Genomic DNA, 64,370 nt, shown 5'->3' on the forward strand with positions numbered 1-64,370 from the left:
CAGGCTTTGTGCTAGGTACCCTAGTTTATGCATACTGCTCCAGCACCATACCCTGTGGCTATGAACTGTATGGCTGACTAATGGAGAAGTGGTCCATAGGAGGAGGAATGGAGAGAGGAAAGGGTCAAGCATTTTCTGATTGTCTACCAAGTTCCTGGGCCTGTGCTTCCCTGTTAGAGCTGGCTGGAGCACTCCCATTATACATGTGTGCTAATTCTCCTCCAGGTACATCCCCCTTGCCCTGTAGCATACAGACCTAAGAACAGGCCCTGAAGGACAAGCCCTCCTGTTATATAGCTGTTATCCAAACTAAGAATGAAAATCAGCACATGATTTTTAATACCTTTATTAAGAAATATCAAAAGTTCATTACAGTTCCATACACAGTTTTACAAAGTTCAAATGGGGAAATGTAGGATGCCATCAATGTGCACATTTGAACACTATGGTTGCTTGCCAGAGGGGTGACCCTACAACTCCAGTCACTGAGTTTCCCAGTGGTCCATAGCAATGCTTTTCCCCAGTTTCCATTAGGTCATAGCACAATATCTTAAATTACCCGAAGGAATAACATTAGAAAGACGTCTTACATATTTGTCCTTCTGTTTTGTCATTCATTATCCCCTGAAAAGGCTGTTTCTAGGAAATACAACATTTGAGTCCCAGTTAGTGTTGTTTGTATTACATTTTCACAAAGGCTGCTTTGAAAGCTGGCAAACAACGTGTTTCACGTTACCACATTACACACGGGAGGACCCAAGCACGTTAAAAAAAAAAAAAATTAACAATGAAAAAAAGAGGCAATTACTTATTTTGGAAACAAAATACCACTATCATTCAGTGGAACCCTTGAGTATAGGACATGCCTACCACTTCCACTGACCCCCACTGCATGACTGAGCACAACTGGATGCAGGAACACCAGCACACAATACAGGAAGGAGTACATTGGGGCGTGGTACATCATCTTTTATGTTTGGGGGTGCTGTATCAGAGGGGAATTACACTTTCAAGTAACCGGGGATAGTAGGTCATCAGTACCAGATGGGAAACAGCCAGGGTGCATGTGCCTTGCTTAAGGCTTGTGCTGGTTTATCTAAAAGTAGATTTCTGGAGAGACGGTCCAGCAACATCGGAAAAGAGCTGTCTTCAGAGGAAGGACTCCTTGTTCACCCACATGAGACTGCGCGTCTCGTTGGGCTTGCACTCATACTCAATGACAGAGAAGGGGCTTCCCCATTGGCAGTGGTCTCGCTTGTGGTAATTGTAGAACTTGACTTGCCACACTGTCTCAAAGGTCCCAATGTCCGTGAACTGAAGGAAGAGAAACATGACCAATAAGACCTCACACTTGGATAAGCAATGCAAGAGAGCTAATGTCACTGGTATGGTACTTGAACATCATGCCTAATCAATCAAGTCCCTCTCAGTCTGCAGAATTTAGGCCTGTGCATTTGTGAATTATCTTCCTTTGTTACCAGAGGTATTTTCTGGAAAGCTGTCCAGCATTTGCTATCATATTGCTTTTATCAAAAATAACTCTCTAGTTTATATTGTTTTCCAAGCTCAGTTTTCTGAAAAGTCATCTTAGAATCTCAGAATTGTAGAGCTTGCAGTAAAACAAAGTTTGCAGCAGCCACCAAAGAAGGAGAGCTGGAAAGAAAAGAAGGAATTATGTATACTGGCTGTCTTTTGGTTTCTACTTCAGAAGACAGTAGTACCAGATAGTATCTGTTCAGCATAGCTAAACATAAGATACATTTGTCCTTCTTCCATTAGTTTCAATTCTAGGAAAATATATTTAAGTTGAGGTGATAGCCACAAATATTTTATTGAAAGTATTTGACTGTTAAATTATCTGCTTTAACCATCAAATATTGACTTGTAAGTCAAGAGTCCATGCCCACATCTCAGACTTAGGGAATACTTTATTGGAAATCATAAACAATATTAGAGCATTTACTATGTATCTTACACATATAAAATTTTGAATAAGGCATGATTCCTGCTCTTAAGGAGCTTGTATTCTACTTCCAGAAGGTAGGCCTGGCAGATAGTTGCACAGAATTCTCCTAAGCCTAAGGTTGCATTTCTCTTGTAGCCAAGAAGAGGGCTCAGAATACCCTAGAGACCAGAGGCAGATGCTCAAGTGGCCTGTGGGGTTGCCTGACCCTGCTACCACCTTCTGGAGCTATTTAGGGGATTTGGCATTAAACAGTGTGATGCCTGTCGTTATTTTCTCCTCTGACCCTCCTGTCATGGGTGGGGACAGGGACTGACTTGGCAGGATTCTTAGACTAGTCAGGAGCCAGAAGACATGGAGAGAAGAAGGGCAGTGAGCAATAAGAGCCTTATGCTTTGCAGCTGATACAAGAGGAGGGTGATCAGGTGCTTCCCAGATAGCTTTCCAAGATGCTCTCAAAATTATATCCTGCACCATTGCCTCATCCTGCTAATTTGGTACCAAAACAAGATCTGGGCTTTCCTTTGGGAAATTTGCTTGATGTGAAACAGTGGATGATAGACCTAGAGTCCACCAAAATCCCAGGCATGAAAATATGGTCTCTGTTTTTAGAGAGTCATGGCTAAAGAACTATTTATACAAGCATAGCATCTTTCTCCATCTTCCCAGATTGGAATCAACCTAAATGTCTACTTATTCTCCTGGTGATAGGCAAGTTTGGTTATATTTATAACACGACATTCTACTCAACAATAAAAAAAAAAGTACATGCTAATTCAGGCAACAACAGGAATGGATTTTTTTTCTTTTCTTTCCTTTTTTTTTTTTTTTGGTGCTATTCTGGGATTGAACCCGAGGTACTTTGCCACTGAGCCACATCCCCAGTCCTTCCTATCTATCTATCTATCTATCTATCTATCTATCTATCTATCTATTTATTTATAGACAGAGTCTTGTTAATTTGCTGAGACTGCCCTTGAACTTACAATCTTCCTCCCTCCGCCTTCCCAATCATTGGGGTTACAGGCCTGTGCTACTACACTTGGCAAACAGGGGTGGATCTTAAAGAAATGCTCAGCAAAAATTTAGACCTTATGAACCCATCCTGAATGCTTCCATTTATTTAAACTCCATAAAATGATAGAATAGAATCCATACTGACAGGAAACATTCATGGTTATCTAAGTTCTGGGATGTGCAAGAGGGAACTTTCTAGAGATGAGGGAAGCATTCTATAATTTGAATTAGGGTGGTGGTTACATAGATGTATGTAGGGTCAAACTCATTGAACTGTATGCTTAAAATGGGTACATGTATTATATGTAAGCTATGCTACATTAACCAAGAAAAATAGAAATGTTCATTTTCAGTAAGCTACAGGGATTCAGATAATCCAATGATACTAATGGGAATTGAATTATATAGCCTTTTGGAATGGTAACTTCCATCAAGTCAAAGGTGTGAGTACACTTGGGTCCAGCAATTCTACCTCTTATAATTTATCTTAAGAACATCACAAAGTTGAGAGCAATGAAAAGTTAAACTATAAATAGGAGTCTTTAAGATACTTGTTAATTATGGAATGTCCAAATAGTGGATACCATGTAGCAATTTTAAATGTAAAATATTTAAACCTTTTCCATTATTTTGTATTGTTACATGAACTAAGCAAGTGTACTGTTAAGAATGTGTAATATTATTCAATCTTAATCATATTTGTTGCTGTTGAAAACTGATAGAATACATTTTATTTACTCCCATGTGCTATTTTCAAAATTTAATAATTTTTATAATCAGAAAGAAAATATTAGGGCTGGGGTTGTGGCTCAGCAGCAGAACGTTTGCCTCACACATGTAAGGCGCTGGGTTTGATCCTCAGCACCGCATAAAAATAAATAACAAAATAAAAATACATAAAAAGAAAATGCTAAAACCAAAATTGCATTTATGAGTTTCACCAAATAGTTACTATTCTTAGTATACAAGATTATATGAGTTAATTAGTAAGAACTGCTAAAAATATATAGATATTAGACTGGAACACAGATTATTAAAAAGAAAAATAGTGTAACATCTGAACAACATTCAGATGTAATATTATTAGTAATTAAAGAAACACAGTCTTTTACTAGTCATTTATCAACTTAGTAAAACATTTCTAAACTTCTTGCTGGAAGCAATCTAAGCATTCAACATTATGATATGAAAATAGTAGCATATCCATACGATGGACTTAAAAGGGAAAGTAGGGTTATTGATGCAAGAAAATGCTTAGAACAATGTTAACAGGAAAGAGAACTGATTATATACATGAGCGCAAATATGTAAAATCAGATGCATAGAACAAAGAAAATGAAAAATACTAACTTAGCTGGGCACAGTAGCATATGCCTGTAATCTTAGAAGCTCAGAGGCTGAGGCAGGAGAATCTTAAGTTCAAAGCCAGCCTTAGCAACATAGTGAGGCCCCAAGCAACTCAGCAAGAAACTGTCTCTAATAAAATACAAAAAAGAGCTGCGTATGTGGCTCACTAGTTAAGTGCCTCTCGGTTCAATCCCTGGTAACAAACAAACAAACAAACAAAACCTAACCTATACATATAGAAAAATAATTATCTCTATCTTTTCATTCAGATTTTCCTACAGTAGGGCTGGGGATATAGGAAAATCTGAATGAAAAGATAGTGATAAAAATTTTTGCCTAATAGGGATGAGGCCCTGGGCTCGATCCTGATATCACCTTCCACCCCTGTCCCAGGGCCCTGCTGCAAGAAATTTTCCTTGAAAAAAAAAAAATGATACTTCTTTAATCCAGATTTTTATATGGTGAGTTGGACTTATCATCCTTCAAAAATTAATACATATAAATGCCCAAATGAGAGTTTATAAATTCTACTAAGAATATGTACACTCTAATGAAAATATTACAACTTTGTCAACAATAGAGAAATGGTGATATGAATAAATTGGAATTTGATTTTATAATTCAATAAGACATTTACAGGTTTAATAATAATTTTAATCAGAACAAGGCACTGGCAATTTTAAATGGGACTGATGTTTAAAATTCAATAAAATTAGAATTTTATATTATAGTATGGGCATGGTGGCACACACCTGTAATCCCAGCAGATTGGGTGGCTGAGGCAGGAAGATTGCAAATTCAAAGCCAGCTTCAGCAAAAGCAAGGCACTAAGCAACTCAGAGAGACCCTGTCTCTAAATAAAATACAGAATAGGGCTGGGATGTGACTCAGTGCCCTAAGTTCAATCTCTGGTACCAAAAAAAAAAATTATATTATAAAAGTATCTTATAAATTATGTATATACCTATACATATTTTGTGTGTGTGTGTGTTGGGGATACTAAGAACTAGAGATTGAACCCAGGGTTGCTCTACCACTGAGATTTTAAGACAGGGTCTCGCTGAGTTCAGGCCAACCTCAAACTTCAATCCTCCTTACTCAGCCTCCTAAATCACTGGGATTACAGTGACCCCAGCTTACATTATATATTTTATAATGAAATATTTTATTATAAACATTTTTCAAGTACCAGTTAATCTTTTAAAAACCAGCAGTCTGAAATATGCTAGGCAAGTGAGAGAAACAATGCTGAGACCCTTTTTAAAATAAAATTGGCCGGGGAAAAAACAAAACAATTATGACCACAGGTAAGAAAAAAACTGAAGGCACTACACTTACATCTGAAAAAAAACTTAAAACCAGGAAGTCTCAATCTAAAAAATACCTGTCACACAAGAAACCAAAATAGAAATACATTGACAACAATGGTCATAGCAAAAGATGTGGGCTATTTCATTACTTATATTTCAGTTTTGGTTTCTAGTTTATTAGTGTTAGGTTCAAGGTTATGTGAAAGTAAACTTAATTGTTGTTCACTATGGATCTGCCTTCCCCTTTCCTGTGCCTTAGTTGTTCACACTTCCCGTTGACTTTCTTCCTATTTTTTCTTTTGGAATTCTACCTCCTGGACCTCTTACTTCTTAGCTCAGAATTTCTTCTTATCTGGCAAAGAACAGATGGGGTCTCAAAAGCTGACATTCTTCTTAAAGAACAGAAGCACCTACACAGGCTCTCCACTCCCTCCTAACCCATCTGTCCCTTTCAAGGAAAATCTACCCAGGCAGCCTCCTGGGTGATGCAAATTATAATCTAGTATAGTTCTGTGCAGTTGAAGAGCATTTTTTTAAGTACTTTTTTATTTGTTATTTTTAGGTATACATGACAATAGAGTGTATTTTGACATATGTATACAAACATGGAGTTTTACTGGTCGTGTATTCACATATGAACAAAGGAAAGTTATGTTCTATTCATTCTACTGTCTTTCCTATTCTCATCCCCCCTTCCCTTCATTCTCCTTTGTCTAATCCAATGAACTTCTTGAGTAGCATTCTTTTTTCTTTTTTAAAAAATATTTTTCATTTTAATTGTAAATGGACAAAATACCTTTATTTTATTTATTTTTATGTGGTGCTAAGGATTGAACCCAGTGCCTCACATGTGTAAGGCAAGTGCTCCACCCCTGAGCTACAATCTCAACCTTTGAATAGCATTCTTTACACAATCTTCTGCTTATATCATTCCACCTCAATCTTGGGCCTGACTTTGTTAACTTCATTTTATGAATGAAAAACAAAACAAAACAAAAACAGAAACCAAAAAAACCAGATTCAGGGAGGTTAAGAAATTTGCTTTGGGTCTAGACTCCAAAGCCACTTCATGATAAGTGCAGGTCAACAAACTTTGTCCCCTAATTCCTAATTAGAAGCTATTATTAATGTACCAAACTATTTACATAAGCAAAAGGGATTTTCCTTTTTTTCTCCCTGAGAACTTACATGAATTGTCACATATAGAATGTGTGTAGAACATTGCTATGGACAATGGGCATTGCATTTGCCATGGTGTTCTACAAGTTGCAAGTCTAGTCACCTTTTTATTTCATAAAAAATGTGGGATAGAATATATCCAGTTCCAAGGAAAGGAGACTCTATAGTAGCCCTCTATTACAATGAAGAATCTGAAGAGCTCATGTCAAATACTTTCCATGGTCTTATAACAAATTGTCACAGAATCCTCAGAGAACTTCTTTCCATTCATCATGTCACCCACTTCTAGACATGTAAAATTCATAAAGAACAAGAATCCACTCAACAGCCCACTGACTTGGACAAAACAATAACAATTATAGTGATAGAAACATGATGTTGCTTTATTTTAAACAAACTGAGTATCAATACTCATCTATGATTTTTAGTGTGATGTGACCTATCAATTCCCACTGGATTTCAAACTACTCCATTCGTGTACTGCTTGGAGTTTTATTTTTGAAAATGTTTTTCATTTCTCTTATCTAAACAGATTTTTTTAAAAAAGTTTAAAGTTTAGTCTCATGTGATTGTGCCATTTTATATTTCTCCCAGAAATATGACAGTTTCTAAACATCATCTCCAATACCTGGCATAGCCAGACTTTTTAATTTTAGCCTGTCTAGTGATTATAAAATGGCAAGAAGAAAGGAAATAAAGAGCAGAAATCAATGAACCAGCGATGAAAGAATTATAGAGGGGGGAAAATCAATGAAGTTAAAATTTATTTTTTTTTTTAAGAAAAAGTCCTCAAATTTGATAAACCCATAACCAAACTGAGGAAGAAAAGAAATATATCAGGAATGAAAAAAAAAAAAGGACATCATCATTACAGATACCATAGACTTTAAATTAGGAAAATCTTAAAGTTGCTTAAAACCTTGCTAGGTTGCTGAGGCTGACCTTAAACTGCCAATCCTCTTGCCTCAGCTTCCAGAGCCGCTGGGATTCCAGGGATGCACCACTGTGCCTGGCTCTCACTTCATTTTATGAGGCCAAAATTACCCAAATACCAATACCTGACAAAGATACTAGAAATAAAGGAAAATTACAGACAAAAAACCAATTTCATGGACTTTTATAAAAATGTGCTTATAATTTCTATTTGCTTAAAATATTAGCAAATCAAACCCAGCAACACATAATTGGATAATATATCAGGACAAAAAGTTTTCATCTTTGGAATTCAAGGATGGTTCAATATTTGAAAAACCGCCACATTACCTAACCAAATAAAGGAGAAAAACTATACATAAATCATGTTGCACAACTTTATTTTAGTCAATGATGGACTGCAAATATGATGGTGGTCCCATAAGATTACATTGCCTAGTGATGTAATCGGTTTCTTAGTTTAAGTATACTTCATGATACTTGTACAATGATGAATATGATCATATCAGATGTAGAAAGGGTTTTGACAATGCAACATTAATTCTATTCTCAGCAAAGTATAAATGGAAGGTAAATTCTTCAACCTCATTAAAAGGCATTGAAAAAAAATCAGTAGCTAACTTCCTCCTAAATGGTAAGATATTAAGTCCCTTCCATGTAAGATTAGAAATAAAGCAAGGGTATATGCTCTTACCACCCCTATTCTCTCTTGTATTGGAGGTCCTAGCCAGTGTCTTTAAGATAAGAGTCAGAAAAAAAAAAAAGGAGGGAAGTAAAACTGTCTAACTATGCCTGCAGAAAATACCAGGCAATCTAACAAAAAGCTACTAGAATAGTGCATTTAGTAAGATTTCAGGATAAAATATCAGTTTATAAAAATCACTATTTTGTAAACAAATACTAGCCATGAATGGTTGGTATTATTTTGCCAATTTTATAGGTTAATATAAATACTTCCCTATTTGTATTTTTTTTATCAATATTGAAATCCAACTATTTTCATATATTTATTGGCCATTCATATTTATTAACCTATTTAGAGTTTTTGTTCATTTTTCTATTTTTCACAGGCTATGACTATCTTTTTTCTCACTGGTTTATAATTTTTTTTTGTACCAGTGATTGAACTCAGGGGTACTTGAACACTGAGCCCCATCCCCAGCTATTTTGTATTTTATTTAGAGACAGGGTCTCACTGAGTTGCTTAGTGCCTCATGGTTCCTGAGGCTGGCTTTGAACTCATGATTCTCTTGCCTCAGCCTCTCCAGTGGCTGGGATTACAGGTGTGTACCACCATGCCTACCTTTTTTTTTTTTTTTTTTTTTTTTTAAATAACAAGGTCACACTCTTGCCAAATCCAAAGAGCTGGCATGTAAACTGACATTTTGGGGCATGCATGCATAAGGTTACCTCCCTTCATCACACACTCAACCTCACAACAACCTCATATCTCTCCCTGCTTTATACTCCAAACACTCACCAGTTTCCCACTACAGGGGGCCAACACAAAGGAATATGATATTTGTGTGGACAGAATTTCTACCTGGACTCTCTTCTAGGAAGCACTAAATGGGGAAATTGGTCACATTAAAACACAAGTCAATACTTCTCTTTTTATTTATTTTTATTTTGTGGTACCAGGGATTGAACCCAGAGGTGATCAACCACTGAGCCATATCCCCAACTCTTTATATTTTATTTTGAGACAGGGCTTTGCTGAGTTGCTTAGGGCCTTGCTAAGTTGCTGAGGCTGGCTGTGAATTTATCACCCTCCTGTCTCAGCCTCCCAGGCTGCTGTGATTACAAGTGTGCACCACCAAGCTTGGCTTAACACTACTATTGGAAGTGGGTGCTGAAAGTTATCAGACCTGGGTATTGCTTTATTAGCTTCAAGTACCAGGCCCTCTGGAATTATTTGAGTTCACTGCCATTAATGTAAGAGGACATCTAACTACCTGGCTTGGGAGGCCATTCACTGCTTCAGTGGGTGACAATGGACTGTGGAATGACATTAAGGTAGCAGCAGTGTGTATGAGTCATGGTAGATCAAGGCAACATGATTCAGGAGACTACATGTTATCAATAATTTACTTTACTAATCATCATTTACATTTTAATCTAAATCACCTTTTACATTTATGAGTTCTATGATCCATGACAGAAATTTCATGTTATATATAATCAAAGTTTTCAACGTTTACCTTTAGATTTCTTCCATGATTTTTTAAAGCTTAAATTAATTCTTTTCAGTTAAGAGTTTTAAAAAAGTTGGCTTTTTCCATCTGAAATATGTTTTGGAGTGTGGTATCAGAAAAGAAAAATAGTAATGTTTCCCTCACATAGCCAATTATCTCAGCATAACTCATTCAATGATTTTAAAATAAAAAATTACTTTATAATAACTTTAGGTTCCTAAGCAAGACTGACAAGAGTAGCATGTTTTATAGAGTTGATGTGAGGGTGCTGGTGGTAGATTGCTTGCCTAATCCGTGTGAGGCACTGGGTTCGATCTTTAGCACCACATAAAAATAAATAAATAAACAAACAAACAAATAAATAAAAGGTATTGTGTTCATCTACAACTCAAGATATTTTTAAAAAAAGAGTTGAAGTGAAATATTAATTGGAAGCAGAACTGCAAATGCTAAAATTGTCAGAATTGTAATGAAGCCTCAGAGGGCCAATGAGCTATTTTTTTTTTGTTGTTAATATTTTTTAGTTGTCAATGGACCTTTACTCGAAACAAGTGCTTCACACATGTTAGGCAAATGCTCTACCACTGAGCCACAATCCCAGCCCCATGCAATGAGCTATTTTTAAGTTATTCATCCTTTCACTTAACAGGCACTGAGCACTGGGAAAGTTGAAGGAGGCTGTCACGTGTGAGACTAAACCTTCTCTTCCAAGGACTCACAGATCAGGAGAGAACTCCCCAATTCTCTAGAGCCAATATGGGTTTGGGGAACTAAAGCTATAACTTCCAGAGGTTGCTATTCCTTCTTGGGCCTCTGGTCTTACTTAGCAGCATGGTTTCCTACTTCTTTAGCTTCAGGTGTAAACAGAACACAAGACGGGGGTTCGGGGGAGATTAATTCAGTTTAGAAAGGCCTGATTCAGAGCTCTTCCTAACTGGATCTGTAAAAAGTAAGAGTTTCTATATTCTTTTGAATCAATAAAGCATGAGGTTTTGTTTTAGTATGAGAAAGATTTAGACTTCGTCATTAAGAGAAAGGTGTCATTACTTAACATAAGTCTTGCTTGCCTACCCAGGCATCTGCTAAAAGATTGGAGACCCTTAGTTACTATAACTCACAAATCCTTAGCCTCAGTTATAGATGGATGCAATAACTTTATTTTGCTTATTTGTTTTTATGTGGTGCTGAGGATCGAACCCTGTGCCTCACATATGTGAGGCAAGCACTTTGCCACTGAGCCACAACCCCAATCCATCCTGAGCCTCAGAAGTAAAGCTGAGGTTCTTATGTATGTTTTTACATCTAGAAGAAGCAGATGATTGATAATTAATTATTCCAAATAATGATTGCACAGCTGTTAGTGTGAGATTTGGCAATCTATTTGTAGCTGATCTGTAATAGGCTGATTATGAGAAAAATGACCCCCCCCCCAAAAAAAAAACCCCAGAAGTTTTCTGATCAAGCCAGCAGCTCTAATGTTTGGTTTGAATTTTAATTCTAGTGGTGAGACTTCAATAGCTTCTAACACTATCTAGTACATTTTAAAGTCACCAATATTTAAAGCTTAAACATAAAGCCATATTGTAGACATTATGCTCTTATAATCAGCACTGAAATCTTGATTATGTCCAGGTAAATCCATTTGATTAAGTATCAAGTGCTAGATTATTTGAAATTATGTATTATTTAAATTTATGCTGATTACATCAAGGGAAATGTAATCAGCATAGGTGCCCAAGAAAAAGTCAAGAATGTCAGAATTAGAACTGCAAGTCAGGAAGACAGCAGGATACTCTCTACCCCTCGAGTTACCTGTGTGATCCCAGGCACACATAATTTGGTGTGCAGACTAAGTGGATTTCACTATCTGATCTCTAAGACCACTTTCAACTTAACATGGTATGAAATTGTAAACCCACCCTTAAGAATGTGACAGTCATTATTTTTTTTGAAGACAGATTCTCAAATACTATAATTTAGGATCAGAGAAATATGAGTTAAGCCAACAAGTCCCAGTTGGATTTCTTTTGGTTGGCATTCTGGGAGGGCTGAAAATGCACCCCCATATCGTAGAGGAGTTGTATATTTTTAAATGAAATGAAATAAGTAGGCTCAGAAAAGCCAGAGAAAAGATCACCCTCAAAAGATCTCAAATGCACCATTTAAGAATTTTGTTTGTGGCTTTTCCCCATTCCTTAAAGGTACTTCTCAATCCCTTCGGGACTTGGCAGAAGAAAATGCAGTATTATCTGTTGAAAGTGTCAGAAAACACTGACAGAGAAGCTGAAAATTCAGGTAGAGATTCTTGAGCAAATTTTTAAAGTTAGTAGTATTTCCTACATTTTGATTCAATTTGTCTTCAGAGTATCTTCCACATATATACATTTTATAGTTGCGATTATTTTTAAGATTAAAAATTGGGTAATTATAATTATCTGTTGTCCAACTACATATTCAATGTCACAATTTGAATGGTGACATAGGACTTTATCATGATATATCAACATTAGACTACTCACCAGATACTAGATTTATCAATTGTTCCTCACCATAAAAAGTATCAATTTTATGTGTATATCTTAATAGGAATGGAATTATTTGGTCAAAAGAAATGAACTTTTATGGTTGTTACCACCATTTTTTTTCCTCCGAAATATTAGATACATCATTTTACCATATTACCAGCAATAAAGAAAACCTTGTGGGGCTGGGAGGATATCTCAGTGGTAGAGCACTTGCTTAGCATGTACACTCTGGGTTCAAATCCTAGCATGGCAAAATAAATAAATAAATAAATAAGCAAGCAAACAAACCAACAAATAAATAAATACATAAAATTTAAAAAGGACTTATGATAATTATGACATCAATGGAAAGTACTTAAAAAAACAGATTTTCTAGTTTTATTTTTACCTTCATTTTTTAGGAATGTTAATTTTATTTCTTGTGAGAGTGTGGAAAGTGTTTTTCATGTTTTATTAATATTTCCATTGACGATTGGTATTTTTTTTTAAAAATCAGACTTTTAAAGATAGAAAGTATCCTTTTTTCTCATTATTTAATTTTTCATTATATAGAAACATAAATTTCTTGTTTTTTTTATTTAAAATTGAGAACATCATTTTTCCATAGTTGATAGCCTATTTTAATAATTTTAGATCTTATGTGATTAACTTTCCCCCTTTACTCAACTTTGATTTATGTATTTATACTGTCCATTACTTTATAAAGGATTTGCTATGGGGTTTAGCATTTTACATAAAACTAAAAAATACAAATAAAAATATTGTTAGATTTGGTTCTGCATATTCAGGTTGGCCACCCACAACAGTCAATTATTGGTGATTTAAAATATTTTACAGTACTATTCATTCATTTTCTTCACAAGATACAAAAGGCAGTCCTGTAATGACTAAATAAAGGAGAGAGGTTGGCCCTCCCTGCCCCCTACTTCTTTCAAGAGGCCAAGAAGTACCTCAAGGAAACCCTGAGACTTCAGAAAATAGTTTGAAAAATATTAAGTTAAATCATTCTAATCATTATAAAGGAAATATTTTTTTGAAAACAAGAAAATAAAAGACTTTTCTAGTTCCAATTCTAAATTAACTCCACACGGAACATTAACAAGCACTTAGCCGTGAGTGGTTTTTACACATGGCTACCTTTTAAAGTTTCATAGCACTTGAAAGCTTAATGTCAAAAAGCCACTCCATGAAAATAGCTCTAAACTTGTTTAAGGATGTAGTTTTAAAATTCTTTTAACTCTATCAATGGTATTTAATAATCCTAGAGGCTAAAAATAGATTTAAAAAATCTGTAGAAATAAATATTTTCCTCACAAAAATATCATATTGACTACATAAAACTTTCAAAAGTCAAAAAATATTAAACTAAATTGAAAGTTAAAGATATTTTCCCCCAATATTTTTGTTCATGGTCCTGACTTTTGTGGGCAGATTCTGTCAGACTTTCTGCTAACAGTTTAGACCTATGCTATAAAAATTGCTTCAGAGCTTAACATATATATATATATATATATATATATATATATATATATATATATATATATATATAGTTCCTAATTCATTTAGTAAAGCCATTAACCCTACAATTCAAGACTATAAAGTCCTTTGAATTGTTCTTTGCCTATTTCCCTTTCCAATTTATACATTAGCCTTTATAGTGATTTTTGACATTCCATTTTTATCCAATATCAGAAACTAGATTGATAAGATTTTAAAGTCAGAAATGATGAGATAGAATTGTTGGGTGAAACTATATAGATATTATAAAATCTGACAAAAATGTTAACAAAAACGATTTGAATTCCTTATAGAGATTAGAAGTAGGACCGAAGCCAGAGAAAAGATCACCCTCAAAAGATCTCAAATGCACCACTTAAGAATTTTGTTTGTGGCTTTCTCCCATTCCTTAAAGTTACTTCTCAATCCCTTAGGGACTTGGCAGGAGAAAATGCAGTATTACCTGTTGAAAGTGTCAGAAAACACTGACAGAGAAGTTGAAAATTTAGGTAGAAATTCCCAAAAGTAAAAGAATTACAGAAAAGATGAAACCCAAAGTCTGCCTGTAACTCTGCATAATCCCTGGCTAGTTGCATGTGTAGGATAGTGGAAGGGGGCTCACTAAAAAAGATACATCAGCAAAGAGACAAATCCTTGAAAGTAAAAGTTATACTAAATAAGATTTGTGAATTTACTTTTAAAAAATTAAGTGTATTTCGAAATCTGAGCAGTTGGAACCTTACTGGCTTGAAGAATCAAAGCAAAGAATCTAGGACTGGCAGAGGAGCTAGAAATTTAGGGAAACTGTAGGGTACTTGAGTTCCAAAAACTCAGTATAAAAATTCAATTCTTTGGCTGATTGCTAAATCCTATGGGCACAAAAAAGGCCCAGGCTACGAAAGCAGCAAATTAGAAGATGAAAAATCTGAGCACACACAATAGTTGCTGCATAATGCTAGGAAGACAGTTTTGAAGTTTGAGTCCAGAACTATTTACTACTGGTTAGAATATAAAAAGACAGGATGAACATATTTAATCTGGAAATTCCATGAAATTTGAAATTTTTGAGGAAAAATATGACACTCAAAAATTTTGGATTTTGAATTTTGGACTTTTTTAAATTTTAAATTTTTCAGATTAAGAATGCTCAATGTCTATGCAAGTATTTCAAGAACTAAATACTAAACTCAGAAATATTTCTAGTCCCAATAATTTTAGATAGGAGACACTCAACCTGTACTCAGAAGAATGAAGTAAATACTATAGTCAATATTATCCACAATGTTTAGTTTTTACACAAAAATTACCAGACATCTAATGACATAGGAAGGTGCAATCCACATCCAAGAAGAAAGTCAGTCTATAGCAACTTACTGTAAATGGAGCCAGATGTTGGGCTTATCAAAGATTTCAAGCCAGCAGTTATAAATATGCTTAAAGAAATAAAGAAAAACATAGTCTCTGTGAGCAAACAGATGATGAATTTTAAGAAATTAAAATTATAAAATATATAAATAAATTTCTAAAACTGAAAAATATGATAGAAAAAAAATTAGAGCACAATATAAACCTGGAAATAGCAGGAGAAAGAATCAGTGAACTTAAAGATACATCAATGAAAATGATCTACTCTTAGGATCCATTAAAAAAAATTGAAGAAAATTGAACACAGCCTCAAAGACTTGTGAGATAATACCAAGCTTTCCAACATATGTTTATTTGGAGTCCTGCAAGGAAAGAAGAAACAAAGGATTATTATGAACAACTTTATGCCAATAAATTTTATAGGTAAGTTACAAAGACTCAAGAAATAAAATATGGATAGTCCAGTATTTGGAAAATTGAATTTGTAATTAAAAATCTTTAAGTTTATACCTTTAGGAGTAGAAAAAAATAGTTCATAACATAATGGTTAGAAATACTCCAAATTTGGTGAAAGCATTTTATAGATTCAAGAATTTCAATGAATCACCAGAAGGAAAGATACAAAGAAATATGTTTATCTGCATCATAGCCAATCTATTGAAAGCCAGTCTACAATATATAAAGGGATCATTTCACTGAATATATGTTATGTCTCAATTAAAACATTTCAAAGCAAACAAAAGAAGGAAATAAATATAAAACCAGAAAACAATGAAATAGAAAAATGGGGAATGAAGCATGTGGAAAAAAAGAATTTTGAAAAGGCCAATAAAACTGACACATTTCTAGTTAGACTTATCAGGAAAAAAAGATAGTTTAAAGGTCAAGAATGAAAGTGGACTTTGTTAAGGAGCCGAAGACATTAAAGGATGGTGGAAGATTATAAACAACTTTATTCCAATAAATTTGACAATTTAATTGAAATGAATTGCTTTAAAGGCAAATTATAAAACTCAAGAAATAAAATGTGAATGGCCCAATCAATATCAATTTAAACACTGAATTTGTAAGTAAAAGTCATGAAATAAAGTAAAATGTATGCCTTTGTTGGTGAATTCTATCCAACATAAGGGATAATATCAGTTGTACAGAAACTGTCTCAGACAAGAATAAACACTTTCCAACTCATGCAGTTGGCATTACCCTAATATAACTAAATAAGTACATTTTAAGAAAAGAAAGTCATAGACTAATATCTTTCAGTAACATAGATGTAAAAATCCTCAACAATATTAACAAATCAAGGGCTGGGGATGTGGCTCAAGCGGTAGCGTGCTCGCCTGGCATGCGTGCAGCCCGGGTTCGATCCTCAGCACCACATACAAAGCAAAGATGTTGTGCCTGCCGATAACTAAAAAATAAATATAAAATTCTCTCTCTCTCTCTCTCCTTCTCTCACTCTCTCTAAAAAAAAATATTAACAAATCAAGACATACAGAAAATATATCATGATCAAGAATCACTTATTAGGGCTTGGGTTATAGCTCAGCAGTAGAGCGATCACCTCACACATGCAAGACCCTGGATTCGATCCTCAGCACCACAAAATAAATAAATAAATAAAAATAAAGTTTTTTTAAAAAAATCACTTGTTGTGGAAATTCAAGGTTATTTAACATTGAAAAAGCAATGCAATCTAATGTAACAGAAAAAAGAAAGAAGAAGAAAACAGCTAGTGATAATCCCAAGAGAGAGAAAAACTTCAGAAACATTTCACAAGAATCATGGTCAAAATGCTCAGTAAACTAGAAATAGAAAGGAACTTCCTTAACTTTATAAAAAGACTAATAATAAACGATATAGCCAATATCATACTTACTGTTGAAAAACTGAATTCTTGTTCCCCAAGGTCAAGGGACAAGAATGACAGACTACTCTCATCATTTCTATTTACCATCATATTGAAAGTCCTACTCATTGTAATCAGGCCATATGTAAAAGGAATACAGATTGGAAAGAAAGGAGAAAAACATTTTTTTTTTTAACAGATGAAATATAGTACATGTACAAACTCCTAGGGATTCTATAAAAGAATTATGAGGATTAATAAATGAGACTAGCAAAATCTCAGTTTTCAAGATCAATAAAAACCAGTTTTATTTCCACATATTAGCAATAAAATAATTCCACTTAAAATAGCATAAAATATGAATTGTTTAATGATAAATTTAACAAAGTATATATGAAATCTAGATAAGGAATATTGTAACATATTGCAGAGTTTTTTTGTTTTGTTTTGTTTTTTGGGAGTGAGTACCGGGGATGGAACTCAGGGGCACTCAACTACTGAGCAACATCCCCAGCCCAATTTTGTATAGACAGGATCTCACTGAATTGCTTAACACCTCTTTTTTGTTGAGGCTGGCTTTGAACTCACAATCTTCCTGCCTCAGCCTCCTAGGATTACCGCACCCAGCTTGCAGAGATGATTTAAAAACAGAAAATTCACGAAGATTTAAATAGACATATTATGCTCCTGAGTTAGAAAGCTCAATATTAAGATGTCAAATCTCCCCAAATTGACTTTTGTTTGTTTGTTTGTTCAAGGGTCTTGGTTCTTGCTATTTTGTTCATATTGGCATCAAACTCCTGGACTTGAGCAATATTCCTGCCTTAGCCTCATAGTAGCTGATACCACAAGCAAGCCACAGTGCCCAGTACTTATAAATTTAACATAAACTTAATATCCCAAATTTTGGAGAAACTCACAAGTTCATTTTAAAATCTATATAACAATTCACAGGGATTACAGCAGCCCCAAACAAACAAACCTCTGAATACAAACCTGTAGTTCTGATGTAAAGACTACAATACAGATCATAAAACAAAATTGTGTTGGCTCTTCCAGGTCTTTTGAATTTCCAAATTTAAAATATTGGTATATCTTAAGTATATAAATCAACTAGAATCCTCATACATTACATAGTTAAACATACACTTATCCTGTGACTAAGCAATTCTCCTCTTAGGTACTACTAACTCAAGAGAAATGAAAACATGTGTTTATACTAAGACTCAAATTCATTGGAGATTTTTTCATAATACCAAGAGCTGATAACAACCCAGATACCCATTTATGAGTAAGAGTATAAGTGTATTACAATGTGATTTGTATTATTCAGTGACAGAAGGAACCATTACTGATACTTTCAACATAGATGAATCTAAAGAACATTATCCTAAATGAAAATAATTTAGATACAGCATTATGCTTCTATTCAAATAATAATGATGAATAGTTAAAAGTAACACATTGAGATAGAAAGTTCAGGTTGGGCTATAGAGGGGACTGAATACCAATAAACATGAAGGAATTTTCAGGGTGGTAGAAATGTTCTGTATCTGTATTGGGGTGATGATCACACAGAAGGATCTTTATGTTAAAGCATGCATAAACTGTATACTTAAAGTTGGTGCATTTTACATCTGTAAGATTTTAAAACTGATAGGGCACAGAGGGGTTGGAGGGAAAGGGAGGGGGCATGGGGTTAGAATGATGGTGGAATGTGATGGTCATTATTATCCAAAGTACATATATGAAGACACAAATTGGTGTGAATATACATTGTATACAAATAGCGATATGAAAAATTGTGCTCTATATGTGTAATAAGAACTGTAACACATTCCACTGTCATATATAAATGAAAATAAATTTAAAAAAACTTTCAATGAATTCCTATAGACATTAGGATAAATCAAATTAGGAAGAAAGTCTTATGTATTAGTTTGTTTAGTGTTGCTATAGCAGGATACCTGTTAGTAAGTTATAAAGAAAAGAGGCTGGGGTTGGAGGCACTTGCCCATAACTACAGCTACTCAGGAGGATCCCACATTTGAGGCCAGCCTGGGCTACTTAGCAAGATTCTGTCCCCCTCCCAACTCCCGCCCCCCCCAAAAAAGAGCTGGGAATATAGCTCAGTGGAAGAGCACTCCTGAGTTCAATCCCTAGTATTGAGTAGGTAATAAAAGATGTTTATTTAGCTCCCAGTTTTGAAGTCTGGAAGTCTAAGTTCAGGCAGCTCTATCTGTTCAACCTTTGGTAGAAAGGGAAATGACCACATATAGAAGGGGCCAAGCACTTGGGGTGGTCTTGCTTTAAAACAACCCATTCCTGAGACCAGCATTAATTCCTTCCAAGGCAGTGCCCTCATGACCTAACTACCTGGCCCTAGGTCTCATCTTTTACAGGTTTTACCACCTCAACACTGGCACAATGGGGACCAAGATTCTAGCATATGCACCTTTGGAGGACACACTCAAACCATATCCCAACTGCCACATCCTATAATATCTAACCCTTACTTGTCCCTCTGTACTGCCAGTCATGTTGGGTCCAGACATGTTGGGCTTCTCTCCTCCATTAGAACATAGCCTGCTCTCTCCCAGCTCTTGACTATTGCAGCTTCTCTTTCCTGGAATGCTCCCTCTTCTCCCTACTCTTATTCATCTTTATTTCCTTCCTCAAGAAAGTCATCTCCCAAGTCTTATACTAGGGTAAGATTCCCCCATATGCCATATGCACTATTACTTTCTATGTTTTTTTTAAATAATAAATAGTTAGTTATTATATTTGACAATATAGTTTAATATAACATTTGACAGTATAAAGTTATATTCTCCTTTGTTTCAGAAGCTTGTAGAGTTAGGAATGTTTATTTTGTTCACTACTCTTCCCTCTAGTGTCTAATATAGGAAATATTTGCTGATCAAACAAGCAAATAAAAAATAGTTAATATTCTAAAAATCTTAAATGTAATCTGAGCAAATCAAATAGAGCAATATACTAAAATATTATTTTAGGAATTAAAGAGTGGTTTAGTATTTAAAAAGGTATTATTATATAACTCATTGATTAATATATCAAAGGAGATAAAGTATCTAGAGATGGAAAAAGGAATTGGATGAAATTCAGTATACCTCCCAATAAAAACAAAACAAAAATCACTCCTTTTAGTGAACATGAAAAAGTTTGTTTTACACAGTAAATATCTGAAACTAAAATGGTACCTAACAATGAAATCCTGCAGACAAAGATACCCCTTGACACAATTGATTGTCAAGATTATTTTAGGGTCATTAGAAAATGCAATAAGAGAAGGAAAAATAATCAGAAAATGACATGGTCATATGCAGATTATGACTTTCTATCTAAAAATCCAAGATATTTCACTGTAAATTTTTGGTAGGAAAGTTAAGCAAGGTGATCAGTTACAAATACCTAAACACAAATTATAAAAATGAATTATTTAAAACAATACAGTATCGGAGCTTAGTGGTAGAGCACTTGCCTAGCATGTGTGAGGCCCTGGGTTCGATACTCAGCACCACATATAAATAAATAAAATAAAAGATCCATTTACAACTAAAAAATATATTTAAAAAATTATACAGTATTGGCACTAGAATTGGTGTAAGAGTCAATGGAATAGATTAGAAGTGTGAAAATATACTAAATTTGCCATTTAAAATATTAGTTTGAAATGATGATTAGAGAAGAATGGATTACTGAAATAATTGTTTTAGGACATCGATAAGTGTATTCAATTAGGAAAGTATGAGTAGAAAAAATATTTAGATCTAATGAATCTGAAATTTAATAAATGAGACCATAAGAGTTCAAATGAAAATATACAAATGCATTGTGTATATATGTACACATTATTAATGCTAGAGTTAGAGAGCATTTTTCAAGCTAAATGGATCCTAACTACAAACACCACAAAGGAAAAGGCTAACATTTTGGAATACATGAAAATTTAAATTGATATTGTAAACAAAGTTATGCAAAATGATAAATGAGCACACTCAAGATGCCAGCAAAAGATATGACTGTAATTTTTAAAGATTTCTTAAAATCAGTAAGCACACAGGTATAAAATGAGTAAAAGCTTTGAACGTATTATCCACAAAAAAGTACAAACTATAAATGAACATGTCAATATTTCAAATTAATAGTAATTAAAGAAACAAAAATTAGATATACTACCTTTCAGATTAAAAAGTTCAAAATTTTTAAAAAATTTTTATTCCTAGTGCATATGAAGATGGGTAATTAAATGCAGATGATTGGAATGTAAGGTGCCTAACTTTCCTAGAGATCAGTACTATAAGATGCCATAGCATGCAAATTCCTTCTAGAAATCTATCCCAAGAAAACATTAGACAATTTTTGCAGAAGTGAGTGATTTTAAATGTAGTTTTCTTAACAAAACTTAATAATTAGCAATAAATGACTAAGGATAATTTGATACATTCATATGAGTATCCATATAGACTTCAAATTTATGTTTCATATTTATATCTACTTTTGTTTATTTGCCATCTAAAGATGCATAAATAGAGAAAAGTACAGATATATAATGATACCCAGTACATACATACACACTCAAAGACATAGTAGAAACAACTAAGTATGAAAAGTCACAAAAATGTTAAGTTATCTCTTGCAGGAATTATATATTTCTTCCATTTTTGTACTTTTTCCTCTGTTGAAGAATCTCTAATGAAAAATAGAATTCTTTCCAAAAATAATTCAAATATAGGATGCAAAGGGATGGCTGCCAGATTATTTCCTTATGTTTCCATTGTGGTTGTTTCAAGTATATTGGGCACAAGGAAGCCTGAATGTTTCAAAGGACTGGATGAATTAGCTCTTATTTAGATCAGCATTTCTCAAAGCACATTTCACAGATTCTCCTCATCAGGATGGATCCGCTGGTAGGCAAGTTGAAAGTTCAGTTCTTTTGGCCCTACCTCAGCTCTTCTGAACTAAAAATCACCAGAGGTGGGACCCAGAACTGGCATTCTAATTAAACACCAAAAGAGATTCTTATGTACACATATATTTGTGAACCTCTGTGACACCCCCCCTATAAAGCAAGAAGGGAGACAATTCAAGGTCATTCTTGCAATGGGAAAAGGCTGCCCAGGATTTATAGCTGCAGTTTAGGTGAATTTTCCTTTACCTGTGTTTTGGCAAGCTTACTTCCTCCCCTATTGTGTTGCACGTATAGTTAACTATTTCTCAACTCTATCCTTTTACCAATTTGATATTTTTACTTGGGGGTCAATATTACTTGGCTGTAAATTTGTATATGATATATAGATGGCCCTCTGTGTCTATAGGTTCTGCATCCATGGATTCAACCAACCTTGGATTGAAAACACTCAGAAAAAAAATTGTGCCTATACTGAACATGAATAGACTTTTTCTTGTTCTATTGTATTATTTAGGGAATAATAATAACCACTTACACAGCATTTACATTGTATTGGGTATCATAATCTAAAGATCATTTAAAGTATACAGGAGAATATACATAGGTTATATGCAAATACTAAATCCTTTATATAAAGGATTTGAGCATTTACAGATTTTGGTGCATGAAGTGAGTTCTGGAATCAATCCCCTGTGGTTACAGAGTGATGACCTACTATTATCTAGTAGGACTAGATAACTGAAAGGTTTACTATTTTCCATGGAAGTCACTTTGGAGGGCCTCTTCCATTTAGATTAGATTTAAATAGCAAAATGTCATTGAAATCAACTTTTATGGGCTACTTGGAATAGGAATATTCTCATCCAGATACTCATAAAGGCTGAGTTGAACTCTTTCAAGGATTGCTTATCCTTAGTTACACATTAAAGTTATCTGTGGAGCTATTAGAAACCTAACTATACCCAGTCCCATCCCAAACCCCAGGGTCAATTATCTAAACCAGTCCTGATACAGTATGTAATAGGAAAAATAGCAATGTAGGTACTTTCTCTTCCAGTACCACCCACTTGGTGTTTATAGGGTCAGTCTATTATGCAAAACAGCATTAATTACCTAGTTCTAACAGATCCACGAAGGAAACTCAACCTAATTTCCACAGTAATTGGCTTCAATACACCTTTTCCTACAGAGATAGTGATTGCTTTCTTTTCTATATTTCCCGTGTGCCCAGAAACCACATCCCCCACACTCCCAACCAGGCCTTACCGGCATGGTGATCTGGATAGGTTGCCGTTCTCCACTCTTGGTTGGGGCCACACCTTCTGTGTCATATGTGCCCGTATAAACAACTCTGTCTCCATCAGGTTCTTTAGCCTTCAGCTCCAGTGGGACAAGCACACCACCAATGGAAATGTTCCTGCAATGAACTTGAGTTGGCCATATATAGTAGGAATTTGGTTAGGTACCCTGTCTTGGTCTAGACCAAAACCCTGAGCAGGAAACCTACAGAGTTTGGCTAAAGGAGAAATATTGATATGATAGAAAATTCTGATTGGGTACAGTGGCATGTGCCTATAATTCTAGCCACTCAAGAAAGCAAGAGACACAGCCTGGGCAACATCATGAGACCCCCATCTCAAACAAAATAAAATAAAACCACCAAGAAACTTATGAAAGTTCAGGAGGCTTGAGTTCTCCAACTAGTCATTCGTGATCATAGACTAACTACTCTCTGGGCTAACCTCAGTATTCTCATCCAGATACACATAAAGGCTGAGTTGAACTGTATCAAGGATTGCTTATCCTTAGTTACACATTAAAGTTATCTATGGAGCTATTAGAAACCTAACTATATCCAGTCCCATCCCAAACCCCAGAGATAGGGTTTAATTGGTTTGGGATATAGTTTGGTACACGTAAATTTATTTTAAAGTTTTCGAGGTGATCTTTATGTGCAGGTCAGATCAAGGACTAGTTGAACTAACTCTGTAATTTTTTTTTCTTTTCTTTCTGTTCCAACACTCATGGGTCCTGTTTGAGGCACTTTTTCTCAAGCCTGCTATACCACCAGAAATTCTCACTGGCACCATGCTGGTGTGTTAGGATCATTGTTCTCAAAGACAAGTCCCTGGACCAGAAGTATCCACATCTACTGTGGACATATTAGGACATACACTCTTATCTTAGGTACCACCCAAGACAGCAAGCCAGAGACATCAGAGTGGGCCCCAGCCATCTGTTCCAACAAGCTCTCCCGGTGATTCTGATGTACACTCACCTTTGAGTTAGAACCACTGGATAAAAAATCCTTGATAAAATTAAAATGTAAGTAAAAAAAAAATTGCCATTAACAAATAGTTTTAGGTTTGTTTTAAATCTAGAGAACTACCCTGAAAAAAAAAATGGAATATTGAATAGATAAGTTAGGAAAAGAGGTTTCCAGGAAAGGGAAAGGAAAAGTCTGGATCATATCCAGATGCAGGGAACACTGGGAAATGTATGGAGTTGTGTACGTGTATGTGTGTGTGTGTGTGTTTTTTGGGGGGGGCGATAAATAGGTAGATCAGAGACCCTAGAAACCATCCAATTGTGGTTCTATATCCTTGCACCTTGAAGGCTAATATAAATTACTGAATTATAATAAACTATGGACGTTGTCTGAGGGATTCAAAACCCCTTCCCCAGCATATGTTAGGATAAATGTTGATTTATTTCCTCCTTCCAGACGAGATTTCACACATCGCTTAGGTGGAAGCGGAGAGGTAAAGGACCCATCCATAGATTATTCTCCCATAGGCTACTGACTTACTCGCCAGAGGTCTGCTGGGTGCATCATGTCATCCCTGTGGTAGCTGGGAGGAGATAATCCCTGCCTCGAATAAATTAAAAAAAAAAACATCCTCTTGTAGTGAGGATGCTAATCCCAGGCGACATCACCAGGCTGAACAGATAGCTAGGGAGAAAAAAGGTAGAGGGCATGGAAAACCGTGACACTAGGCCTAAGCAGAGGCTACACCTTCAGATTTGTTCCTGCTCTTCCCGCGCTGGGGGTCCCCTGCCACCAAAAGGCAGATGGAGAAGTGGGGAGAATCCCTCAGGGAACACCAATAACTGCCCCTCCTCCGCCTTTACACTTCTTTCCTCACCCTTTCCCCTTCCTTTGGCCTCGCCAGCAGAAGCCGGCGACACGCCAGGACCCAGCAGAGAAGGGCTGGGATTGCGGTAGATGAACCCTGCAGAGACCTTCTGCCATCTGCCCCAACCCTCCCCTTGCGGTTCCAAGGGTGGACAGAAAAGCAATTTACAAGAAAAACAACAACACCGCCCCCACCCCCTCCGGCTTCTTGTCACTGATTTAAACGGACCCACTGAGGTCACTGCAATGGGTGGAGGGAAGCAGGAATCAGGAATGCCAGGGACAGGCAGAGGAGAGGACCAAAGCGGGGACAGAGAGCCGACCTCTTTCCCTTCCACCCCCGCCCCCCGCCCCGAGTCTTCTGGGCAAAGGGAGGCAAGGAAAAAAAAAAAAAATCGGGAGCAGCTTAGTCTGTTCCGGGGGCCTCAGTCCTCCGCCAGTAACCCAAGCGCCACCCGGCGCCCAGCACTTACTCGACCTGCAGCGTGATGGGCTTAATCTTCACCTCCACCTTGTAGGAGGAGCCGGTGAGCAGCTTGATGGTGCGGTTCTGGCCGAAGCGCTGCCCGTCCACCTTAAAGAACACCGGACCATCGTTGGGTTGGATGCGCAGAGCGATGGAGAGGCGCACGAGGCCTGGCAGGTCCCCCATCGCTGAGCGAGGGGCTGGCGCTGCGACGCCGGGGGTCGGAGGACACAGCCGGCTGCGACCAAGTGGCTGGAGCGCGGTGGGCGGAGAGGAAGCGCGGGGAGGGAAAAGGAGGTGGTGAAAGGGAGGCTGCAACTAGGAGCCGTCACCGCCCTCCGCCCGGGCTTCCGAGCAGCAGCTCCGGAGCCTGTGTCCCCCCAGCCGCACTGGGCGAGGAAGCGGGCCCCAGACACTGCTCGGAGAGCGCGAGCTGCCCCATCCCCCGCTCTTCTTGCTGAGCCCTCCACGCACGCGAGGGCTCGCTGAGACCCGCTGGCCGCCGAGCAGATCCGCACCGCACAGCTGGGGGCGAGAGAGTTAATCCCGCTTACGCACCACAATCCCCTTCAACTGGGGAAGCGGACCTGAGGCTCCTCCTAGAACAGCTCCGGGCGGGAGGAGAGGGTGTGGGAGACGGTAGGCATTGGGATAAGGCGACTGCTACACCAAGGAGCAAGACCCTCAGAATCTAGATCGCCTGAGTCAACCGGAGGGTGTGGATTCTGTTGCTGGCGGATCTGGCCCCCGCCAGGCGGGAGAAGGCTGAGAGGGGAAGGGGGAGGGGGCGAGAGAGGGGAAGTGGCTTAGGAAACTGCTAGTTCGTGATTTAAATTTCAGGAAATAAATCTTTCCAAAGCTCAAGGGAAATGGCCGAGGGAAGGCGCAGTTCCATATAATGGGGACTGAGAGCCACACTGGATTAGGAATGCACTTAAGAAAAAGAACACTATTCAAGGAGCGACACCTTCTTGTAGGTTTTGTATTTCCATTATACATATCTTATCTCAAGAACGACACGGTGTAATTAGACACATATATTTACACATCTCGAAGGATGAGCTATTAACCCTGTAAAAGGCAACTGGCACGTGCCTGAGGCATTGCTTGTGACAAAGGCCAAGAGGAGGTATGGATTACTGGCAAAGCACCCCATGTGTCACCGCACAAGTTTAGATTTGCATATTAAGTGTGATTTGAAAGTCCTTGGGTAGAAACTGGTCGACAATTGGTGATTTGGGGAACCAAGCGTATTGGGGCTGGAAATGGCTTCAGAAGGCCGAGATCTAAATACCTGCTTCAGCACCACCTAGGTGGATAGTACCAGAGCCTCTGAGCACACCTGGGAAATACAGGAGCAGATTAGTGAGAACAGTCATAGATGGATGGGTCTGTGAGTTTTTATTCACGTAGGTCAGACTGCTTTTCTTTAAAAATAATAAACTGTGTGTATTGTGTATAAATATGTGATATTGGTGTTCATCACAATATTCGTTGCAAAAATCAAAATCTAAAAGCAATGTCACCCAATAAAGAAATGCATGACTATACTACAGAATTTTATTCAACTATTAAAATAGCGAGTTATATCTGACATCGGCAAACACATATACTAAAGCTTAAAGATGAAAGTGGTTGGCTGGAGAACTGTGGAAGCCTCAGAGCCGGAGTTTTGTTTTGTTGGTTGCTGTATTCCCAGCATGCATAGAAGAGTTCCCAGTCCATAGTAGGTGTTTCATAAATATTTATTCAATTAAATTGGTGTCCTTTGAAACAGTCATATTTAAATTATTCCATATTTTTAAAGTAATTAGATCCATGTGATTTACCTGGAATAAGGGTAAAAAGAAAAAAATCTAGTTGCAAATAGCATCCATAGTATTTTAACAGAATGGAAAAAAATTTAAGCCACATAACATTTTAAAATATTTTTTATTACTACTTTTAAAAGAATGAGAGTGTACACAGTAGACTTGATTTTGGTTACTTTGGTGGTTGTGTAGTGAAAAGAGGGTGAATATCCTTTAGGAACTAAAAACATTTTTAGAAATTTTGCTTTTTTCCCCTTCAACCTTTTGTTCAGTATCCCACAGTTTCAAACAAGCTTCTTTCTACTTGTGTATTGAAAAATGAACTTGGAGTAAGATGTTTCCATTTTTAAATCTGGCTCAACCATTTAATTGTTTCCTTATGCAAAGCTCTTAACATCTTTGTGTTTCAACTTTCATTATTTATAAAATGGGGATTAAAGTGCTTCTTTCCCAACATTGTGAGAATTAATTGAGAAAGAAAATGATAATAAACTGCTTTTCAAATATGAGGTATTGGCTGCGCATGACACACGTCTGTAATCCCAGGAGCTCGGGAGTTAAGGCAGGAGGACTGCAAGTTCAAAGCCAGCCTCAGCAAGAGTAAGGTGCTAACCAACTCACTGAGACCCTGTCTCTAAATAAAATGCAAAATAGGACTGGAGATGGGGCTCAGTGGCCGAGTGCCCCTGAATTCAATCCCTGGTACCTCCACCCACCAAATATGAGGTGTTATTAATGCTGGACAACATCCATTAGGAATCATATTTTCAGAACCATACAATGTGATGTCTTTGGATTTAATTAGTATAAAAGTAACTGGAAAATTTCTCATCGCTAATATCTATGTGCAAAGAATATGGGTATGGTGTCTAATGGATCTGTGTTTATACCAGATCTGCTGATTCTACAATGCTATATACATTAGCCTTTCAGAGCGCCATTGTTCCTTTGTTAAATGATGAGGATGATATATATATGAAGCTCATAGAATCAAATGAGTAAAATTCAGAAGACTATCATTCACATATAGGCGCTAATTAAATTGTAGTTATTTTTATTTAAAACATGCTATGTATTTTTAAGATCCCAGTCCTTTCAGCCTTATGTAGATTCATTAATGAATTTATACATTGTTTATCAATAAGACAACCATTATTATAACTCTTGGAAATGGGAAATTGAACCCAAGTCCAAATGGACTTGACTATCATTTAGAGGAGTCAGATGCTATGGTTTGAATGTCTGTATTTACCCCCAAATTCATAGGTTGAGACTTAATCCTCATTAGCATTAAGAGGTAGAGCCTTTAGGAGCCTTTAGTAAGTGGTTAGGTCCTGACAGTGGTTCTCAGGAATGGGATTAGTGCCCTTATAAATGAGGACTGAGGAAACCTGTATGACCCCTTCTACCATGTGAGTAAGAAAGTACCATCTTATGCAGCAGAAGAGAGTGAGCTCTCACCAGACACTAAATTGCTGGTGCCTTGATCATGGACTTCCCAAACTCCAGACCTGTGAGCAATAAATTTCTGCTTATTAATTACCCTGTATAAGGTATTTTATAATAGCAGCCTGAATGGACTAAGACATCAGGCTAACAACAGTTCCACTGCCAGTCATAATAGCAGCCTGAATGGACTAAGACATCAGGCTAACAACAGTTCCATCGCCAGTCCCGGTCTCTGTGCTGAATTCATATTACAGGCTTGACAAAGCAATTAGCCTTTATGACATGGAGTATGTGTGTGTGGGCACACATGCATGCATATCTTAAAAATAAAGTAGTTAAGTGTGCTGGAATAGAATCACACACAGAACCATGTATTGAGTCATAATGTATGTTGGGCTTGAATCACACACACACACACACACACACACACACACACACAAAGAGAGTCAATTGCAGCACACTTTATTTTTCATTCATGTCTACCTTCAGGTGTGGTTTAATATCTGCAAGAGTTAGTTCCTTATTTTTATTTCTGAATTTAACATCAATGATTTCCACCCCCCCCAGGTTTATTGAGGTTTAATTGACTAAAAAAAATGTGTATAATTAAAGAATACCACATGATGATTTGGTACACATAAACTTTGTGAGATAATCACTACAATTAAGTTAATCACCTCATTCACCCCCTCACCAGATCAGTGTCAATGATTTTGAAATGACTTCCCCAGCCTCACAGTATATTTCTATCAATGCATTTCTATTGTAAACAGCACACTTTACATATATTAAACTTTCTCTCCTGGTCTGAATTTGATAGACTTGAAGACAAATCTTCTTCTTGGACCCAGGCTGAGGAGCCCAGACTCTTCTAGGCCCAAAGGCTCTCATAGCCATGATGATGAGCAATAGGCTTCCTGTTTGTCCCTGAGACTCCTGGGAGGAATCTGGTTATCTCCTCACACAGTCAGGGGCCAGGCAGGATCCTCTTCTTGGATCAGTAGCAGTGATCCTAATATCTGGTCACGTTTGCCTTTATTGTGGACCAATTCTTTATAGAAATTTACATTCCAAATAAAACTTACACTCTTTTTTTTTTTTGCCCTGGATATTATTTGAGTAACCAGAATAGTCTCACTTACTTTTACTCCACCAATGTAAGTAAATATTCAATTAAAACTAGATTCCAATAAAGATGATTTTAAACGTTTTCTGTTCTTGACACTTTTTGCTATGCTGAATGGCCGGTGTCCCATGGAGAAAGAATATAACTATCCTTACACTAGATGCTAATACCTCTACTAAAAACCACTACCACACTGATACTCATCATTTTATACTTCAGGCTCAAACATTTTTCTAAGCTCTCAATTCAGATAGCAACTTCCTATACATATCCATACTTAGATGTTTAGTAGGTATCCCAATCTTAACATGGCCAAAAGAGAATTCTTAATTCTTTCACTTCAAACTTACTTAATAAAAAAAAAAAATACCGCATTTGACTCAGTTGTTCAGGTAAAAAGTGTGAAGTCCTTCTTGAATCCTTTCTTTTTACCCATCAGGAAGTCCTACGAGGTCTTCACAATCAGTCCTGCCTCCATCACTTCTTACCATTTCCACTCTTACCACTCAAGAGAAGGCCACTGTCATCCCTCACACAGTGCTACCCGTGCCATCCTGGTATTTTTGATTCTGCTTTTTACCTTACCATCAATTGTAAATATCACCTCATCCAGGCTGGATCCTGTCTGCCCCATAATTGGATGGTTCCCTGAAGAGTCTCCCAGACAAACAGAAGCCTATTACTTATTGCCATGGCTACAAGATCCTTCCTGGCTTAGGAAGAAAGGGCCTGGGCTCCTTCCTTCGCATGGGTCCAGGAGGAAGGTTTGTCTTCAGTGTAGAAAACCAAATTAGGAGAGAAAACCTAATTTGGTGCCTATGGGCACTGGTTAGGGTGGGCATCATAACCCACGCTCTTGTCCTACCTTGCTTTTCTTCAGAGCACATATCATCCATTGAAAATGTAAGATAAACTTGCCTTCATGAATGTTGATCTCTGTAGATCAGAGATTCTAACCTATTTTCTTAGTACTTAGAAAAGCCCAGTAAATAGGGCATTAATAATTATTGAATGAATGAATAAATTAATTCTCCAATGTTATTTATAATTCTTCCCGTCTATCAAGGTGCAAGTTAAGTGCAACCTTCTTGAATCTATTACCGACTAGCCGCACTTAATTTACCCACTGCCTTTGAAGTCCTGCAGCAATCATGGTCTAGTCAGCTTCTAGTTATTGGAATAATAGGAGTCACGAGAGCTGAGAGAGGATATGGTCATGGATAACTCAATTTCATGATAAATACAGAATGGGTAAGGTACTGGGTTCTATCCTCAGCACCACATAAAAATAAATAAAGATACTGTGTGTCCATCTACAACTAAAAAAATATTTTTAAAAATCTAACAGAAAATGAACAAAATATCTATAGGACACTTAATATTTTAGGATGTATCATCCCCTTTATAGATTCCTTTTCTAAGGTAAAAGTGATACAGCTACTTTTAAGGATATGGAACTTCACATAAATTGTTCAACCAAAAAATAACAAAGTTGTTCTTTGTTTTTGAATTACTTAAGTAAAGTCTATTGAATAGGTGTGTATCATTGAACAAACTCTCTTTTTAAGGTTTTACATTTTCCAGGCACAGTTTGAGATATTCACCATGATTTATTTTGGCCCTATTTTCCACCCCACCAATCATTTTCCATCTTCATATTGAGTGACCTCATAAAAATATAACTTCTCAGTTTTTACAAACAATGTTTCTACCTATGCTCTAGCCAATGAGCATTGAAATTTTCTTCAATGTATCCTTTGGAAACCTCAGATTTCTGGGCAAAATAATACTACAAAGTTATCATCTGTTTTCAAGGCTGCAAATTTTGTTGTTGTTGTTGTTGTTTACTGCAGCTCAACCCAAAGACCATTTCCTGAGCCTCCTGTTAGAAACCTAAGCCATCACTGTCTTTTTCATTTCATAAAACCACTTTTCCCGTGACCCTTTGATTTTTTTATTCTATTAAATGCAATCAATGGGGATAAAGTTTATTTAATATCTTGCCACCTTCCTGTTTTTTAATCGTTCAAATATTTCAGAGATTTTCTTCCATGTTAAGATACTGAAGTATTATTACCAAGGTTATTTTAATCATACTCAAACATTTAGGCTTTCAACAACAGCTCACAGCTAAGATTTCCACACAACAGTGGCAGAATGTCAGGTTCGGTCACAATATCATCAGTTATATTTTATCTGTGAGAGGTTTAATGCTTAACATATGGCATTTTAATATGCAGCAACTGGGGCAACTTTTCTACAAGTACAATATTGCTTTTAAAATGTACTAAAGCTGAAAATCATTCAACCCACTACCAGATTACTATAATAATTATTCTTATGTACCACCTTATATAATTTTCTAATTGTTTCATATGTTTTCTGTTTTAATCAGACCATAATTTCCTCTCCTTTTATTTATGCCACAACACCTAACACAGTTGAATTAATCAGGATTCTTTTGTATATTGTTGCAAAAAAAATAAAAAAAGGCAATTTTGGGCTGAGGGGGTAGCTCAGTGGTAGAGTGCTTGCCTAGCATGTGTGAGACCCTGAGTTCAAACCCCAGTACTGCAAAAAGAAACAAGGGAAGGAAGGAAGGCTTTCAATTCTAACCAGCTTAGTAGAAAGACTACCTGGGTATATTATGTAACAAAAGGAAGAATTAATATGGCAATAAGTAGAAGATAGAAGGGATCAGCCGGACCTCAGGGACAACTGTAATTAGAACTTTGAGAGCCAATGGTTGGAGAAGATGAATCATTTTCCCCCAAAGGAAGTGCTGTTTCCAAAGAAAGGGACTATTGAAGGTTCTGGGAAGGCAAAAAGAAAACATTAAAATAAAAATGAATGACAGGTGGGAAATTGGTCCAACTCTGGTGCTTGAACTCTGAGCAGAGGACCTGGGAGGCCTCTGGTGAGGCCTCACATAGGTGCTGCCTCTTGTCATTCCACAACCCTGACCTCATAGAAGTCATAGCTATGGAGGTCAAAGACCAAATGGAAGTTTTTGTTGTTGTTGTTGTTTTGCTTTTGGAGACTTATTGGTGATTGAAATCAGTGGCACCCTACTATGGAGCTAATCCCTGCCCTTTTTATTTTTATTTTTTGTTTTGAGAAAGGATCTTGCTAAATTGCCAAAGCTGGCCTCAGATTTGCAGTCCTCCTGCCAAGTCACTGGGATTACAGGTGGTGTGCCACTATGCCGGGCCAGATGAGAATTTGTAATGATCTCTTGAAATTTCTTCTTAACCTAGAGTTCTGTAATTAATTAAGAAGCAAATTGGTTAAAGGAATTTAGAGAAGCTTGGCTTTCCCCGCTTTGTGACCCCAACCTCTTCTGTGATGCATGCACATGTCCACGTGCTCAGGTGTCCAAAACCCCCTCACACCGAAACAATGCACAGCCCTAGTCACTTCTCTAAATGTAGATAAATTTTTTTGTGGATAGTAAGAATTCCCCACACCCTTGCCAGACACAGCAACACTTGCCTGTAATCCCAATTGAGGGATTAAAGAGGCTGAGGCAGAAAGATCACAAGTTCAAGGCCAGCCTGAGCAATTTGGCAAGACTCTGTCACAAAACAAGAAAAATAAAATAAAAAGATCTGGGGATGTAGCTCAGTGGTAGAGGACCCCTGGGTTCAATCTCCAGTACCAGGGGTGGGGGAAGATATCCCAATCTCCTTAAATCACAAAACACAATAAAATGATTTCCTGCTAATGATGACTGGCCTGTCTCCAAGCTTCTGTCAAGATCAGGATCTGACTGGCTTGGCAAAGTGACCATTATGTTCTTGCTCTTCCTGCCTTATGTTTTGCAAAATGTCATTCCTGAGTAATCACGGAAGCTGTGATGCTAACAAGTAAAAAGTAATAAACAGTGGAATTGATTGTGCACTCTCAAGGAAAATCAGGTGGCTGAAAAACAAAGCACAATTCCTGAAGATCAATTGTCTCTTAGTAAAGTACAATATACTGTCTGAAAAAAATATGTGTGAAAAAGCATGAAGGAGATACAGGAAGTTACATAAACAAGGTTAGGAAGTAGCAAATAAACGTTTATTTATTTTCTTTTTTAATATATATCTATATATTCAGTTGTAGATGGGCACAATACCTTCATTGTATTTATTTATTTTTATGTGGTGCTAAGGATCAAACCCAGCACTTTGCACATGTAGGCGAGCACTCGACCGCTGAGCCACAACCTCAGGCCCCAAACTTCTATTTATTTTTTAAGGAGAGAAAGATACTATTAAATTACTAGTTTTAGAAAATCTGACCAGTGTTTTATGGAAAATAATGTGCAAAGAATTTCCTCCTCTTCTTTTACCAGTTCCATATGTGACACAGACATGCCAAAGGCTGGAGTTAAGTCCCAGTTCAGGGACTGGGTACAGATGAAGACTAAGTTATGACTCAGAGCAGAGGGTTCTCAATTGCTGCAACATGCAGGGGTAGTGTGAGACACACAACAGGTCTTGGCCTAACAGGCACTATGGAGACAAAAAAAAAAAAAAAATGACCCCCAAACTCAGCAGCTAAGCCAAGCATGGTAGCACATCCTGTAATTCCAGCTACTTGAGGGCCTGAGGCAGAAGGATCTCAAGTTCAAGGCCAGTCACAGCAACTTAGCAAGACCCGATCTTGAAATTAAAAAAAAAAAAAAAAAAAAAAAAGTAAAAGTGGCTGGGGATGTAGCTCATATCTCAGTGGTAAAATACCTCTGTGTTTAATCCCCAGTGTGGATGACACAAGCATGCATGCGTGCGTACACACACACACATACACACACTCAGCAACTGAAAACAGCAAACATTTATTATACTGTAGTTTCTGGGTTTTCAGGAGTTTTGGGAGTTTAACTGGGTGGTTTGGGCTCAAAGTCTCTTAGAAGACTTCAATCTTTGTGCTGTGGCAGCAATCATCTGAAGACTCTCTTGGAGCTGGTGGATCTGTTTCTGATCTCACTCACATAGGTGTTGGTAGGCCTCTGTTTCTCTCTGGCTGTTGACTGGAGGCTTCAGTTTCTTGCTATGTGGGCTTCTCCATATAATGTGGAAGAAGAGATCCAAGAGAAGAAGAGCACACACTCAAGACAAACTGAAGTCTTTATAGTTCATCCTGGAAATGACATACTATCATTTCCATGTCACTATTGCAAGTTGAGAGGAAACTGATTTCATAAGAGTTGGCTACCTAAGAGGTGGGGTGTGGAATATTGGGATCTGTATTAGTCTGTTTTCTGTTGCTATAACAAAATACCTGAGGCTGGGTAATTCGTAAATAAAGCAGGTTTATTTAGCTCATAATTCTGGAGATTCAGAAGCATGGTACTGGCTTCTGCTTGTCTCTGATTAGGGCCTCAAGGCAAACAGCATCAAAATGGTGAGAGTGTGTATGAGAGCAATCACATGGTGAGACAGAAAGCCAGAGAACAGGAAGAGGTTATGTTACTCTTTGGTAACAACCTACTGTTGTGGGAACTCACTTACTCCTGGAAACTAGCATTAATCCATTTTGAGGATAGCATTCGTAATTACTTATTTACCTTGTAATAAATGAGAGCTCTTAGAGGTTCCACCACCTTTTTTTTTTTTTTTTTTTTGGTAAAGGGGATTGAACTCAGGAGCACTCAACCACTGAGCCACATCCCCAGCCCTTTCTTATATTTTTATTTAAAGACAGGGTCTCACTGAGTTGCTTAGAACCTCACTGTTGCTGAGGCTGTCTCTGAACTTGAGATCCTCTTGCCTCAGCCTCCCAAGTCACTGGGTTACAGATGTGAGCTGTGCCCGGCTAGCCACCACCTCTTAATAAAGCCATATTGGGGACCAAACTTCCAACACAGGAACATAGGGGGAACATACTAAACCAAATCCAAACCATAGCAGAAGCTGATCTGGAGGCTGAGTGCCTTAGTATAAAAGCATTTATCAAGCTTGTTCGTTCTCCTTAGGAAATGCCTGGTCAAATCTCAAAGTTTTCTAATACAGAAGCCAAAAAGAATACACATGTTTTTGTTGAATAAATAACATTTGTCTGATCACTGATCTACAAATATTTAAAACAGGAGTCAGCAAACTATAACTGTTGGGGTAAATCTGAGTCTGCCGATTTTTTATAGCCCATGAACTAAGAATGGTTTTATATTTTTAAATAGTTGGGAAAAAAGTCAAAACAATAGCTATATTGAATGACACAAAATGTTGGTGTCTGTAAATAAAGGTTTACTATAACATATACTCATTTGCTTAGGTATTGCCTATGACTGCATTTGTTCTAAACAGCAGAGATAGAGACTAAGTGGTCTGCAAAATCTGAGATATTTACTACTTGGCTCCTTTCATAAGTTTGCCAACTCATGATTTAAAAGGATGTTGAAAATAATGTCCTTGTTACTTGTAAGTGGTAAAAGAATACAATGAATTTTTTATTGATTATAGAATGCTCCTTAGGGATTAATATTATGTAACAAATAGCACTATTTACAACCTTTTTTTTTTTTTTTTTTTTTAACCAGGGAATGAATCCAGGGATGTTTAGCCACTGAGCCACATCTCCATCCTTTTTTTTCATGTTTTGTTTAGAGACAGGTCTCACTGAGTTGTTGAGGCTGGCTTTGAATTTGTGAACCTCCTGCCTCAGCCTCCCAAAAACCTGGGATTACCAGCGTGTGCCACCACACCCAACTCTTCTTTACAACTCTTGTAGGTACTCTGATATTGTTTCGTTCATTCATCATATTTAGGGAAGAATGGGCTGAATCCTAATAGATGATGGGAGATTCCTTCAATCTGAATTTGAGGAAAACAAATTCTCTTGTTTTGTTGTATTTTAACAAATATTTAATGTTTAAATTGCCTTCTGTTTTATTTAAATTGCTAAGCAAAAATTTTCTTATATGTACTTACATATATCTCTCTCTCTCTCTCTCTCTCTCTACCTATATATATATATATATATATATATATATATATATATATATATAGGTAGAGAGAGAGAGAGAGAGAGAGAGACTATAAAAATCAGATTATCACAAGCAAAACAAAGAAAAATTATTCATAGTCCCACCTACTTCAGGGATAATTAGTTATTTTAGTGTATATCCTGCATGTGTGTGTGTGTGTGTGTGTGTGTGCGTGTGTGTGTGTGTGTGTGTGTGTGTATCACAAATGTCAGCTGAGGTTTCCTGTCCTTTGAGATAGCTTTCATTCAAGGTCTCTTTTATGTGAAACCACTCCACCATAAGAATGGTACCACTTTGATTCCTGTCATGACACTGAGTGTTATGTTTTTAAGCTTTGAAAATCTTATAGGAGAAAATGGATTCTTACTTTATGAATTATTTAGTGAGAGTGAATATATTAAAAGCCAAACAACTCTTTCTGTACATGGTAGCATAAGATTAAAGTGAGCTGAACTCCATATTAATGAAGGTGTTGGGAAAATGACTTAAACAGTGGGAGGAAAAATTGTATTCTTCATATGAGTTTTATTGTGTTTACAGTTTACAGTTGATGTCTGAATTACCTCTGAGCAGTAACCAAATAAGAAAGGGGTGTCGCCTGCTATTTGATATTGATTATTAATTCTGTGTGAAGTCTTCAGCTAACATTCACACGTCAGGTGGGTATATAATCTTATTAATAAGGCCACCAATTTTGAAATATCTCTAAAATATTAAACCAATGTTTCATAAACTAAGAATAACAGCATTTCCACAAGAATTGTGGTATTCCATGTGATCAAATAACCAGAAAATTCAGAATTTGAACATATTGATATATGTGTATATACTTATATACTTGTGTGTATATGTGTGTGTGTGTGTGTGTGTGTGTAAACACACATGGAACTGTTGAGCTTTCCAGAGCCTTTACTTTAATATAATAAATTTTGCATTTCAAAGAATATGATATGATATGCAATTTTCTCAAAATTTTTCAACTGTCAAAACCCTTTCCTCAAAACTAATATTAATATCACCAAGGGAACTAGTGTTACATAAACTAGCATTGCCATAAGTATTGAGAAATGTTGGATTAGAGACACAATAGGATATTAATATTTATTTTATTTATTTTTTAATTTTAGTTGTAGTTGGACAATGTTAGAGTCTGTAAACAAGTCAGGATGGCACCTGGCATTTTGCCAGAGAAATGTTAGAGTCTGTAAACAAGTCTGGATGGTGCCTGGCAAAATGCCAGAGGGAGTGGTTTGTGAAGTAATGCCAGCGAACCATTAAGTGTGGAGATTTCTTATTGGTTGACTGCTGTATCTAGTTTATGCTAATTAAGATAAGCTGTGTGGAATGTATAAATACCTCTGTTGTCTTACAATAAATTACTTCCACTCCTGCTGTATCAATCTACACAAGTTGTTGGGTTTTTTTTTTTCCAGTTATTTCTTTTTACCCTTTCTCTTTCCCAAATAGCTATAATTCTCTTTGTGATACAAGTTCACCTCTTGCTTTCAGCTGAGGAAAATCCAACTCTTACATACAAAAGCAAAAATCTGATTTGGTTGGCAAAATAACTCCCTTTTATTGTTCTTAAACAAGGCCTGTAACACCTTCCCAACCTACCTGAATGTACAGGATTTCTGCTTTTCACTTTATGGTGGACCATGTGGTTTTAAAGCACTCTTTTGTCATTAAAAAATCTGAAACCTACACAAAACACAACTGCATGTCCATACTGTAATTTCATTTGTCCCTCTTTAAGTCCACCTTCTAGGAGGTAGAAATCCAGAAATCATAAAGACGAATTAAGTCAGAAGAGATTATTAAATATAATCAGGCACAAAAAAGATCCAATTAGCAGTAATCCATTTCCCAAAAAAACCATTATAGAGCTGGGGAAAGAATCAAATATGTACCAGCAGTGGAATTGACAAATGGACAATAAAATACCATACTTGGATGAAAAATGAGCCAACTAGAAACAGATGTAGCTGCACAAACATATTTCTCAGTGTTCAATGAAAGAAACAAGATCCCCAAGGATAAAAATTCTGGCATTCCATGCATTTTGGCAACAAGCAAAACCTCTGTACTGGCTAGAGATATACACTCATGTATACATTTATACGTGCACACATAAATAATAAAGGAAACAAAAAAGTGATTATTATGCTGTCAAGATCTCAGTGATCCCTGGTAGAAGGGAGGGAGAGATATATGATGGGGTACCTGTGGGGTTTCTAGGGTGCTAGGAATGTTCTATTCCTTGACTTGGGTGGTTACACACATATTCACTTCATAATTTTTCCATAAGCCATTTATGTTTTATGCACCACTTTGCATATTTATCACATGATAAAACAAAGAAGAAAACCTGTGCAAGGATCCATAGTTTCACCAATGAGGACAATTATGCTGTACTCATCTGACCACATTCATCAGTAAACAACACACAGTGCTGCCTTTTGAAAAAACCAAATAACAATAAATCCCCTCAATGACAAGAAAACTTTTAAAGTACATGGTATTACACTTAAGAATGCCTGTTCATCCAGACACCATCAGAGAAAAAGCAGTCCACAGAGTGGGAGGTGACATTTAAAATAAGGTCCAGAGAAGCCATATCTGAGCCAAGAGCTCAGCTGGGGTAACTATCTCATTCCAAAGCCTAATACCATGAAAAATGGCTTCACTATCCTTTTTTTTTTTGTATTATAAAAATAATGCACATTCCTTATTCACTGTAGGAAATATAGAAAAGAAATATGAAATACAAGAAATATGAAAAAAAAGCATTTGTTACTTTTAAAATCTTTGTGTGTATTCTCTGATTATATACTCACTACCCCACCCCAACTCCATATTGTTATTTGGTTGCAGTAAAGAAGATTGACCTACTTCAACAATTAAAAAAAAAAGCATTTATTAAAAGGATCCTAGAAAGCTTATACAATTCAAGCGAATGATTAGGCCTCAGGATGCACAAATATCATGCTACAGATACTTAAGCAAACTGCCTAGGGCTAGGACTCTTCCATGGGTTGTTTCCTCTTTTAAAATCTTTTGTTCTTGAATTGTTACACCCTGGATCTGAAATCTCTTAGAAAGGTGCTTATTGACTGAAATGGAACATTTTGTTAGTCAGTCCCACTAAAACTACATGGAATGTGAAGGAGCAGGACTAAGACCAAGAAAGTGTGTGTGTTTGGAGAGAGGAAGAGAAGGGGACAGTTATTTCACCATAAAAATGGGAAGGAAATGATGGAGAGCTCAAAAACAATAGATATAAGACCCTCCTCTTCTGTTTCACAGGAATGTTTTAAAAATTAAAACCTCTCAGTATTTCTATGTCTACATCTCCTGGAAGTTTTTTAGTTTTTATATTGAAATAGGGCATACATGGGAAAAGTACAGAAATCCTGTCTATAGGTAGAGGAATGTTCTGTGTAACTATCACTAACATCAAGAAATGAAATAGTATCCCAGAAACCTCACTGAATCATTACTCAATCTTCTTTTCAAAAGATAATCTCCAACCTGCTGTCTAAATCATGAATTAGTTTTTCCTGTTTTAAAACTTTGTATAAAATTGAATCATATATATTAACAATATATTAACTTTTTTGATATCTATGATTGAAGCTTGAACCCAGGGATGCTTAACAACTGAACCACATCCCCAACCCTTTTTTTAATTTATTTATGTATGTATTTATGCATTTCTTTATTTATTTATACCACAGATTAAATCCAGGGGTGCTTAACCACTGAATTATATCCCCAGCCCTTTTTAAACAATTTTCATTTTGAGACAGGGTCTTGCTAAATTGCCAAGGCTGACTTTGAATTCACAATTCTCTTTCCTCAGCCCCAGAGCCACTGGGATTACAGGCGTGCACCTCCACCCTCCGCACTGATCAGCAAATTTGTAAGCGTCATCCATGTCACTATATTTAGCACTTGTCTATTGGTGGTAATGTCATATAGTCCTTCCATTGAGAAAATATAGCAATATTTATTTCTTTTTATTGTTGTTGGAAATTGAGTTGTTTCTACTTTTTTGGCTAATACAAACCATACAGTTAGGAACTCCTTATACCTCTCATTTGGTGAACATATAGATGCATCTGCAAATGTTTAACTTTAGTAAATATTGCCAAGCTAACTTTCCAAAATGGCTTTACAAATTTACATTCCCTCACCAGTGTACAATAGTTCTAGCTGTTTTACCTCCTTACCAACATTTGCAGTTGTTAATCTTTTAAATATTAGCCATTCTGGGAGTGAGTAAAGAAATCTTATTGTGGCCCTGGCAATTCCCTAATGACTAACAGCACTGAGTGTCTTTCCAAGTGCTTATCATGCTTTGGGTGACATATACATTAGTGTCCTATTATTGCTGTGACAAATTACCACAAAGTTTGTAACTGAAAGCTCAGAAATATACTATCTCACAGTTTGGAGGTCAGAAGTCCTAAAACAAGATGTTGGCAGGGCTATGTTCCTTCTGAAGGCTCTAGGGAAAAATCAGTTTCCTTGCCTTTCTAGATTGTCTTTCTTTTGTGTGTGTGTCGGGGGGCAGTACCAGGAATTGAACTCAGGGGCACTCAAACACTGAGCCACATTCTCAGCCCTATTTTGTATTTTATTTAGAGACAGAGAGTTGCCTAGCACTTCGCTTTTGCTGAGTCTGACTTCCATCTCATGATCCTCCTGCCTCAGCCTCCTGAGCTACTGGGATCACAGGCATGTGCCATCTCAAGGGCTTTGCCTTTCTAGATTCTCTATAAGTCACCATTCCTCATGGCCCTGACTTCATTCAAAGTCAGCAGCCAGTGGTCTTCCAGCTTCTCTTTCTACAACCATCCTCACGTTACCTTTTCCTGACCCTGAATTTCCTGCCTCCCTTTTGTAAGAACATTAGTGAATATTGGGCCCAAGTGGATAATCCAGGCTAAACTCCTCATCTCTAACTTAAGCCTTATTTGCAAAATTGCTTTTGTCATCTAAGGTAGCTTATCCACAAGTTTCAGGGGTAAGATGTGGATGTCTTTAGAGGGAGGGACGCATTCTTCAGCCTACCAAAAGTGATCATTCATTTCTTTTTTGCCCATTTTTGTATTGGGTGGGTATTGTTTTTTAAATTATTGAGCTCTAGGAGTTCTTCATATATTTATTCTAGATACAGAGAAATGTGACCTACAATATTTCCTCCCAATCTGTGCCTTGTCTTTCATTTTCTTAGTGTCTTTTGAGAAGAGGTTGCTAATTTTGAAGAATTCCAACTCCTCAATTCACTTTTCTCATTAGTCATAAATTTGTTGTACTAAGAAACCTTTTTCTAACCTAAAGTTACAATGATTTTTTTTCTTCCTAGTTTTAGATTTTACGTTTAGAGTTATATCCAATTTAAGTTAATTGTTGTATGAGGTATGATACATGGGTCTTTTTCAGGACTTTGAAACTTTAATAAATAATATAATGACTAAAATAGAATTTTCCAGCCACTGTGGGGGTTAGTGGTGGCTATCCTACAGTACAGCAGCTTCCTGGTCATAGTGTTCCTTTCAGATATTATGACTTATGTTGAGAAATATAGACTTTGGTCTTTTTATCCCCAGTTCCTGAAACAGAGCTCCCAAGACCTTCATAAGTTCCAACTCCTTTGGAATTTGCTGGATGACAGGAGCATCTTTTGTTCTAATGAGATTATTCTGGGTGGTCACAGAAGGACCAAGCCAAGATTAGGGGCTTGGAATATTCAGCCTTGCGCCCCATCTCCAGGAAGGAGATGGGTGTAAAAATTTAGTAATTATCATGACTATGTGATGAGGTCTCTGTAAAAACCTCTCTGAACTATGGGGTTTGGAAAGGTTCCAGATTGCCCAAGCTGTGGGGAGATGCCTGGAGAGGTCTGGAAGCTCTGGCATTCCTTGCCCTATGCCTCTCTTCTATCTGGCTTCTTATCTGTATTGCTTGTTATTCACTCTATAATAAGCTGGTCAATGTAAATAAGTGTTTTCCTGAGTGCCCTGAGCTGTCCTAGCAAACTGACAGCACCCAAGGAGGGAGTGATGGGAAATTTCTGTTAGCAGCCAAATCAGACAGAAGCTGTGGGTCACCACTTGACATCTAAAGTGGGGGACAGACTTGAGGGACTGAGCCCTTAACCTGTGTGGTCTGACTTGAATGCCAAGTAGACAGTCTCAGAATTTAATTGAATGGATGTAGAGGACATCCAGTTGGTGTCCCCTGGAGAATTCCTTGCTGAATAGGGACAAAGCTTCATACATTTTGGTTCCCAGAGGCAAAGTGTGTTGTGTTGACTGTGTAAGAGAACAACAGGTATTTTGTTTTCCTGTATAAGAAAACATTTAAAAAATTCTCAAACAAAATCCTGAACTAACAACAACAACAACAACAACATGTTCCTTAGGAACCAGTAAGAGATGATGAGTATGCTTTTTTCTACCACACTTAAAAATTATTAAATAATGTAATCTCAGCAACTCTAGAGGCTGAGGCAGGAGAATCATAAGTTCAAGGTCCAGCCTCAGCAACTTAGGGACACTCTCAGTGACTTAGAGTCTCAAAAAATAAAAAGAATGGAGATGTAGCTCAGTGGCAAAGTGTGCCTGGATTCAATCCCCAGTATCTAATAATAATAATAATAATAATAATAATAATAATAATAATAGATTTATTGATTTATTGCAGACACTGGACAAGAATACAACTGATTGACATTTTTTTTGCTTGTTTGAGGAGTTATATGAAGAAACCCAAACTTATGAACAGTATGATTTTTATTTATCCCAGAACATTGTCTACTTGGCCTATCTTTTAATGCTATTCTTTATGTATTTTTTTCCTCTAGTTTCCAAGATGGAAAAAAATTTTCCCCCTTATTATTATTTTACAGTATTATGTTCTTATTGGGCAGAAATTTGTGATGGGGAGGAGTTAAATATGAGTTCTCAAAACATTCTGGATTTTTATTTATTTATTTTTGGTAATGGGGATTGAACCCCAGGCTGTTTAAGCGCTGAGCCACATCCCTAGCCCTTTTTAAATATTTTATTACAGACAGAGTCTCGCTGAGGTGCTAAGTGCCTCACTAAGTTGCCGAGGCTGGTTTTGAACTCTCAATCCTCCTGCCTCAGCCTCCCAAATTGTTGGGATTATAGGCATGTGCCACCGTGCCCGGCCATTCTAGATTTTTAAATGCTTACAATTTAAGTTCACTTTGTCTTTGTCACATTGTGTGTTGCGTTAATTTTGTAAACATTCACACAGATAATGCTACGAGAATTTGAAAGTTTTAGCATCAGAGAGGAGAACAATGGCCTTGGCACCCAGAAGACCTAGTTTCAATCCCAGCATTGGCACTTAAGTCTTTAGAGAGATTTTTGGTCTTTTTATATCTTAGTTTACCCTTTTGCAAAGTAGAGGTGATGATACATTCGTTAGATGCCCAGACCAGGTGTTCTATAAGCTGAGCTCTATCGAGGAGGTTGTGGGGGTCAAGAAGAGACAGGTTTTGCATTCTCACAAGCATCCACTGAAGAGAGCTCTGAGCTGGATCGAGGGATGCAGAGGAGGCTTTCTCTGACTTTTGCTTTCCACCTGCTTTTCTGTAGTTGTGACAAAGTACGAGTCCCTCCCTGACTGCCTGCCTTTGCTGTTTCCATGGTGATCCAGGTTCGTTTTAGGAGTTTGTGACAGGACAGATTGTTTTTGCAGTTTGTGAAATCTCACTCTCTAAAAATAAGGACCAGGCAGTCTCAGTGGCAGTGACAACATGGTGGTAGGTAGAGCTTCTGCCACCTCTCAGCTACACAGTCAGCCCCACATTCTGGATCTCAGTCCTTATCAGGGGGCAGTGATGGGACTGATAGGTCATGGCAGTTAAAATTGCAGTTGGCCTTGCGGTTTACTTCCCTCAGTGACATGTCCTCACGTTCTACCCCTTTCTAAGATCATACACCTGCTCTCAGACCATTCATTCTAAAAAAGTAGACACAGAGACCATTGAATTAGCATGAAACACAGAGACTCCTATAAACTTAGTTAAGAAAGCTTTTAATGACTGAACATTCCAAACATAAAAAAAAAGTAGACTGTATTCATCACCCAGCTTCAACAATTATCAACTCATGGCCAATATATAACCCCATTCAGTTTCACCTTGCCTGCAGTTTTGAAGTAAATCCCAGAAGTTATATCACATAGTCCACAAGTGTTTCAGTAGAAACCCAAAAAAAGTAAAGATTGGGTTCTCTCTCTGTCCCCTCCCCACCTGTGAATGAGTGTGTGTGTGTGTGTGTGTGTGTGTGTGTGTATGTGTGTGTGTTTGGCACCAAGGATTGAACTCAGGAGTGCTCAACCACTGAGTCACATCCTCAGCCCTTTTGAAAACATTTTATTATTAGAGACATGGTCTTACTGAGTTGCTTAGGGCCTCACTAAGTTTCTGAGGTTAGCTTTGAAGTCATGATCCTCCTGCCTCAGGCTTCTGAGTCGCTGGGATTACAGATATTCGCCACTGCCACTGTTTGTGTGCCTTTAACATCACCACAATACCATTTAAATGGAGATACACTATGATAAGAATAAAATTATTGCCTGGTACTTCTTCCCATAAGGATTGAGCTGCTGCAAGAATTTCCCTCCTGTAATAAACAACCAGAAAATCGAACCAAATATATGTAACAACTGTGGTCAGACAATAGACACCAGGCAGTGTAGGACTGTGTAACCGGAGAGAAGGGAAACCAATAAGGCAAGCCCTATGAGAGTCCCTTCTTACTTTCTGTGGTCAATTCCTGGCCATGGGGCAGAAAGGAGAACTGAAACAAAGCCCAGCTGGTTCACTGAATTTCAGAGGCAGAGATCAGAGTTTGAGGAGGCTGGCTAGAAATTGCAGGGCAAAATATCAGTGAGGAGGAGATGCATGGGGTTGGATGTAGGAAAGACACAAGCAAAGTTACAATTCTGAACCTTGACCTTTTTCACTGAATAATATACCATTCATCCATTTATTTAGTTATTTTAATATTACAACGTTTCTTATATGTGCTGGATTCTGTTTTGGATGCTGGGGATACAGCTAGCCTTATAATGTATTATCCTATCACCAGGTAGAGTTCCAAGTTTCAGACCGGCAATCAAATTAGTAAGACACAAAAGGACCGTCTAGGACTAAGTTATGGACAGATGAAAATAAGTCAGGGAAAACAACACACAAACATCTTTGGTCTCATCAGTGGTCCAGCAACTGCTTGCTGGGAATGCAAATATAGTTTGCCTGAACCAAGTTAAGATATATGTGACTCATCTGGAAACAGAAAACATACTGCTCTAATTTCCCACTTGTGTTTTTTATAGGTTTCCAGTAATGCCACCCAGGGTTTAAGTGCCAATTTGTAGCTCTCCTAGTAAACCAGACAGCCAACCCATGGAAAATAATATCTGCCATTATACAAGAAAACGTCTTAAATGTTAAAATCCATTAAAACATTATAATTTATTGAACAATAACTTGAATGTATTTCAGAGCATCTATATTTGCTCTTAATTGGTGACCTAAAATACATATATTTTAGGCCTTTGCTAAGGTCTATAACCTCAAATATTTTCTCAAGTTTTATTGTAAGCTCTGTGATGAAGACTGATTTATATGGAGGATTATTTAAAGGACATTCATATGAAGATGTGTGTCTGTATATGTGTTTATCTGTATTTTCCAAGTTTAATTTTGCAGATGCTTAGAGAGTTTTTATATAGCTCTTATTGTCTTGACCCCTTCAGAACAGAGCCATTTCCAAGTTGAGGTAAGAATTTACTTTCTTACCTTAGATTTGTTGAGAGACTTTAAGAAATGGTTATATAAAAATCTAAGATTAAATTTATTGTAGAGTTATTTTATTCAGTGCTATTCAGTGCCTTCTATATAAAAATATGTAGCAAAGCTGGGCATATTGGTGCATACCTATAATCCCAGAGACTAGAGAGCTTGAGGCAGGAGGATTGCAAGTTCAAAGCCAGCCTCAGCAACTTAGTGAGGCTCTAAGAAACTTAGTGAGACTCTGTCTCAAAATTTTAAAAATGTAAAGAACTGGGGATGTGGTTCATTGGTTAAGCACACCTGTATTCAATCCTGTATCTCTCCCACCAAAAAAAGCAAAACCCCCCAAACAGTCAATAATTAAGAACTCAATAATTAAGAGCTCATGGAAGCTTTGCTTGATCTTTGGGAAGTGAGTGTTGATGTAAATTTAATGATTCCTATTGGCTGCCTATCAACATAGCCTAGAGGTGACTTTAAGCCAGGTATTGCGTGGGGCTTGCAGGTTCTGGAGTGAGGCAGATCTGGGCAGAATCCCAGCTGTTACCTTTTTGAGCTGAGTTGCCTTGAGTAAGTTATTTAATAACTCTGTCCTTGCTGTCTCTTCAGTGAGGCAAAGATGATGATGAGGATGATGATAATAATAGCAGCTGCCTCCTTAAATTGAGAGGATTAAATGAGATTAAACATAAGTGTAGGGTTTAGCCTAATACCAACACACAGTAAACATTCTAAAACCATTAGCTCTTATTATTATTATGGATTTATGTCAATCAGGGTGTTAAGAAGCATGTCATTTTTAAAAAGGTTGACAGCATTTGGAAGATTAACACAAGTCTTAGATGCATTGACATCTAGTCTTCCTATGCAGACGTGAATTTTTTCTCTTTAATTATGGTTCTTGAAATCCCAGAAACTAGGGATTTGGGGAGAAAAAAAAAAACTATCCCAAAAAAGCAAACACACAGTAATAACAGAATGTAGGTGAATCCTATTTAATTCATTGGAATTACAGAGTCCAGGCGTTGGACAAAAAGTTAGATGTTAGGTATGGCAGTATCCCCTCCCAAAGTTAGTTATTAACTATTTAAATAAGCTCAGATATATTAAACTATGTCTGAGACTAAAGTCTCTCTTAAACAAATGGGGAGTTTGCTTGAATCAGAATGAAAATATAGATATTATTTCTAAACTCCAGCATGTCAACATATTTTCAGAACCAAATCGTGATCTGACATTTCGCTGGGTTTGAATTCCGTGGACAAGCAGCTTCTACCACTTGCAGGGCAAGGAGGGAGGGAGAGCTCCGGTCGGGGCGCCACACCCAGCTCCGCGACTGCGCAGTCCAGCTGTCATCAGCCGAGAAACTGCCGCGCTGCTGCAAGGAGGAGCATGTGCTGACCTAGGAATAACAGCTCCGAGCTGATGATGTCAGTAACTTTTAAAATAGCTTATTTAAGAATCTTTTCAGTGACCTCAGCTACACTTAATACCACTTAGATCATCTGGACTTGAGCAGGAAATGTAAGAAGGAAGGGTGACAACTGGAACTCCAAGCAGCTGTATCCTAAGAAGCCCATTTTAGGAATGAACTTGTCTGAACAAGTTGAAGATTGAAGATCCCTTTGGTATCTAGTAACCATGATGCAGATATAGAACCCGTGTGTCCTCAGCTGCACAAGTCTGGGGAAAAATCTAGCATTACCAGGACAGTTGCATATGGTGTTTCTCAAGCTTTGTGTATACCTTCTGTGATAGCACCTTGAACGCTCTTCCTAGTCTTCTGTGTATTTTGGAGATTCTGAAGGGGATGACTCCTGTGGACCCAGACACAGTCCTATCATCACCATGGGTTTCCTCTATGGACCTTCTTTCTGTCCTGCAGCCCTTGTGTCCACTGCAGTGGGCAATGCCTGCTGAAGTTCTGTGCTTCCAGATTGCTGATGCCTGTTGTTTGAACTGAGAGCATGTCTCCCTCCAGGAGAAGCCCTCTAATGGTGCTGCTGCTTGCAGAAGTGTAAGTGGGCTAAGTCCCCACAAAGCTGCATTTAGTAGTCCAGAGCCCTCAAGTGCTGACACCAACCCACGGTGCACTTTGGCAATTGTGGAATGACCTATTAATCGAACACCAAACTATATCTTAAAATTCCTAGTGCTGTATATGTTATCTTGAAATGCTTATGGACCATTAATTAAACATGCTCTTACTAAAAACTTGACAGTTTATTCCACAGCACCTAGATCATTATAGGACAAGAGAAGTTTTCAGTCTAATAAAAGGAGTTTGGTGCAAAATAAAACAAAACAAAAAGTCTTTAACTAATGCATATTATGTTTTTCTCCCATTTATTTCTATTGCATGACTTTTATTTTTCTACACATACTTCATAATTCATTTTAGTTACTTTTTATTTTTGCACATTTAGATTTTCCCTCATGTCTTGTTACTATAAATGAGACTGCAATGAGCATCCTTATGGCTATTTTTTCACAGCTATAAATTTTTCCTTGGGGAAAGCATTCTAAGTCAAAGGGCAAATGCTTTTTAAGGTGTTTGATACCTATTGTCTGGTTGCTCTCTGAAATGGTGGGATCAACTTATATTTCCTACCATGCTCTTGTCAAGCCTGGGTGAATCACTAAAATAAATGTTTTTGTATATAAAAAAATCATTTCTGTGATACACATGTGTTACAACAAGTTCAGACAATATATAAGTGATTTAAATACAAAGCGAAAGCCCTACTCCTTACTTTTCCACTCATGGCCTGAAACTTTTGGTATCATGTCAATAGTTTTGTGTGTATCCTGCCAGATGATCCTCTGTGCATGTGCAGATGGCAGAAGGTGATTAGGACATTTTGGCTTCTACTTCTAATGTGTGAAAAGAAACCAGCTGAAATGCAAGATCACTGGTTTTAATGAAAAACATTCATTCACCCTCTTTCATTTCCTCATTTGTTTTAGTCATTTCTGTACTGTTTGAAAGCTTACAAGTATGTTAGTATTAAGTTCATCTGTAAGGGATGCCAGTTGTTTCCCAAAACAATAAAAAGAAAATTTATCATCATGCCATATATGTATATTTCAGAATACTGTTTAGAAATTCAGTTAAGGATTTTTCTGTTGCTGTGTAGAGTTGATAATAAAGGATCACCCTACATCCTTTTGTCTAATCTGCAAAGAACAAGACTTCCATCCACTAGATTAGGAGTCAAAAAGCTAGTCCATGGGCTAAATCCAGCTTGACACCTGTTTTTGTAAGTTGTGCAAACTAAGAATATCTTTAATATTTTTTAACAGTTTAAAAAGATTATTTTGTGACACATGAAAATTATATGGAATCCAATTTCAGTGCCCCCAAATAATGTTTCAGTCTGTAAGGGTTGCCAGTTGTTTCCCAAAACAATAAATGGTGAATTTATTATAATGTCATATATACACACTTCATATGCATATGAATGACAACCACACTCATTTATTTATGTATTCTTTGGTGACTATTATAATTTGGATCCTAAATGTCCCCCAAAGGCCCATGTGTTGAAGACTTGGTCCCAGGGTAGAACTGTTGGGAGGTGGTGGAACTTAGTAGGAAGTCTTCAGGTCATTGGGGCATGATTTGGAGGAGATTGTAGGACTCTCATCCCTTCCTCATTCTAGTCTTGCTTCCCGGTCATGAGATGAACAGTTTTGCTCTGCTGTTTGATCCCACTGTGATGTGCTACTTCTCCACAGGCCCAAAGCAATCGAGAAAACCAATCATGGACAGAAACCTCCCTTACCTCAGGTATTTGTTATAGTAACTGGAAGCTGACTAACACAGTAGATTTGCACTATAATGGTAGAGTTTAGTACAGCCCTCATGGCTCTAAGAATCTGAAATACATATTACCTGTCCTTTTGCAGAAAAAGTATAACAACCCCTGATTTAAATTTCCTTCCTTCTTTTCTTCCTTCCTTCCTCCCTTCCTTTCTTTTTGATACCAGGGATTGAACCCAGGGGCATTTAACCACTGAGCTACATCCTCAGCCCTTTTTATATTTTATTTACAGACAAAGTCTCGCTGAGTTGCTTTAGGACTTCGATGACTTGCTGAGGCTGGCTTTGAAGTTGTGATCCTCCTACCTCAGCCTCCTCAGTTGCTGGGATTAAAGGCATGTATCACCGCACCCAACTTGATTTAGATTTTCAAATGAAAAAGCTCCACTACTCAACAGAAAACTCTGTTTATCAATTTAAATAAGAGGAATAATTCCATGGTGGATATTGGAAGGGAATCAGAGATTTGAGGTGCAGTTCATAAGTGGACTCTTGAAGACTGAGTGGACATTTAGAAGAATCAATGGTCCATTCTGGAATGAGCAAGTGTGGTCCTTGGGATGAATAGTTGGTTTGTCTCACATCATGCATTTAAAATTTTGGAAGTTACTAGGATGTTGTTCTGCAAAGGTGATTTTACTATTTAATATACTTACTAATAGTAAATGGGAGTGCCCTTGGATTCTCACTAATATGAAAAAAAAATTCAAATCTAATGGGAAACAAATAGTACACTCTCATTGTTTTAAGTTGCATTTCTTTTATTACTAGTAAGGTGGGGATTTTTCTTCTTTGGTCACTTAATGAAATGCTTTTTCATGTTGTTAACCCAGTTTTTTTTTTTTTTTTTTGGATCATCTTTTTCTACTAGATTTGTAGGAGCTCCTCATATATTATAAATAGTAACCTTTTGTATTAGACACTTATTTCAAAAATTTTTTCAGGCTGCCATTTATGCTTTAACTTCTAAAAAACTAATACTAGCACTAAGCACTAATATTGTTTACTAAGCACTTACTATGTACCAGACACTCAACCAAGAGCTGTACATATATTCATAGCAACTTGTTGAGGTTGGGACTACTTGTACTCTATTGCTACAAATATGGAAACTGAGTCACAGAAAAACCAAATAACTTGCCCAAGGTCACATGGCTAAGAAAAAACAGAACTGGGATTAGAACCCAGTGGCAGGCTCCTCGTGACTTTTCCACACTATGTTCCTAAGGTGTTACTCAATATCTCATTTGATCTTTTTTTTTTTTTTTTTTTTTTTGGTACGAGGGATTGAAACCAGGGGTGCTTAAACACTGAAGCACATCCCCAGTCCTTTTTATTTTCCATTTTGAGATAGGGTCTCCCTAAGTTGCTCAGGGCCTCATTAAATTGCTGAGGCTGGCCTAGAACTTGCAATCCTCCTGCCTCAGTCTTCCTAGCTGATGGGATTATAGGTGGGTGCCAGTGCACCTAGTTTTATTTAATCTTTACAACAACAGTCCTAGAGGTGGATACCATTGTTATTCATGTTTAACTGATGAGGAAACTGAGATGCAGGGAGGTACAGTTAAGTGGTAGAACTGCGATTTGAACACAAATCTGCATTCAAAATCCATTTTCTTTTCCATATTATAATTCCCAGGCATTTTTCTTTTACTTAAGGACCTTTCCTGAAAGGAGGAGGTCTCAGCTGGGTTGGCTGAGCTGAGATGGGCTTGGGAACAATTGGTTAGGAAATGTTAGAGTCACAGAACTTTGTCCAGGTCTCCTAAACTCCTTTGAAGATTTCACAGAATTCTGATTGTGCTTATTTAGAATATTCCTTTTTTCCATTCCCAACCACACATGCATCACAGTGTGATATGACGTTATTGCACCATGGCCATTCTTTAATAGGACATGAATCTAGAATGCTTGCATCTCGTAGTATCTCTTTCGCCTTGCTCTGGACCACATCCTGCCCTACCCACTTCTGCTTTTACAAACAAGTTGATGTGAATGGGGGAGGGTGGTGCTAAAATAAACTAGCTCTGTGACAGAAGACTTCCTGTATTATGGGGCAGCCTTCCAGAAAATTTACCTTCTGGTGGGAACTGGTCATGAGATGGAAAGAGTATGGTGAGGAGATGGAACAACCAGTGGGTGGGGTCTTCATCCTCAGTACCTCGGATTTGCATAATGATACCAAAATGCTTAGACTCAGTCTGTTATATGAGAAATTAATAAATGAATGTTGTTTAAGCCTCTGTTTTATTTTTATATGTCACCTACATGCAAAGAATACAGAAAAATGTTCAACTGTACTAGTAATCAGAAAATATAAAAAAAAACCCATGAGATATTATTTAACATTCACTAGATTGGGAAAAATTAAAAAGTCTGACAATGCAAATAGTTGACAGAAATATGGAATGACTAGAATTCCACTAATGAGAAAATAAATTTGTAAGTTTTGTAAAGTGATTTAACATGTCTTATAAAATATGATCCAGTAATTCCAGTCCTCAGTATATCCCCAACATCAGTGAGTACACATATGTAAAAAAAAACCACATAATGATCTTAGGATCATTATACAAACAAATAAGTGGAAATAACTGCTAATATCTAGTAGCAGGAGAATTATAAGTTCAGATGTATTCATATCACAGAACGTTAATCAGAAGTATAAATGAATGCACACACAAATATATGCCTCAACCTGGGTGAACCTTCAAATTATGATATTGAGTGATAAAAGCAACTTGCATAAGAGTGTATATGACATACACTGTTTCTAGGTCTTGTGCAGTATACTCTTTTCATTCTCTGAGATTACTATTTATAATAATTAATTATTTTTGTCTTGCTCCTTGCATTATTCTTTTCCCACAGTCCTTTTAGGCTTGCTAATTTGTTTTCATTTCAGCACTTTTCTTCCTATGTCTGGCTATCTTTTGATGTCATTTATATTCAGAAATAAGGCACAGAAAGTCTGCTTGTGCTTGGGTGAAACATATCAACTTATGTTGTTCCTAGTGGTTGATGGAGCAGAGAACTGGCAGTTTCGTTGGCAGTCTCCTCAACGTCCACGGTCATTTCCCTAGAGAGGAATCCTCCAATATTCTTGCAGATGGTTGTCAGCCCACCTGCCAACAGGCTGTGCCCAAGTAGAGGGCAAGAGCTTGCTCTCACGGCTTGGTATGCAAACAATATCCCTGTTTTCAGAAAGTGCTCTATTTTCATTCTCAGCTGTGATGGTTTACTCAGAGTCCTCCTTGTCTTTCTTGTTAAATCTCTCTCAATTGAGCAGTTCTCAAAGTGTGATCCACAGGCCTTTGAAGGGTCTCTCAAACCTTTTCAGTGGTCTATGATGTCAAAACTATCTTTCTAATAATACTTAGAGGTTATTTGCCTTTTAAACTGTGTTGACCTTTGCCTTGATAGTGCAAAAATAGTGCTAACACTGCTGACACCTTAGCATGAATCAAAACGGTTAGTGCATTTTCTACCATGATCTAGCCAGGGTGAAAATATGAAGGAGGAGAAGAAAGAGAAAGAGAAGGAAGTAGGAGGAGAAGGGGGAGGATAGGGAGGAGAAGAAAGAGGAGGAGGTGGAGGAGGAGAGGAGGAGGAGGAGGGGAGGAGGAGGAGAAAGAGAGGGGAGAGGAAGAGGAAAGAAAGAAATACAATATACTTAGGAATGTCCCTGATAAAGATATTGAAGTAACCAATTTTACCAAATCTTTGTCCTTCAGTACAGTCTTTTTAATATTCTGCAAGGAAAAAATATTTGTATGATTCTTGGAGTTGTGAGCTGAACTAGTCGCTTTTTTGAGGAAACAATTTTTACTTGAAAGACAGATTGGCAAGCTATTTATTCAGATATGCATATTTGGCAGACATTTTCTTGTAGAATGATTACAACGACCCTGTCACTTCAGAGAAAATGATATTTGTTGCCTATGACATAATCCAAAACTTTCAAGTGAAAATTGCACTTGTAGCTGTGACTATTATCTTGACAGTTTCTCAACACTTTAGGACTATTTTGATGAGTTCAGTGACAGCATTTTAAAAATGCAATTTAGACGTATTTTAGGATAAACTGTCACATTTGAAAAATCTGAATGTCTTGGTGAACCAATATTTTCCAAATCACCAATGCATTATGCTGTCAAATTGTGCAGGAATAAAAAGTCTACTCAAAATGCAAGTTAGACCAATCATTTCAATGTAATGGAGTATCAAAAGTTTATTAATATGGGGGCTGGGGCTGTAGCTCAGTGACAGAGTACTTGCCTAGCATGTGTGAGGCAGTGGGTTCGATCCTTAGCACCACATAAAAATAAACAAATAAAATAAAGGCATGCTGTCCATACACAAGTACAAAAATTTTTTTAAAAAAGTTTATTGATATGACTTCAAACTTTACATTACAACTAACTTTGAAGAAACTATGAGTTTTGGTGTTGTAAGAAATATATATACAATTTTCTAAAAATACCCTTAAGACTGATCCTTTTTCCATATCTATGTGAGGTTGTATTTTCTTCAACTAAGTAATATATCACAACAGTTTAAACACAGAAGCAGCATGAGAATGTAATGCAGTTTTTTTTTGGGGGGGTTGGTACTGGGGATTGAACTCAGGGATACTGGACCACTGGACCCCATCCCCAGCCCTATTTTGTATTTTATTTAGAGACAGGGTCTCACTGAGTTGCTTTGTGCCTCACTTTTGCTGAGTCTGGCTTTGAACTTGAGATCCTCCTGCCTCAACCTCCTGAACTGCTGGGATTACAGGTGTGAGCCATGGTGCCTGGCTTGGGATGCTGTTTTAATAAGCTAGGTATTGAAGAGCTTGGAAAAATATAAAATAGTATTTCTCATCATGGATTTTATTTTGTTTGTCAGTGCTGGGGATTGAACCCAGGGCCTTGTGCATGTCAGGCACTGAGCCACACCTCCATCCCTGATGTTTGTCTCAGAAAACAAAACAGTTTTTATAGTTTAGTATTGTAGCTCATTTGATAAAGATCACATATGAGGTAGAGTAGCTCCAAGATTAACAAATATTCTCTTAGGTCAGGCAGTGGGAGAGTGCAGAAAAGATGTGTATCCACAACCTGAGATGTTTTAGAGATGATGGCAAGAATTCTTAACCCAATGCCACTAATAAATACAAAAATTAATATTTATTCATCATTTATTATGTACCAGGCAGTATGAGCACATCATCTATATTATTTGCAAAACATTTTTCATTAAAAAATGTTATTTGTTAAGCCAATCCCCCCAAATCAAAGGCCGAATGTTTTTTTCTGATAAGCAGATTTTGATCCCTAGTGGGGGCAGTAGGAAAGAATGAAGGAATTTGGATTGTTCAGAGGGTACTGACGGGAAGGCTGGGGCTGTGGGGATGGGAAGGATGGTAGAATGAGACAGACATTATTACCCTACATACATGCATGATTACACTACTGGTGTGACTCTACACCATGTACAGCCAGAGGAATGAGAAGTTGTGCTCCATTTGTGTACAATGTGTCAAAATGCATTCTATTGTACTATATAACTAATTAGAACAAATTTTTAAAAAAGAAAAAACAAAACAGAAGAGAGACCAGTAGAATAGAAGAAGGGGATTAGGGGGAGGGACAGGAGAGAAAGGGGAGGTACTGAGAAATGAAATTGATCAAATCATACTGATTTATTATGTGCACTTTATGAATATATTATAACAAATCCAATTGTTTTATGTATAATTATAATGTGCCAATAAAAAGGGAAAAAAAGATGTTACTTGTGCTATCATGTGATGGGGTTATTATTGTTATTTTTAATCAAGTGAATAACTTTGATTTCTGTTTTTAATTTTCAGTTGGTAAAATATAGAGAATCCACATAAATCAAAGCTCTTTGGGGTCCTTGGTAACTTTTTTTAGTTATGGATGGATACAGTATCTTTATTTATTTATTTTTATATGGTGCTGAAGATTGAACCCAGCGCCTCACCCATGTGAGGCAAGTGCTCTACTACTGAGCCACAACCCCCCAGTCCCCTTAGTAACTTTTGAAGGTACAAAGGTGTGCTAAGACTAAAAGTATGTGAGAACCATTACTCTCTGAAGTCAGCCTCCCAGTCTCTACATGGTGGCAGTGAGGCAGTTACTGGGCTGTGCTGGCTGGGAGGGAGTGGGGCTGTACCTCATCCATAAATACATTTATTTTTGGCTGCAGCCCACATTCTGGGTTTCAGGAAACAGGCTTCTCACTGACTTTACTTTCTACAAATAATTAGTTACTTTGATAAATTTTTTGGTAATAACATGTATGTCAAGTCTCTCGCTCTCTCTCTCTCTCTCTCTCTCTCTCTCTCTCTGATGGGTATTTGCTTGCCAAATCCTCAAACACTTGAAATAGTCTTTTTGAATCTTCGAATATATATGACCAATTGACTGTGAGTCTGGGAAAATTTTTGTAGCTACTTTTCTGATTCATCAATATGGCTTTCCACAACTTCCATCCGTTCTTTTTTTGAACTATTGTTGAACTTGTAAAGTGTTAAATTGGATCTTGGAGATTTGCCAGAAGCTCCAAAGCCAGAAGGATCCCACTGGTGTCAAAAACGTATACATTCTGAGGAAGATTCTAGACCAGGGCCAGTACACATTTTCTGTAAAAGAAATGAGAATAAATATTTTAGGCTTTGTGAGTCATATGATCTCTGTCAGGACTACTTAACTCTTCCATTCTGGTGTGAAAATGACCATAGAGAATATGGCTGTCCTCCAAGAAAATTTTATTTATGGCATGAAAGTGTGAATTTCATGTAATTTTTGTGTGTCACAAATATTATCCCTTTTTGATTTGGAAAACCATTTTAAAAGACAGAAGCATTTTTTAATCACGGACCCTACCAAGACAGGTGAGGAGGGATATGTGACCTACAGTTTGGTGACCCCTGTGAGATCATTCACCATTCCCATAGGACTTGCATAACGAGTAAGCAGGTTCTACTAGTTTCTGTCAATCATAGGGCTCCTGCTGCACCCTGAGGGTGGGAAGATAGGAAGAGGATTTCTTTGGAATCTGGTCATTGTGTTTTCAACCCTATAGCTCTGCATGGGTAGGGGGTGGGGGAGCACAGGATGCACTCTCCTCACACCAAGTGAGAGAGTTTTCGGGGAAAATTTTTCAAGTGTTCCCAAACCAAAAGGTTTAAAGAAGGAAGACGTTGGACAGAGCTGTCCTCACTAGGACAGAATAATAATTAAAAAAAATTACTGGAATAAATCTGCTCTTCCACTGCTAGAGGCTGAAAGCTTGGGTTCTGGGACTGCATGCAGACCCTTTGAGGGAAGCCTGCTAGGGTAGGCTTTAAAAAAAAAATCCTGTGCAAGCTGGGCATGGTGATGCACACCTGAAATCCCAGGGACTTGGAAGGCTGAGGCAGGTGGATCATGAATTCGAGGCCAGAGCCTTGGCAACTTAACAAGGCTCTCAGCAACTTTAGTGAGACCTTGCCTCACATAAAAAATAAAAATGGCTGCAGATAAATAAAATAAAAGATAAATAAATAAAAGTGCTACATGGTAAAGCACTTCTGGGTTCATTTCCTAGTACCAGAATTTTTTTTTTTTTCCTAAAAATAAAGGATCCTGTCCAAAGGGACTAACAGGAGGGATGAAGAACCCCCGACAGACAACTTGACTGCCAGAATGCACTCCAGAGGCTGAGGGTTAGAGACAGAAGGCTACCTTTCTACATCATGGGAATTGTTGTCCTCAGTGTGTGAGGGCAGCATGGAAGGAGCTGGCTGTGGTCCATGTGCCATGCACAGGTGCAAAACCAGCCAGGCAAGACTTAATCCAGAGCTGGTCCAATGAACACAGGCATGGGGCAACTGAACAAGCAGAGCTACTTATGATAAGGTCACTTCAAAGGTGTCTGTGCTCTTGGGGATTATTCATGGTCTTTAGTTTATCATGAAATGCAGAATTTCCTGATGTATAGAAATGAAGAGTTAAGGCACAAAACCTAATAGATGCCTCTCTCTGCAGTGACTAGAACTAAAGCAGCTGTCCCAGATGTTATGCCCCAGAGACAGTCCTGATGGTGTGTCTTTCATCATATCCATCTTCTTCCTGAGACTCTGGACAGATCACCAAAAGGACCTAGCAAGTGGGGCTGGAAAAGGAGCCAGGCTAGAGTGATAAAACCAATTGCAACCTCTGCCTCTCTACTTCAGGTTGCAAATGGGCGCAAGAAAATACTGAAATAAAAAAAAAAGTTTGCAATATTTTACATTATTATGGACTAGAACTATAAAATTATTATTTTAATTTGGATTTTTTAAAAGCTAAGTGATATTAAGAAATCTATGAGTCCTGCCCAAGATTCCATCCAAGGGGCAAAGAAAAAAACTGTCAGTCTAGAGGGGTTAGGGGATTGAGAATAGGGAATTATTGATCAAATTAGATAGGAGGAATAAGTTCTTATGATTGTAAAATTTTTAAATAGTGAATCTTATGTGACATGAATTATAATCCAATTAAAAAATATTGCAAATAAAATAAACCTGTCAAAGTGAGAAGTGCTGAAAAGTAGTTGCCCTCTGTGCTTGTGCTTTCCTGAATGTGTTATATTCAGGGCTATCAAATCTTTTTGTGTCTGTTGATTTTGTTTGTTTGTTTGTTGTTCTTCAGGAAGGGGAATCTATGTATTTCAGTGATAAGAGTTATTATAAGTTTTGTCCCTGTTCATGACATTCAAGCCAAAACAAACAAACAAACAAACAAAAAGTAAGCAAAATTTTAATTTCATTGTATCTGGGCAGGAGTGCTTCACTGAATAAGGGTCCTGTTGCACAAAAAGAAAAGGTACTCCTTCCCCAGCACCAGGCTCAACTTGTCCTGAAGTGCAGAGCGGGGGGCCTCAGAGTGGATCTTGGCCTCCAGTTGCCCCCAGAGCTGGCCACCATTGTTCAGTCAACAGAACTGCACAAGGGTTCGGTATTCCTGCAGCTCCCCCTAGCATAGCTTTCTTTAGAAAGATTGCCTTCAGTCCCGGGCAGAAGAGCCACTCTCCTCCTTCAGATGGCATGCAGATGGCATGCTCTCTGTGCCAGGTGTGAACTGGCAAGCATTTCCCAGAGCCATGTCCTGTACACTCCGTGTGCTGCACTCTTCCAAATATTCTAGCAGAACTGACCTTCAGCATGGAACCTCAGCAGTCCACACCTCCAGCAGGCACTGCTTTCCCACTTGTTTGTGTTAATGGAATGTCTTCTAGAGGATCCATCCTCTTAGTTTTTGGCGGTTGTTGGTGTCAAATCTTTAATTAATAATACTTTAAAAAAATCTGAAATCTGAATACAGTTATCTGGAGTGGACTTCAGACACCCAGAAAGTTATACTCTCCATTTAAATCTTAAACTTAACCAAGGCACCCCCTTTAACCGGCAATTGTCTATACATCGATAACTCTCAGGGGGAGAGGAAGAATGGACTAACATTCCCATTGAAAAATCCACTTTTACTTAAGTTAGAGTCTTGCTGAACAAAGTGTTATGAACATAATAATATGGATTATGTAATAATAATATCACAATCTTCATTTTTATATGATAAAGCTTAAGAAGTTGAAGATGAATCAGAAATGCTTTCTTTTTATTAAAACAACTTTTTATTTTAGAATAGTTTATTTATTTATTTATTTTCTTAGAATAGTTCTAGATTTGAGGGTAAATTGTAACACAGAGTTCTCGTGTACCTCATACCATATAAGTAAAGGAACACTCTTTTTTGATATTTACATAATGAAGAATTGCCTTAAAAGATATAGTGTCTCCTTCCAGAGCAAAGAGCAGATTCATTTACTCTTTAGTGTAATAAATATAACATGTCCATAAAAGACAGCACTTGGGGGCAAGAGAACCAATACAAACATTTAACTTATCCTATTTACTGTGCTGGGAGTAATTAAATCCTTTGTCTCATTAACAATCCACAAGTCCCTGGGCATGGTGTGTACTCCTGTAATTCCAGCGACTGAGAAGCTAAGGCAGGAAGTTCGAGAACTAAAATCCAACCTCAGCAATTCAGCAAGGCCCTAAGCAATTTAGTGAGACCCCGAGTCAAAATAAAAAAATAATAATTAAAAAAGGGGCTGGGTGCATGTGATGACGATTTTCTCGCATTCTGTAGGCTCTGTCTTCACATTACTGATTGTTTCCTCTGCTGAGAAGAAGCTTTTTAGTTTGAATCCATCCCATTTATTGATTCTTGATTTTACTTCTTGAGCTTTAGGAGTCTTGTTAAGGAAATCAGTTCCTAAACTGACCCAATGAAGATTTGGGCCTACTTTTTCTTCTATTAGGTGCAGGGTGTCTGTTTGAGTGCCTAAGTCTTTGATGCACTTTGAGTTGAGTTTTGTGCAGAGTGGGAGATAGGGGTTTAATTTCATTTTGCTATATATGGATTTCCAGTTTTCCCAGCACCATGTGTTGAAGAGGCTAATTTTTCTCCAATGCATGTTTTTTGGTTCCTTTGTCTAGTATGAGATAACTCTATGTGTGTTTGTCTCTGTGTCAGATACAGTATTAATCTCCAAGGTATATAAAGAACTCAAAAAACCAAACACACATACACACACACACACACACACACAAAAAAAAAAAAAAAAACAACAACAAAAAAACCCCACAGATAACCCAATCAATAAATGGGCTAAGGAAACGAACAGACACTTCACAGAAGAAGATATAAAATCAATCAACAAATATATGAAAAAATGGTGAACATCTCTAGCAATTAGAGAAATGCAAATCAAAACTATTCTAAGATTTCTTCTTACTCAATTCAGAATGGCAATTATCAAGAATATAAGCAACAATAAGTTTGGTGAAGATGTGGGGGAAAAGGTACACTCATACATTGCTGGTGGCACTGCAAATTGGTGCAATAACTATAAAGTGGTATGGAGATTACTCAGGAAACTTGAAATGGAACCACCATTTGACCCAGCTTTCTCACTCCTCAGCTTATACTAAAAGGACTTAAAATCAGCATGCTATAGTAACAAAGCCACATCAACGTTTATAGCATTTCAATTCACAATAGCTAAAATATGGAACCAACCTAGGTGCCTTTCAACAGAGAAATGTACAAAGAAAATGTGGTATATATACACAATAGAGCATTACCAGACACAAAGAAGAATGAAATTATGGCATTTGCCAGTCAATGGATGGAGCTGGAGAATATCATGCTAAGTAAAATAAGCCAATCCCAAAGAACCAAAGCTCAAATGTTTTCTCTGATATGCAGATGGTGATTCACAATAAGCTGGGGTGTGTGGCTAGGGGAGAAGAGAGTTATGTTCGATTAGACAGAGGAAAGGGTATGGGAAGGGAAGGAGTATGGGGCTAGGAAGGATAGTAGAATGAATCAGACATTATGACCCTATGTGCATATATGATTACATGACTGGTGTAATTCTACATGGTGTATGAAGAATGAGAAGTTATACTCCATTTATCTATAATGTGTCAAAATGCATTCTACTGTCATTTGTAACTATTTGGAATAAGAAAAAATAAAATAAAAAGGGGGACTAGGATGTGGCTTAGTGGATAAACACCCCTGGGTTCAATCCCCTGTACAAAACAATATCTACATCTATATCTGTATTGTATCTATATCTATATCTTTACTAGTTTTGACAAAACTGGCAGGCTGACTTGTTAGATTGCAGTTGGGTAAAATATCAGACTCTTAGTAGGTTTGGACATCTTTCCCTTAATTTAGGGTCAGTACTAGCACTGATATTTCTCAGCTAAATTTAAGGTCTTTTTTGAGTTGCCAATGCTAAAGAATAAATTTTAAGAAGAGATACAACTGTGACTCTTACATATGAAAAATCAAAATTTATTGAAGTGTTAACTCCTGCCAGATGTCACAACTCATTGAAAAGAGAGATCAAAGATAGATTTACATGGAGTAAAGAAATGTTGAAGTGCAATTCTAATTAGACACAAACTGTTTTTTTCCATGGGAGGGGACTGAGATGAGAAAGAGGGTGGAGGTGGTCTAGGGAAATAGAGTTTCCATTCTTGCAAGAATTATTTGCATTGTTGTCAGTTATCCGCAATTTGGAGTTGCAAAATTATTCCAAGACAAGGAAAATTACAAACACCATAGAATCAACCTTATGAAGGTTTACTGTAAATAACACAGAATTTTACATTGGAAACATATAGTAATCTTTTTTTCCCCCAAAGTCTTACTTTTTCCTTACACCAATAAAATGTGCTACAAGAATGTTTCCAAGGTTATGGATCAAATGTGGGAGAATCAAAAGAATGACAGGATGAGGTTTAATAAAGTAAACCTGTCCAGGTACATAGGATAGATATTGGAAGAAGTTCTAATGACCTGGGCATGAGGTCTGGCAAAAAAGAACACTTGCTGGAACTTCCTCAAGTCCCAAATCCTATTGATTCAGGCAGTTCTCTCTACTGACCACAAGGTGTTGCTAAGCAGGCATGATGACCCAGGGCCCAGGGGAAGGAGCCCAGTGGCAACATCTAACCCACCAGTTGTTCCATTGCTTCACACATTTGGGGAGTCCCAAGACATTTATTCCTACATCTATTCCAAGGCCTCGCACATAGTAAAGTCTTATTCATGAATAAGACTCAGTCCAAGTTTCTTGAAATGAATTATTCAGAACACAGGGATTACTTTTTATACTGTAGGCATTAAAAAAAAAATTAAATAGCATGACATTTCTGTGTAAAGAACTTAAAAACCTAATGTTATGGTTTGTATCTTAAGTGTACACCAGAGGTCTCTGTGTTAAAGGCCTGGGTCCCAGCTGATAAAATTACAGTTGCCATTGAAACTTTAAGAGGTGGGGTGTGGTGCAAGGGAGTGAGGTCACTGGAGATGTGCTCCTGGAGGGGATATCTGAAGCTCTGCCCCTTCTCTTTCTGCTCCCTGGCTGCCACAAGGTGAGCAGTTTTGCTCTACCGCATGTTCCCTTGCCATGGTGCTCTGCCTTGCCCCAGTTCCATAGTGATGAGGTCAAGTGACCATGGATTGAAACCCAAAAAATCCTCTCTTCTTTTTAAGTTTCTTCATCTCAGGCATTTTGTCAGAGCAATGGAAAACTGACTAATACATCTTTTGATCATGCTAGGACAAAGGTAGAAAGGATTCCAAATTAGAAATCAATTGGTCAATGAAAAGAAGACAAATGTAGCCATGAATAAGACTTGGTTAATGTATTGATGGTGGTTTCCATTGCCAGTACAGATACAGCAAAATAGTTTTTTGAATGCAAACACAGCAAATCATTCCTTTAATTTTTTTGTTTTGCTCAGGTGTCATCAAATGTTAATTCCTCTACTTCTAACTCCAATGCTTTCTAATAATTTCTAATTAACTTTGGTGCAATGAGAAACGGATGGCAAGTTATCTACAATTTTATGTAATCTATATTAATAGGAAAAAAATTGAAAAATAGAGAAATCATGACTGCTGATTAGAAACATAGTTGGAAAGAAGGAAGAGAATGAGTCAGGAAGTTCTCAGAGAATCTCGAGCACAGAACTTCTTCCTTCCCCTAATGTTCCTGGCTCCTCGGACC

General features: G+C 37.2%; 1 protein-coding gene across 3 annotated transcripts; it reads right to left on the minus strand.

The window, feature by feature from the left end:
* Positions 1-330: 330 nt before the first annotated feature.
* On the minus strand, positions 331-26,432 carry Cnrip1 (cannabinoid receptor interacting protein 1). 3 transcript variants are annotated; one of them, XM_076833306.2, is made up of 4 exons: positions 25,723-26,432; positions 23,380-23,530; positions 15,341-15,399; positions 331-1,314 (listed from the first exon to the last, which is right to left on the minus strand). In XM_076833306.2, the coding sequence occupies exons 1-4, from the start codon at positions 25,899-25,901 to the stop codon at positions 1,170-1,172; spliced, it is 534 nt and encodes a 177-aa protein (XP_076689421.1). In that variant the 5' UTR covers positions 25,902-26,432; the 3' UTR covers positions 331-1,169. The 3 variants fall into 3 exon arrangements, with proteins under 3 accessions (XP_076689421.1, XP_076689423.1, XP_076689422.1); XM_076833308.2 differs by lacking the exon at positions 15,341-15,399 and having other exon boundaries at positions 25,755-26,432; XM_076833307.2 differs by lacking the exon at positions 15,341-15,399.
* Positions 26,433-64,370: the final 37,938 nt, after the last annotated feature.

The sequence above is a fragment of the Callospermophilus lateralis genome, chromosome 14 (assembly GCF_048772815.1).
Source record: "Callospermophilus lateralis isolate mCalLat2 chromosome 14, mCalLat2.hap1, whole genome shotgun sequence".
NCBI classification, from domain to species: Eukaryota; Metazoa; Chordata; class Mammalia; order Rodentia; family Sciuridae; genus Callospermophilus; species Callospermophilus lateralis.

Bases quoted from the DNA above. Each gene is read 5' to 3' on its own strand.
- Cnrip1 (XM_076833306.2), bottom strand. From the start codon at position 25,901: ATGGGGGACCTGCCAGGCCTCGTGCGCCTCTCCATCGCTCTGCGCATC. The intron at 23,531-25,722 runs GTAAGTGCTGGG...AGTTCATTGCAG, and splicing joins CCCATCACGCTGCAGGTCGA to GAACATTTCCATTGGTGGTG. The intron at 15,400-23,379 runs GTAAGGCCTGGT...TATTTCTTTAAG, and splicing joins CTATCCAGATCACCATGCCG to CATATTTATAACTGCTGGCT.